General features: G+C 42.6%; 5 protein-coding genes across 7 annotated transcripts; 2 read left to right on the top strand and 3 right to left on the bottom strand.

The window, feature by feature from the left end:
• Positions 1-3,605: 3,605 nt before the first annotated feature.
• Positions 3,606-21,252, bottom strand: LOC120026035 (stAR-related lipid transfer protein 7, mitochondrial-like). Its single transcript, XM_038970817.1, has 8 exons — positions 20,035-21,252; positions 19,615-19,778; positions 10,231-10,280; positions 9,759-9,869; positions 8,001-8,083; positions 7,745-7,844; positions 7,531-7,615; positions 3,606-6,916 (listed from the first exon to the last, which is right to left on the bottom strand). The coding sequence occupies exons 1-8, from the start codon at positions 20,493-20,495 to the stop codon at positions 6,750-6,752; spliced, it is 1,221 nt and encodes a 406-aa protein (XP_038826745.1). The 5' UTR covers positions 20,496-21,252; the 3' UTR covers positions 3,606-6,749.
• A 6,857-nt stretch (positions 21,253-28,109) lies between these two features.
• LOC120025789 (sodium-dependent phosphate transporter 1-B-like) lies at positions 28,110-41,221 on the top strand. Its single transcript, XM_038970438.1, has 11 exons — positions 28,110-28,380; positions 30,095-30,796; positions 30,950-31,090; positions 31,258-31,343; positions 31,632-31,728; positions 36,216-36,335; positions 37,557-37,805; positions 37,929-38,466; positions 38,631-38,816; positions 38,943-39,027; positions 39,293-41,221. Exons 2-11 carry the CDS (start codon positions 30,436-30,438, stop codon positions 39,446-39,448), a joined length of 2,019 nt encoding a protein of 672 aa, XP_038826366.1. The 5' UTR covers positions 28,110-28,380; positions 30,095-30,435; the 3' UTR covers positions 39,449-41,221.
• A 7,194-nt stretch (positions 41,222-48,415) lies between these two features.
• Positions 48,416-53,793, bottom strand: LOC120026318 (prenylcysteine oxidase-like). Of its 2 annotated transcripts, XM_038971154.1 has the most exons (7): positions 53,577-53,793; positions 53,061-53,205; positions 52,611-52,817; positions 52,347-52,521; positions 52,009-52,220; positions 51,698-51,850; positions 48,416-50,481 (listed from the first exon to the last, which is right to left on the bottom strand). In XM_038971154.1, exons 2-7 carry the CDS (start codon positions 53,173-53,175, stop codon positions 49,811-49,813), a joined length of 1,533 nt encoding a protein of 510 aa, XP_038827082.1. In that variant the 5' UTR covers positions 53,176-53,205; positions 53,577-53,793; the 3' UTR covers positions 48,416-49,810. The 2 variants fall into 2 exon arrangements, with proteins under 2 accessions (XP_038827082.1, XP_038827083.1); XM_038971155.1 differs by lacking the exon at positions 53,577-53,793 and having other exon boundaries at positions 52,972-53,083.
• Positions 53,794-53,861: 68 nt separating this feature from the next.
• Positions 53,862-55,372, top strand: LOC120025776 (protein FAM136A-like). Its single transcript, XM_038970417.1, has 3 exons — positions 53,862-54,128; positions 54,318-54,458; positions 54,556-55,372. The coding sequence occupies exons 1-3, from the start codon at positions 54,042-54,044 to the stop codon at positions 54,742-54,744; spliced, it is 417 nt and encodes a 138-aa protein (XP_038826345.1). The 5' UTR covers positions 53,862-54,041; the 3' UTR covers positions 54,745-55,372.
• A 147-nt stretch (positions 55,373-55,519) lies between these two features.
• Positions 55,520-62,932, bottom strand: LOC120025775 (germ cell-less protein-like 1). Of its 2 annotated transcripts, none has more exons than XM_038970415.1 (15): positions 62,558-62,932; positions 60,774-60,963; positions 60,330-60,453; positions 60,130-60,226; positions 59,439-59,536; positions 59,160-59,272; positions 59,001-59,066; positions 58,503-58,614; positions 58,294-58,384; positions 58,029-58,169; positions 57,853-57,922; positions 57,215-57,290; positions 56,945-57,090; positions 56,652-56,739; positions 55,520-56,512 (listed from the first exon to the last, which is right to left on the bottom strand). In XM_038970415.1, the coding sequence occupies exons 2-15, from the start codon at positions 60,947-60,949 to the stop codon at positions 56,375-56,377; spliced, it is 1,536 nt and encodes a 511-aa protein (XP_038826343.1). In that variant the 5' UTR covers positions 60,950-60,963; positions 62,558-62,932; the 3' UTR covers positions 55,520-56,374. The 2 variants fall into 2 exon arrangements, with proteins under 2 accessions (XP_038826343.1, XP_038826344.1); XM_038970416.1 differs by having other exon boundaries at positions 58,503-58,587.
• Between the last annotated feature and the right edge of the window lie 2,440 nt (positions 62,933-65,372).

Raw genomic sequence — 65,372 nt, 5'->3', positions numbered from 1 at the left:
CCATGCATGCATATCTTTTCTCATTTCATCACACAAAGTGGTTCAGTTGTCGGAGCTTAACTTGATTATCACTGAAACCCTTCCCATTTCAATAAGATATCCCAGGGGATATAGTAAAGAATGGAGGTAACAATATTTCCAAACCCGCTGATGGGGCTGTCCTCACAGGTCTTTTAGAGAAATCATCCGTTTTCCATCTGTGGAGGGCATTATTTCATACTGACTGACCACTGAGTCCAGTGACCGATAACCAGGTTCGGACCATCATGTCAAAAGTGGTTGAGTCTCAGGTCTGATGAGATGGCAAATTTCTACAGATGGACACTGGTGATATGGCTGGCTGTATCTGCTGTTCCCGAGCTGTTCCATCTTTGTCCTTGGACATTGAGACTATTCTTTGTCCATTAGCTGGAGGACCTAAGAGCTGGAGATATTGATGTACTTTAACAAGATAACAATCATTCCACCAAACTCTGTTTTCATTGATTCCCCATAACGTAGTAGTAATTTCATTAACAAACTCTTCCTGTTGTTCTGTTTTGATTCATATTATGTTGATTAAAAAAAAATCTGAGTTAAACGGTGAAAATGTATGTGTTTTAGGTATCTAATGGGGTGGGGTACGAAGGATGGGAGGGCGGGGTTTGTCGCAGTCTATGCGCAGGAAGGGCGGTGCCCGCTTTCACTGCAGTGAGTGTGACCTATGACTAATCCTTTTTTGTAATTTTCTTGATGTCCCTAGCCACACTGTATTACGAACACTGCCCCTATCTCAATAGTGTGTAAGTCGGTGTCATTTGGGTCCATCACTCCCCAGGTCTGCAACCCTCCCTGATGCCAATGGACATCCACCACTTCCTCCTGGGCTATCAATGCTGTAGAGCTGTGGTGTTGTCCTCGGATCACAAACAGAGTTGTTGGAAGACCAAAGCATCAATAAATAGCATATTCTGGTGGCGGATTGTTCCTTTCATGATTTTAGAGCGGATTACAATATTCACTCGTGATGGACTGACTGGCTCCAGTCATGCATTTTTCTATCAAAGTGATCAAAATGTACTTTTTACAGGATTCTACTTTTTTAGCTCTACCATCCCACCTTTAATTGACCAGACTGAACCTGGTCCCACATAACCTCAGATGGCTGTACATCTCCGCCCAGGACCCCATTGTGCTTGATCTAACCATGCAGTACTTCTTCTGTTCATGGTGGTGCCAAGCACTTTGGAGTCTTGTGAGCACTCTCAACACTACATACTTAACTGGATGTAAAAAAAAGTCCTACATATTTATCCATAGTTATGACAGAGCTTTGTCCAATTCGGATTCTCACCACTTTTCTCTGAGGTGTGCCCTCGTCACCCCTCCTCAAGGACTTAAAGGGGTCGGATTGGTATAGACGGAGTGTGTGTAGATGGACTTTCAGTACAATATTTCTTACACCCATCCAATGCGTTTTAATACTTGAGGGTGAACGAGTACACACTTTAAAGAGGAGGAGAATTAGGCTCCATTGATGCACTAGTCTAGTGTGAGGTCAAAAGTCACAACTGCACAGTTTCCATTGGGTAAGATCTGAAGCCATTTTTTATTTGATGAATCGAAGGACAATTTTTAACCCCTTATATTCTGACAAGTATGTTGTTTCTGTGGGTCCAAATAAATTAAACAAAAAGACTGTGTGAATCTATGAAATTTAAATGAATGTGTCAGTGTTAAATGGAAAGGGATTGGACAGGACAAAAGGAGAGAGACTTATTGAATTATTGTGAATAAAGCAGTTTTGTGGTTTCCTACAAGCTGGCTGCAGCGTGGCAGATTTCAATTAGCGCAAGTGTCTCCACATTTGACTAAGGCAGTTTAATCTCCACCAGTAGGTCAGACTTCACGGTATCAAAGTACTCAAGACTGTGGACATATTGGCTCTGAAAACCATACTGCTGAGACATTAATTTACCATATGTCATTTGGCACAATGTTACTTATGCCAACAAGTTTTCAATCCCAGAGATAATGGGCATATAGGCTGATTTCACATGTATACTCGGCTTTCTTTTTATCCAGTTTTGTGGTCTGAATTCACAATGGAGGGCATTTAATGCAGTCTCTGGGTGGTGTGAAAGGAATTACCTTAAGATCATTCGCTAATTTGAATAAACTCTCAAAAACATTGTCAGCCTCTGATTTTAATGTTCTTAATGTTCAGATCTTAATGTTCAAAGAAGTTTTATCCAAAGGTACACATTCTTCAGACTTTTATGGTTCATTTGTATCATAAAATGCTTTATGATTTGTATCAACTGGGTTTGTCAACCAGATGATTCAGTCTAAGCACAAGTAAAACATCCGATGTCATCATATATGGAAGCAATGAGGAAATGGCTTTCCCCCTCTAAAACAGAACTGACCATGTTCCCGCTCAGACAGAGATTGTTTTATTTACCCACTTATCTCCTCCATCATGCTATAAAAACCAAACCTTGCTTTCTTTGTCCAGGAAAAATGATCTTGTAAACCAACGTGATCCGAATGCGTGTTGCCGTTTGAATACAGGCTGTGCCCTCTTTAGTAGGTCACGGATGCCATACATTATCACACTGCACATTTCCAGTGGATGGTGTGGTTTGACATTTATACCGTTTCACATCCTGTACCTGCTTCAGCCATCTGTTGTCTACATATAACACTGTATAGGAGTTCAGGCAAAGATTTCATAGGAGAACGTCAGAGTGGGGCGGGCGGCTAAAATTTAAATGTCCATAACGATTGTTCATTTTGGGAGAGAAGTACATTTGTGTCCTGAAAAGATTTGGGTATCGGGCTAACACAGATCTGGCCACTGGGGGTACGTGGCACCCATCTTACAAAAAGAAGGTTGAGCGGAATAAATAAAACACATCCAGGAAGGAGCAGCTTGGCATTGCAGGAGAAACATCACGACTGACGAATGACTCCTAGGTAAAATTATTGTTATGGCGGCCCTAAAGGGACAGGATATGCTGATTTTTAAATGTTATTTAACTAGTTAAAGGTAAGAACAAATTCTTATTTACAATGACAGCCTACCCCGGCCAAACCCTAACGACGCTGCCAATTGTGCGCAGCCCTATGGGACTCCCAATCACGGCCGGTTGTGATACAGCCTGAAATCGAACCAGGGTCTGTAGTGACGCCTCTAGCACTGAGATGCAGTGCCTTAGACCGCTGCAGTGCCTTAGACCGCTGCAGTGCCTTAGACCGCTGCAGTGCCTTAGACCGCTGCAGTGCCTTAGACCGCTGCAGTGCCTTAGACCGCTGCAGTGCCTTAGACCGCTGCAGTGCCTTAGACCGCTGCAGTGCCTTAGACCGCTGCAGTGCCTTAGACCGCTGCAGTGCCTTAGACCGCTGCGCCACTCGTTAGCTGATGAAGACAATGGCACTGCACTAGCTAAAGCATGCGAACTAGATGATATGTTGTAAAACCTTTTTATAATACATTAGTATTTCATTACTTGTTAACATTTAAGCATTGCATTTCAATAAGCATTTAACAAATTATATCGCATTTCTAAAGGCTTTTTCATCAAAGTTATTATAGTGTAGCCAAAGATTAAGGCAAAATACAATATACTTCAAATGGATTTATTGAATCTGATTAGTTGCTCCCTTTCAACATGGAATCATACAATGACAACTAACTTCTTTCCTGGTTTCATAGATTTTCCTGTTCTTCTCAATTTCTCTTACACAATTTCTAAGGAATCAACTTCTGGAAATCATACCCAAGGTGTTCAACTGCATGTTGAAAAAGAGATTTAGTTTATAGAACACACCACTGTGGCCTACAGGTGGTGACATAGTTGTCTAGAAAGAAAAAGTGAAAGCACACCAGAAAGTGTTACAATCACAAGGTGGACATTCTCAAAACATTGCATACAGTAGTATTTCAATATAGAAACCAAAGTTTCTTATGCTCAGCATACAGTTGCTCTACAACTGACCATCTCAAAACAAAAGCTCAATTAGAGGCAATTTCCTCTCACAACATTTCAAACAGTTATATACTGCTAACTGAACAGTTTTTTCCCCCCAGACAGAAAACAAGTGTGTTCATCACAAAGGTAAGAGTAGGAAAATGATCTTCAGACTTCATGAGAGTAAGTTACTTTAAAGGGATGGTTCGGGATTTTGGAAATAAGGCCATTTATCTACTTCCCCAGAGCCAGATGAACTTGTGGATACCATTTTTAAATATCTGTGTCCAGTATGAAGGAACGCTAACTAGCGTCAGCACAATGACTGGAAGTCTATGGGTATCTGATAGCATGTTAGTAGATACCCATAGACTTCCAGCCATTGTGGGACCCAAGGAATTAAACAAAATTACCCTTACCATAGTTCAATAGCAACTTTTTAATCAGTGGTGTAAAGTACTTAAGTAAAAATACTTTAAAGTACTGAAGTAGTTTTTTGGGGTCTGTACTTTACTATTTATATTTTCCAACTTTTACTTCACTACATTCTTAAAGACAATATTGTACTTTTTACCCAATACATTTTCCCTGACACCCAAAAGAACTCGTTTCATGTTGAATGCTTAGCAGAACAGGACAATGGTCCAATTCAAGCACTTATCAAGAGGTCATCCTACTTCTTCTGATCTGGCGGACTCACTAAACACATGCTTATTTTGTAAACAATGTCAGAGTGTTGGAGTGTGCCCCTGGCTATCCGTAAATTAAAACAAGAAAAATGGTGTCGCCTGGTTTGTTTAATATATTCAATTTGAAAGGATTAATTCTTTCACGTTTGATATTTAAGTATATTTAAGAAATTACATTTACTTTTGATACTGAAGTATATTTAAAAACCAAATATTTTTACTCAAGTAGTATTTTACTGGGTGACTTTCACTTGAGTCATTTTCTATTAAGGTATTTTTACTCAAGTATGACAATGGTACTTTTTCCACAACTGTTTTTAATGCACTTTTACATTTCTAACTTAGTAATGGTGAACTACCAACAATCTGTTTCATGGAACTGCAGTCACGCATGTACTGTATACTGAAACCATAAATTCATGAAACTTTCACTGAAAAAAAACAACCTGTTTTAACCAATATCAGCAACACAGGAAAAAAAAATATCACACAGAAACAGGTGTTAATTCAAATTGTACCAGATTGTCAGGCTATAAATAGAGAAGTCACATGTTGTGTTTATCTATCCCACAGAGCACACATTCATGCCCCTTGGTCCACCAGAAGGAACTAGCTAATATATCAGACTGGGAAAAAACCCATTAAATATATTAGACATATCCACACACACACAAGGATGCAAAGGGCACATGATGTTACTAAACACGTGCCTTCCAAAGCTCATCAGTAATAGAAAAAGTGTTGCACTACTATAAGTAAGGCTACTTTCACTGTGAAGGTACAGTAACAGCTGAGCAAACACAAACATCTTCCTCTGCAGTGCAAACTATCAAGCAGTCTGTCTTAATAATGCCTGTTCCATTACTTTGAACTTTGTACTCAGGACAAAGTACAGTTATTCAGTCACAGTCATGGGGGCAGCAGTTAGCCTAGCGGTTAAGAGTGTAGGACCTGTAACCAAAACGTCGCTGGTTCAAATCCCAGGGCAGACTAGGTGAAAAACATCTGTCCATGTGACCTTGAGCAAGTCATTTAACCCTCATTGTTCCTGTAAGTCACTCTGGATAATGTAAATATCCATTCCATTGGAAAGCAGATAGTTAGGTGGCACAAGAACACACATGCTTATTTTTTATAGAATTTTTGGATCAGGGCATAAAACATGGACGAGTGGAGGGGAACTGCAATGCTTGTAAAACAAAAACCAGCAAGAGCATTTGCCCCATAGAGGATTTTGCAGTTGCCATAAGACACCTTGGACAGGAAGACACTGGTAATCTTCAGAAAGCTGTTAGAAGTGACCTGGCAGTTTAAAACACAGACAAGGTGTGACAGACAAAGTGAGAAACCTCAGTTCTGCAGACAAAAACATCACTAATCCCATAACGTGAAAAAGAGACCACTAGAGCCCTTAAATCCACTCATCTGTGGAAGTCAATGTGCCAGGGCATTCAGCTACAAAGCATGTTCCTTGAGTTCCCGGTATCACAGCGTGTTTATTTATAGATGTTCTTCTTTCTTGGTTGTATAAACAAACTATGCATGCATGCAAGTAGCTAAGCCTTTACAGCGAGCTATTTCAGTGCAGATATGACCAAATAAGGAACACAAACAAGGTGGTTGGAAGAAACTAGTAGACATGTTGATGGAGTGTGAAACAATGTTTTGGCAACATCTCTATAGGGGTAATATTTTTGGTGCAGTCTCGCTAGTTGGTGTATCAGCTAGTTAACAAAAGGAGGCATGATGGACACCTCTCCCCTCAGGATGTTGGCTGTCTAGCACTATTGTTTCAAGGCAGAAAGCTCCAATGGCAATTCTCCTGGCAGAAAAAGAGAAGTCTTTCCTCCAAAGGGTTCAAAGGCTCTTGTTGGTACAGTTTAAGCTTCTCATGACAATTATGTTATCAATATGGCTTTGACCATTATAACCACTCAAATAGCAACAGTATAGCACGAGTACGGCATATCTTCAACGTATGTATATTCCAGCTTCATTTGATATCCCATCACCACTTGTGTCCAAAAGCTTGTGTTTTGAAGGTTGTTGTATGCAAGCAGGTGCAGGTTACCCTCCTCAACCCTGCTAAAAAAAAAAAAAAAGTCCCTTAGGCGTAGATCTGCCCAGGGCGCGTGTTGTCCCCAAGCCGGTCCTGGCTGGGCTGGTGCTTGGTGTCGTTGGACTTCACGGCGCTGGCATAATCATAGATCCCTACCTCCAGGTTCTTAGCCTTCAGGGCTGCAGTATGCAGTTTCTCCAGAAAGTCAGGCATACCTATGAGTGAGGAGGGCAAAAGCTGATGACCAGGATAACATACAACCACAGGGCAAATCACACTCATGGCAGTGGAGACTGCAGACCTCAATTACCTACTTTTTTCCTTTTAAAGGGTTTGATTGAATACTCTAACCCAAGGTGACTCTCCATCCAGATAAAAGTAAATCAGACCAAGAAGCAAAGCAGTGCGCTACAATACCAGCAGATCAAGTTGTGGATCATGCTGAAGAATCAGCCAATAACTGTAGCCCAGCTACCGCAGGCAACAACCCCCAAAAAATATCCCTCTCCATTGAGTTAGGTCAATATAATAGTTTTGCATAGTCAGTGGCTGCATTTGATGGAAAGATCACTGTGAATTGATGGTTCCTTTTGTGCCCTACTGCCCTTCAGTGAAGCACTTCTGCTGTGTCGCTTCAAAGAAATATCTGACTATGTAAGGACAGTACGCACATTTACTATGAACAGATGGCTGTCCTTTTGAATAAGGAAGCCTGTTCCTGTAAAATCCCATATCTTTTGTTTGATATTCTAACAATTACTACATCCAGTTTACACTTGGGGATAATCATTAAGCTCAGTGAAGAGAAACCAGGAGTATGAGGGCTCACCACTGGACACCATCCAGCTCACACAGTAGCGGGGAAAGGCGGTCTGAGGGTCGTCGCTGTAGGTCAGAAGGTAGTTAAAGCCATTCTGTGGGTCAGGACGACATGACAAGGTCAGATACTGTAATCTAACATGCACACAACAAGCATAGAACAAAAAGCATACGTCACTATAGGGTAAGATTATCTGTTGTCTTGTGATAGCCTCTGTATTCACCTCATCAAAGGACTTGTGAGGGCGAATGACCATCTTGGACTGGTATGAGTGGACTCTGACATAGTCCTGAGTTTCTGGGACTCCAGGATGCTGAACTGCTCTAAATGACACAAAGAAAAGGGAGAAAAAGGGAGAAGAGGGAGAGTAAAAAAAATTAAAATAAGATTCCAAGCATCTGAGTGGGGGGAAAAAGTGATACAAAATTACCTCAGATTTGTATTTAAATATAACTATTTTACATGAAGTCAACCCTCACCTGGAGATCAGGACCATCAGATTATTCTCCACATCAACATTGTAGCGACGCACATAAACATAGTCCCTCGAGTACATGGGATACTGTGGGAAGATAATCCAACAAATCAAAAATACAATATAAAATGTAGGATACAACTGCATGTTGCCATCTGTGACCTACGACACAGCCCTTAAATCAGGGAAACATTGCTTCTGCTTCATAAAATACTGTAGCAGTTCCCAAGCTACGAGTCATGACCCCATGTGGGGTCGCCTGATATGTAAATGCATTCACGGGAGAATTTCCAAAAGCCTGAGAAAAAATCCTGTCAAAAGTTTGGACACACCTACTCATTCAAGGGTTTTTCTTTATTTGTACTATTTTCTACATTGTAGAATAATAGTGAAGATATCAAAACTATGAAATAACACATGGAATCATGTAGTAACCAAAAAAGTAGTTTTGATTCAAAAATATATTGATTGGTCTATTTGAGATTCTTCAAAGTAGCCACCCTTTGCCTTGATGACAGCTTAGCAGTCTTGGCATTCTCTCAACCAGCTTCATGAGGTAGTCACCTGGAATGCGTTTCAATTAACAGGTGTGCCTTGTTAATAGTACATTTTTGGAATTTCTTTCCTTTTTAATGCATTTGAGCCAAGCAGTTGTGTTGTGACAAAGTAGGGGTGGTGTACAGAAGATGGTCTAACCAAATAGGGCAAGTCCATATTATAGCAAGAACAGCTCAAATAAGCAAAGAAAAACAACATTCCATCATTACTTTAAGACATGGTCAGTCATTCCAGAAAATTTCAAGAACTTTGAAAGTTTTTAAGTGCAGTCGCAAAAACCAAGCGCTATGATGAAACTGGCTCTCATGAGGACCGCCACAGGAAAGGAAGACCCAGAATAACATCTGCAGAGTGAAGGAAAAGCAGCCAACAAGTGCTCAGCATATGTGGGAACTGAGCATTAATGCCATGTTCAAAACAACTGGGAACGGTCATCTAACTCGGAAATCCAACTCGCAAACTTGGGCCTCTTTCTAGAGCTCTGACCTAAAGATCACTGACATCATGATTTGACCTCGTATTTTTCAAAGCTCCCAGTTGTCTTGAAAGCACCATAAAACTCCTGGTAGCCTACCCTTCACCAGCTCATATCTGTGTGAAACTGGATTCAGTGCTCTCTTTTGCATTAAAATCAAATATCAATCCAGGTTGGATGTGACAGCAGAAATGACGTGAGCACTGTCAACCACCTTCCCTGACTTTGAGAAGCTCAGGTGCGACATGCATCAAGCCACACCCATCTCATTAGTGGTGGTGAGATAATGTCAGACTATGTCTCCTAATTTGCTATTGACTGTAATAGCCCCACATAAAAAAATATATGATGGTAAGTTGACAGTACAAATCAGAAATACTGTTAGAATGTTTTCAATTGACTGCCATAGCCCCAAATAAAAAGTAAACATTGGCTATTAATTACATTTATTTTACTTTGGTGGAGAACACAAGACTTTCTCGATATCAAAATGGGGTCGTGGGACAAAATAGTTCAGGAACTCCTGCAATACTGTCTGCTTGCAAGTATCTGTAATAATCAAATTGAGAGCATCATGAGCAAGGCAAGAACATGAAGCACTCACAACAGTCAACAAATGTTACTTTGTAACATCAGAGAGAAACCACTGAGGCATATCATAAGTGCATGACTTTGATGATAAGCATGAGTTCTGCATTTCTAGTGTGCGAGTTGGCAGGGTAAACTTACAGGGAAACGTGTGGCCCAGTGCACAACCTCTGAGCCTGTGTTGACGTCCCGGTCCACCACCTCCAGCTTGAGAACCAGAGCATCCCACGTCTTCCTGTACTCCGTGTCCAACTGGGGCAAAGGGCAGAGCATGAGACAAGAGAGGAGCAGAGGCGTAATATAGCACGTACATACAACACCTAGAGCTACATACTTGCACAAAAACCTTACACTCCACCAAGTGCAGTTGGGTAAATAGACAACAACAAGAGCTAAATAGGGACATAGACACTCAAACGCAAGAGGAGCGTATGAACATACAGGGAATCTGGTGCTGAATCCACACACAAGTCACTTGTACAGGTGACACCACACATTCTTCTACAGGTTCATTAAAAGCGCTAAGTTTCCTCTTGCACACAAATGTGTTTTTTTTTGCATTAAATTAATTAAGCAATTTAGACAGTTAGCATAAAGGAAACTAGCTTAGTACCTGGACATTGAAGAACTGTCGGGGGGTGACGTCGTTATAAGAACCCAAAACTGAAAAGATGAGAGGGAAAGGGGTCTTAATGATGACACCAGGGATGTCCGACAAAAGAAAAATCTTCGACCATGGTCTACCATTGTTCTTTCGAACAATCGGTTGGTCAATTTTTAAAACGTGTATTTTCCCATATATAGACACATCCTACGTGTTTTAATCAAATCAACTACACTGCAGTCGGAAAGTATTCAGACCACTTGACTTTTTCCACATTTTGTTACTTTACAGGCTTATTCTAAAATTAAAGTTGTTTTTTCCACCCTCATCAATCTACATACAATACCCAATAATGACAAAGCAAAAACAGGCTTTGAAATTTTTGCAAATGTAGAAAAAAATACAAAATTGAAAATATCACATTTACATTAGTATTCAGACCCTTTACTCAGTACTTTGTTGAAGCAACTTTGGCAGTGACTACAGCCTTGAGTCTTCTTGGGTATGACGCTACAAGCTTGGCACTCCTGTATTTGAGGAGTGTCCCATTCTTCTCTGCAGATCCTCTCAAGCGCTGTCAGGTTGGATGGGGAGTGTCGCTGCACATCTATTTTTAAGTCTCTCGATCGGGTTCAAGTCTGGGCTCTGGCTGGGCCACTCAAGGACATTCAGTGACTTGTCCCGAAGCCACTCCTGCATTGTCTTGGTGTGTGCTTAGGGTCGTTGTCCTGTTGGAATGTGAACCTTTGCCCCAGTCTGAGGTCCTGAGCACTCAAGAGCAGGTTTTCATCAAGGATCTCTCTGTACTTTGCTCCGTTCATCTTTGTCTTGATCCTGACTAGTGTCCCAGTCCCTGCCGCTGAAAAACATCCCCACAGCATGATGCTGCCACCACCATGCTTCACCGTAGGGATGGTGCCAGGTTTCCTCCAGACGTGATGCTTGGCATTCAGGCCAAAGAGTTGAATCTTGGTTTCATCAGACCAGAGAATATTGTTTCTCATGGAGTCCTTTAGGTGCCTTTTGGCAAACGGCAAGCGGCTGTCATGTGCCTTTTACTGAGCTTGATTGGTGGAGTGCTGCAGAGATGGGAGAATATTCCAGAAGGACAACCATCTCCACAGAGGAACTCTGGAGCTCTGTCAGAGTGACAATCAGGTTCTTGGTCACCTCCCTGACAAAGGCCCTTCTCCTCCGATTGCAGTTTAGCCGGGCGGCCAGCTCTAGGAAGAGTCTTGGTGGTTACAAACTTCTTCCATTTTAGAAAGATGGAGCCCACTGTTCTTGGGGACCTTCAATGCTGCAGAAATGTTTTGGTACCCTTCCCCAGATCTGTGCCTCGACACAATCCTGTCTCGGACCTCTACGAACAATTCCTTTGACTTCATGGCTTGTTTTTTTTTTTTTCCTCTGGCACGTACTTTTAACTGTAGGACCTTATATAAACAGGTGTTTGTCTTTCCAAATCATGTCCAATCAATTAAGTTATTTTACTGAAATCCCTAATTTGTTTAGTTAAAACATTCCCTATTCCCTCAACCCTTGCTCTCTTTCCATGACACATGTTTGCATTGCATGCACGAGACCAATAGGGCCTGACCTACAGCATATCATAATCACATCAATGAATTGGTTATAGCAAATTCTGAACACTAGGTTAAAGAAGACTGGAGGTATTGCTCGCCTGAGGTAGAATACCTCATAAGCTGTAGACCACACTATCTATATTATTCGTAGCCATCTATTCACCACCACAACCCGATGCTGGCACTAAGACCACACTCAACGAGCTGTATAAGGCCATAAGCAAACAAGAAAATGCTCATCCAGAAGCGGCACTATTAGTGGTTGGGAACTTTAATGCAGGCAAACTTAAATTATTTTTACCTAATTTCAACCAGCATGCCACATATGAAAAAAACAAAATAAATAACTCTAGACCACCTTTCCTCCACACACAGACAAAGCTCTCCCTCGCCCACCATTTGGCAAATCTGACCATAATTCTATCCTCCTGATTCCGGCTTACCAGCAAAAACTAAAGCAGGAGGTACCAGTGACTCGCTCAATACGGAAGTGGTCAGATGACGCGGATGCTACGGGACTGTTTTGCTAGCACAGCCTGGAATATGTTCCGGGATTCATCCAATGGCATTGAGGAGTACACCACCTCAGTCACCGACTTCATCAATAAGAGCGTCGACGATGACGTCCCCACAGTGACCGTACGTACAGTTCCCAACCAGAAGCCATGGACTACAGGCAACATCCTCAACGAGCTATAGGCTAGAGCTGAAGCTTTCAAGGAGCGGGACACTAATTCTGATGCTTATAAGAAATCCCGCCATACCCTCTTACGAACCATCAAATAGGCAAAGCGTCAATACAGGATTAAGATTGAATCCTACTACACCGGCTCTGACGCTCGTCGGATGTGGCAGGGCTTGAAAACTATTACGGACTAAAAAGGGAATCCCAGCCACGAGCTGCTCAGCGACACGAGCCTACATGATGAGCTAAATGCCTTTTATGCTCGCTTCGAGATAAACAACACTAATGCATGCATGAGAGCACCAGCTGTTCATGACAACTGTGTGATCACGCTCTCTGTAGCTGATCTGAGCAAGACCTTTAAACAGGTCAACATTCACAAAGCCGCTGGGGCAGACGGATTACCAGGACATGTACTCAGAGCATGCGTGGACCAACTGGCAAGTGTCTTCACTGACATGTTCAACCTCTATGACCAAATTTGTAATATTTACATAAACAGACCACCATAGTTCCTGTGACCAAGAAAGCGAAGGTAACCTGCTTAAATGATTACCGCCCATAGCACTCAAGTCAGTAGCTATGAAGTGCTTTGAAAGGCTGGTCATGCCTCACAACACCATCATGCCAGAAACCCTAGACCCACTCCAATTCGCATACTGCCCTAACAGATCCACAGATGACTCCATCTCAATCCACACTGCCCTTTCTCACCTGGACAAAAGGAACACCTATGTGAGAATGCTGTTCATCGACTACAGCTCAGCTTTCAACACCATAGCACCAATAAAGCTCATTGCTAAAAGAAGGACCCTGGAACTAAACACCTCCCTCTACAACTGGATACTGGACTTCCTGACCGGCCACCCCCCCAGGTGGTAAGGGTAGGCAACAACACATCTGCCACACTGATCCTCAACACTGGGGCCCCTCACGGGTGTGTGCTTAGTCCCCTCCTGTACTCCCTGTTCACCCACACCTGCATGGCCAAACACGACTCCAACACCATGATTAAGTTTGCTGAGGAAACAACAGTGGTAGGCCTGATCACCGAGGGGGAAACCTATAGGGAGGAGGTCAGAGACCTGGCAGTGTGTTGCCAGGACAACAACCTCTCCCTCAATGTGAGGAAGACAAAGGAGCTGATCGTGGACTACAGGAAAAGGAGGGCCGAACAGGCCCCCATTAACATCAACGGGGCTGCAGTGGAGCAGGTTGAGAGCTTCCAGTTCCTTGGTGTCCACATCCCCAACAAACTATCATGGTCAAATACACCAAGACAGTCGTGAAGAAGGCACGACAACACCTTTCCCCCCCCAGGAGACTGAAAAGATTTGTCATGGGTCCTCAGATCCTCAAAAAGTTACATTGCTGCACCATCAAGAGGATCCTGACCGGTTGCATCACCGCCTGGTATGGCAACTGCTCAGCATCTGATCGTAAGGCGCTACAGAGGGTAGTGTGTACGGCCCAGTACATCACTGGCGCCAAGCTTCCTGACATCCAGGACCTATATACCTGGCGGTGTCAGAGGAAGGCCTCAAAAAATGTCAAAGACTCCAGGTCACCCAAGTCCTAGACTGTTCTCTCTACTACCGCAAGGCAAGCGGTACCGGAATGCCAAGTTTAGGACCAAAAGGCTCCTTAACAGCTTCTACCGCCAAGCCATAAGACTGCTGAACAATTAACCCACCCGGACTATTTACATTGAACCCCCTCCCTCTTTGTTTTTAACACTGCTTCTACTCGCTGTTCATTATCTATGCATAGTCAGTTTACCCCTACGTACATGTACAAATAACCTTGACTAACCTGTACCCCCACACATTGACTCGGTACTGGTACCCCCTGTATATAGCCTCGTTATTGTTACAGTGGGGAGAACAAGTATTTGATACACTGCCGATTTTGCAGGTTTTCCTACTTACAAAGCATGTAGAGGTCTGTAATTTTTATCATAGGTACACTTCAACTGTGAGAGACAAAAACAAAAATCCAGAAAATCACATTGTATGATTTTTAAGTAATTAATTTGCATTTTATTGCATGACATAAGTATTTGATCACCTACCAACCAGTAAGACTTACGGCTCTCACAGACCTGTTAGTTTTTCTTTAAGAAGCCCTCCTGTTCTCCACTCATTACCTGTATTAACTGCACCTGTTTGAACTCGTTACCTGTATAAAAGACACCTGTCCACACACTCAATCAAACAGACTCCAGCCTCTCCACAATGGCCAAGACCAGAGAGCTGTGTAAGGACATCAGGGACATTGTAGACCTGCACAAGGCTGGGATGGGCTACAGGACAATAGGCAAGCAGCTTGGTGAGAAGGTAACAATTGTTGGCGCAATTATTAGAAAATGGAAGAAGTTCAAGATGATGGTCAATCACCCTCGGTCTGGGGCTCCATGCAAGATCTCACCTCGTGGGGAATCAATGATCATGAGGAAGGTGCGGGATCAGCCCAGAACTACACGGCAGGACCTGGTCAATGACCTGAAGAGAGCTGGGACCACAGTCTCAATACGCTTGACCTCATCTTTACTAGATGCTGTTCTTCCACTAATCTCATTGCAACTCCCCTCCAAGTCTCCGACCACTACCTTGTATCCTTTTCCCTCTCGCTCTCATCCAACACTTCCCACTCTGCCCCTACTCGGATGGTATCGCGCCGTCCCAACCTTCGCTCTCTCTCCCCCGCTACTCTCTCCTCTTCCATCCTATCATCTCTTCCCTCTGCTCAAACCTTCTCCAACCTATCTCCTGATTCTGCCTCCTCAACCCTCCTCTCCTCCCTTTCTGCATCCTTTGACTCTCTATGTCCCCTATCCTCCAGGCCGGCTCGGTCCTCCCCTCCTGCTCCGTGGCTCGACGACTCATTGCGAGCTCACAGAACAGGGCTCCGGGCAGCCGAGCGGAAATGGAGGAGAACTCGCCTCCCTGCGGACCTGGCATCCTTTCACTCCCTCCTCTCTACATTTTCCTCTTCTGTCTCTGCTGCTAAAGCCACTTTCTACCACTCTAAATTCCAAGCATCTGCCTCTAACCCTAGGATGCTCTTTGCCACCTTCTCCTCCCTCCTGAATCCTCCTCCCCCTCCCCCCCCTCCTCTCTCTCTGCGGATGACTTCGTCAACCATTTTGAAAAGAAGGTCGACGACATCCGATCCTCGTTTGCTAAGTCAAACGACACCGCTGGTTCTGCTCACACTGCCCTACCCTGTGCTTTGACCTCTTTCTCCCCTCTCTCTCCAGATGAAATCTCGCGTCTTGTGACGGCCGGCCGCCCAACAACCTGCCCGCTTGACCCTATACCCTCCTCTCTTCTCCAGACCATTTCCGGAGACCTTCTCCCTTACCTCACCTCGCTCATCAACTCATCCTTGACCGCTGGCTACGTCCCTTCCGTCTTCAAGAGAGCGAGAGTTGCACCCCTTCTGAAAAAACCTACACTCGATCCCTCCGATGTCAACAACTACAGACCAGTATCCCTTCTTTCTTTTCTCTCCAAAACTCTTGAACGTGCCGTCCTTGGCCAGCTCTCCTGCTATCTCTCTCAGAATGACCTTCTTGATCCAAATCAGTCAGGTTTCAAGACTAGTCATTCAACTGAGACTGCTCTTCTCTGTGTCACGGAGGCGCTCCGCACTGCTAAAGCTAACTCTCTCTCTCTCTGCTCTCATCCTTCTAGACCTATCGGCTGCCTTTGATACTGTGAACCATCAGATCCTCCTCTCCACCCTCTCCGAGTTGGGCATCTCCGGCGCGGCCCACGCTTGGATTGCGTCCTACCTGACAGGTCGCTCCTACCAGGTGGCGTGGCGAGAATCTGTCTCCGCACCACGTGCTCTCACCACTGGTGTCCCCCAGGGCTCTGTTCTAGGCCCTCTCCTATTCTCGCTATACACCAAGTCACTTGGCTCTGTCATATCCTCACATGGTCTCTCCTATCATTGCTATGCAGACGACACACAATTAATCTTCTCCTTTCCCCCTTCTGATAACCAGGTGGCGAATCGCATCTCTGCATGTCTGGCAGACATATCAGTGTGGATGACGGATCACCACCTCAAGCTGAACCTCGGCAAGACGGAGCTGCTCTTCCTCCCGGGGAAGGACTGCCCGTTCCATGATCTCGCCATCACGGTTGACAACTCCATTGTGTCCTCCTCCCAGAGCGCTAAGAACCTTGGCGTGATCCTGGACAACACCCTGTCGTTCTCAACTAACATCAAGGCGGTGGCCCGTTCCTGTAGGTTCATGCTCTACAACATTCGCAGAGTACGACCCTGCCTCACACAGGAAGCGGCGCAGGTCCTAATCCAGGCACTTGTCATCTCCCGTCTGGATTACTGCAACTCGCTGTTGGCTGGGCTCCCTGCCTGTGCCATTAAACCCCTACAACTCATCCAGAACGCCGCAGCCCGTCTGGTGTTCAACCTTCCCAAGTTCTCTCACGTCACCCCGCTCCTCCGCTCTCTCCACTGGCTTCCAGTTGAAGCTCGCATCCGCTACAAGACCATGGTGCTTGCCTACGGAGCTGTGAGGGGAACGGCACCTCCGTACCTTCAGGCTCTGATCAGGCCCTACACCCAAACAAGGGCACTGCGTTCATCCACCTCTGGCCTGCTCGCCTCCCTACCTCTGAGGAAGTACAGTTCCCGCTCAGCCCAGTCAAAACTGTTCGCTGCTCTGGCACCCCAATGGTGGAACAAACTCCCTCACGACGCCAGGTCAGCGGAGTCAATCACCACCTTCCGGAGACACCTGAAACCCCACCTCTTTAAGGAATACCTAGGATAGGACAAAGTAATCCTTCTAACCTCCCCCCCCCCCCTTAAAAGATTTAGATGCACTATTGTAAAGTGGTTGTTCCACTGGATATCATAAGGTGAATGCACCAATTTGTAAGTCGCTCTGGATAAGAGCGTCTGCTAAATGACTTAAATGTAATGTCTCAAAGAAAACCATTAGTAACACACTACGCCGTCATGGATTGAAATCCTGCAGCGCACGCAAGGTCCCCCTTCTCAAGCCAGCGCATGTCCAGGCCCGTCTGAAGTTTGCCAATGACCATCTGGATGATCCAGAGGAGGAATGGGAGAAGGTCATGTGGTCTGATGAGACAAAATAGAGCTTTTTGGTCTAAACTCCACTCACCGTGTTTGGAGGAAGAAGAAGGATGAGTACAACCCTAGGAACACCATCCCAACCGTGAAGCATGGAGGTGGAAACATCATTCTTTGGGGATGCTTTTCTGCAAAGGGGACAGGACGACTGCACCGTATTGAGGGGAGGATGGATGGGGCCATGTATCGCGAGATCTTGGCCATCAACCTTCTTCCCTCAGTAAGAGCATTGAAGATGGGTCGTGGCTGGGTCTTCCAGCATGACAACGACCCGAAACACACAGCCAGGGCAACTAAGGAGTGGCTCCGTAAGAAGCATCTCAAGGTCTTCGAGTGGCCTAGCCAGTCTCCAGACCTGAACCCAATAGCCTACAGTAGCCTACCAAGAAAGTCATTGGTCACTATCTTCCTCCTGTGCACTGAAACCACTGAAGTCATCTCCTTCGGTGTCGGAGTTGAATAGCCTCAGAATTGCTTCATCCGATGTTGGATCGTTTTCATTGTCGCTCTCGTCACTTTCATCCGGAGGCAAATTCCCCGCTGAGCTCATGCTGCCCTCTTCAACACGCAGCAGTCCAGCCTTTCGAAACCTGTTGATGATAGTGGATTTTTTGACAATGCTCCACGCTGTCAGGACCCACTGGCAGACTGCTCCACGCTGTCAGGACCCACTGGCAGACTTGACCATAAGTTGCTCTTCGCATGCGGCCCGTTTTAGTGAAGGATTTCTCCCCACTTGTCATCCAAGCCTCCCACTGAACACGGAGCGCCACCTTAAATGCACGATTTACACTGATGTCGAGTGGCTGCAAATACTTTGTTGTGCCCCCAGGAATCACAGCTGGAATTGAGTTTGTCCTCTTGATGGCTTCTTTCACAGAATCTGTTATGTGGGCCCTCATGCTGTCCAACACGAGCAATGCCTTGTTCTTGTGAAAGAATCCTCCCGGTCGCTTGCCGTAACACTCCGTATGCCATTCATGCATTAGGCCTTCCGTCATCCATCCTTTCTTATTGACTTTCACAACAATTCCCCTCGGGAATTTTTCTTTTGGCATCGTCATGCGTTTGAAAATCAACATTGGTGGAAGCTTTTCTCCCGATGCCGTGCAGCTCAGAACACAGGTGAAGTGCGTTTTTTCATGCCCAGTTGTTTTCAGCGTGATGGATGATTCGCCTTTCCTGTTGACAGTCCGAGTGAGAGGCAGGTCAAACGTTAGTCACCTCATCCATATTTATGATGTTGTGCGGGCCGATGGAATGCTCCGCTATCTTTGCATCAGTGAATTTGCGGAAGTTTGAAACTTTTTCCTCGTAGTCGGGAGGGAGCTGCTGACACAGACTCGTCCTTACCCTGATGGACAGGCCTTTACGTCTCATAAATCTTAGACACCACGATGGTCCACCTCTAAAATCCTCAAACTTCATTGCGGTGGCGATTGTTTTGGCTTTCAGTCGGATCTGCACAGTTGAAACACCTCGGCCGTCTGCTCTCTGTGTGTTGACCCAGTCTTCAAGCTCATTTTCTAGTTCGGGTCATCTGCTTTTCTTCCCTCTGAAAGCTTTTGTTGTCTTTTTGCACTGAGTCAGTTCCTCACGCTGCTGTTTCCAACGTCTTATCATCGACTCATTAAGGCCAAGCTCCCGTGCAGCAGCTCCATTTCCTTTTCCAACAGCCAGATCGATCGCCTTCAACTTGAAAGCTGCATCATATGCATTTCTCCGTGTCTTTGCCATGATGAGGGTGACAAAATGACTACCGTAATCAGAATGATGGGAAGTTTGAGCGCGCTCGATTTACGTCACACTGTGACGGTGCTCAGTTTTTTGGAGCATTAATCTTGTGAAAGCGGGAAAAATCCATAAATTAGCCGCGAGGTTCAAAGCGTGGGAAAAAGTAGCGGCTTATTGTCCGGAATTACGGTAGTCACAAAGGAAAGGTTTACTGCATGTTCTGGGTGTCAAAGATTTGTGACAATGCAGGCTTACCTCTGTATTCACACAAGTGGCTTCCCTCAATTGGCCGCCTCCACACTTTGAAATTCTTCTTCTCCATGACAAGTTCCCAGCCTGTCTCCACCTGCCCTTCAGCCTTCTCTGAGGATGCACTCAGATTCTTCACCGACTCCAAAGCTTGGAGCTCTAGTCCACACCTTTGGAAGTGAGCAGAGTTAGAGTTCTTACCATAACAAGCGACATGTACTGGTGTTGCTGTATATACAGGTTCTAAACACTCAACATGCAAAGCATACTGCCTGCTTTCACATTAAAGGACAAGGTTGAAGTAAAGGTAGTCCTAACATTCCACACCTGCATTATGTAAACAATTGGGCAAATAATAACAGTGTACAATTATATGCACAACAATATGTTTCTCATTTAGAGTTGGAAGTAACAGCATGTCGCTACCTGTGTAGTTCTTCATCTCGGACCTTCTCGTCCTCCCACAGGAAGACACCGGCCAGTGCAGCCACAAGCTTCCCCGTGGAAGCGTGCTTGCTCTGGAGTCGACGCCATATGCTTCCTACCAGGGTCCACCTAGTTCGCTCTGAGTACAGGTTTGCGTAAAGCCCTCCAATCTGATAGGCGCGTCGAAGCCTCTGGCCTGTCACAAAGCTACAATGGTTGGCAAAAAATGATAGCAAGTCTTGCTTCTTATTGTCAGACGCCACTTTTATACTGGTGCCCACCCCCGATCTCTGGAGCCATGATAACAACAGGCCCATGCGTCTTCTCATCCATGTCGTGGTTTCGGATTTGCCATTGCTCTTGCCAATTCCCTGTCTCACTGTATTACTGCTTTGAAACCTAACAGCACATACACTGATTTCACATAATTTTATAAGCTGCCGTGGTGTAGACTGAAACATTCTGCTGATTGTGCAAGAGTAAGTTCGACCACTAGAAGTGACAGCTAATTAAAGCAAGTGCACGCCTATTAGTTAACTTTCCTATCACGCGCGATATCTGTGGTGTATTTGTAACATTTGTTACCAACAATGTCAATTGTAACGCTGTCAGTATTGATGGGAAATTAACTAACTACGAATCATTTATATAACATAAGCAAACACTGCCAAAGATGCAGATTACTCTAACGTTAGGTGGTTATGTTGTTAGCTTAAAGGCCTAAGAGATGACAAAGTATAAAACCAAGTCTCAAACTGTATTTGACATTAGCTTGTTAGCTAAGCTACGCAATTCAAGAGCACGAGACAAGCACCAGCTAACGTACCACCATTGAACCGATGGTATTTGAGTGACAGCAGGCACAATGTACAGTTTATGAATAGTCGTATAAACTACTATTGTTTTTAATAGTCGTCCATTCGGTTCTATTATTAGCTAGCTCACCAATTTAATCGTACTTTCAACTCCGTGCAATAACCAGCATCACGTTTTTCTTACACATCGAAGTCAGTCGACATTTGTCCCTAGTTACCACAGCCACAAAGTCATAATCATGGCTAAAACCCGCCTATTACTACAATTTATCTTCTTAAAATCTGATTTAAAACCTAACCGTACCCTAACCTTAACCACACTGCTAACCTTATGTTTAATTTTAAAATAAGACCAAAAAGCTCATTTTTGTTCCATACATTTTTAAGATATAGACCTTTTGACTTTGTGGATGTGGTAACTAGTGACAAGGGATCAAGAGCTTGTTCACGCCAATGGGGTTCAATCCCGTATAGCACTAACCAATAGAGTTCACCCCCCCCCCCCCCCGAGATCCCCCCCCCCCCCCCCCCCCCCGAGAGTACCCGCCTTATCTGGACAACACAATTCTTATTGGTTACTTATCATTGGGGTGCTATTTCATTTGTAGTAGTTGGTGTCAATCTTTTGATTAGCCACTAGCTGTTAAGTTGGGATCCTGATTTCATTCTGCGGTGAATACAAAAAAGGTGAAATACAAAAAAAGGTGAAAAGGAGTATATATGCTATCCGTGATCCTTGGGACGTCCCTACCCTAAACGACACAAAATAATGGCTGTGTTTGAATACCCATCCTAACATACTAGTTAATTTTAGTATACTGTAAACGAACTGTATCATTTCAGTTGAGCGTACTAGAGCGCCTGTCTACCAGAAGTTGATGCTTTTGCTAGCTTGTTAGCGTAACAAATGACTGGCTAAACATTGTACGATTACGGGTGTGCTCTGGGTGTAGTAGGATGTCCCTTCGGGTATCTGTACCTATGTATGACATGCGAGGTTAGTAAACATGCTGGAGCTAGAACCTCGTTGTCGTGTGTCCTTATTTTAGATAATACTACACTGGGCATTGGTAAATCCAGAACTTTGTCAGATTGCAAATTCAGAGTGTTTTGCTCTGTGAGCGTTAAGAGCACACTGGATGTTCTGGCCGAGGAGTAAGGTTAATCAGAGCGTTCAACGGCAGTTAAGAACCCAAGCTAACTGGCTAACGTTGGCTAGTTAATTCCAGACACAAATTAAAGAACACCTCACTCTGACCATTTTACTCACCATAGCAGAGCTGGTTAGGCTGTTTTCATGTTATCCAGAGCATTGCTGACTTTAACTGTGCTGCTGGCAACATTTATTTTATTTTTTTCCAGAGGTTTACTGACACCGGCCATATTCAACCATACGTGAGAGTGCTCTGAAATCGGAGTAGATAGCCAGAATTAACAATGTCCATTGAAAGGCACAACGACTATACCACTTAGCTGTGAATAATCAAGTCAATAAATGTTGGTTAGTTAGCAGATAGTTAATATACTGCCTGACAAGTTCGATGCATTAGTATCTAACGTTAGGTTAGCTAACATACCGGTACATATTGCTGTAATGCTATTCAGTTCGTAAGGTTAGCGTAGCTAACAAATTGTCAGCCAACGTAACGTAACTTATTTTTAAATTCATTACTTTATTACATTGCTCAACATTTTCTTAACATTTGTCATTAGTTAGTTCAATGAATTTGTATTCGCTCTCATCAGACTTCGCGGCTGCATATTATCCGCCATTTTCTTCAAATCTGAAACCGTTGTGAAGCCACGCCCATTATCGGAAGAATTGCATTATGGGCCCTAAAAGTACGGAAATAGTGTCATCTGCGTGTATACTTCGTATTTTGGCGAATTTGGTACGACATATGAGAACTTTTGGCATACTAACTATATCCATACTATGACCAATAAGCATACTATATACTCAATTTACGTCACAAATAGTACGGTTAGTGTGGTTAGTATGAGTATTCGAACACAGCTAATGTTTCAAGTGAGAACTAGGCAGGTCTGATGCTGAAAAAGAAAGGAAATAATTGCCTACATCACCCATATTTTCTTTTTGCAAAAAAGTAGTATGTAGTTCCAGTAGTCAACTATAGCAAAAAAGTAATTAACTCATGAAAACACTACCAATATTTGAATTTAGTTCAACTATCACCAAGCTATGGCAAAATTTAGTTAAATTACAAGTTGAACTACATAGTTCACTACTCGTACCCCCCAACACTGTTAATGTTAACTTCTTCCAGTGTGAAGTAATTGGTAGCTTGGTAAACTATATTTTCATAGTAGCTTCCCCAACACTGAACCTTACCCTAACCTTAACCCTTAGCGTAACCATTTTAAACTTCAATGGGATAATGGCAGAGTTGGGACGTCCCAAGGATCCCATGCTAATGCACAGTTGCATTAGCTAGGAAGTAATGCTAAACGAAAAACACAGTACTGTTTGATCACTAAACAAATATTGTCAATGATTTCACTCTACTGCTCTTATGCAATTATGTACACAAGCTATAGGACTTTGGCCATACAAAAGAGAATACGTCTAGGTTCTTATAATATCATACTTTTTTTTGTGAACTAGGGTGAACAGTTATCCTTGATTATGAGAGTAGCTAAACTACACTACAAAGGAAAGTAGCTGACTACTTTGAAACAAGTGAGGTGGCTATTGGTTAGGCATAATAATTGTTCATTTTGTGATACAAGCACCACCCTTGGCACAGATAGATGTGTATAATTAAAATATTTACATGTTAATAGTTCAGTAGTTCACCCAAATTACATATTGGTCAGACTGTTATGATAAGATCAGACTTGGAAGGCTGGAGAACCATGTTTACAATGGAAAGCAGTAGGGGTAGCACAGATTTTTATTGACATCCCTCTCTGGGAAAGCAGAGGGGAACATTTGACGATGCAAAATGTTTGCAGCATGTGCTATGCTCACATGCTTAAGCTAGTGCAGTGCCAATGTCTTCATCAAATACCATCAGAATCAGTAATGTAGTGATTAAAAGTAGCTCGGTAAACGCTGGTTGTCATTCAATGTGAATAAGGTACAGGGATGCAAACTGGTGAGGGTCCAAAAAGGTGCATTTAATTAGAACATTTTCAGCGAATAACAATTACATAAAACATATTTGAACAATCTTAATACTCTGGAAACATGTTTATGGTAGGCTGGCATTGCTTCATGGATTACGTGGGTCGAATTTAATCCATAGAAGTGTATTGTGCCATATCACCATGTGTTGCTGTACTCATGCGCAGCAGGATTTTCCATTTCTGAAGCGGGCCTATAGGCCTATTTGTTTGGCAAGACAGCTGTGCATGGCTGTATCTCACTGTAATAGGCTGTAGGCTATGTTTTGGTTATTTGGATCTCCATTCACCTTTTGTTTACTGTTAATGTAACTATCCTAAATATAGATTGTGTCATGAATTTATCTACCTGATATTTTGTTTACTCAGCCTACTTGGTACCACTTTTTTGTTCTGTTTGCGTTCATTTGTTTGCATTCGATGTTGTCAATATTCTAAGCCAAACTGCTATTCAGTATTTTTGTTTGCATCAATGAATAACTAAGCTACTACTTTCAGCATTTAGTTTGCATTATTTGAGCAAGACAGCTGTGTGTACAGTTGCATTCACATAGGGTAATTCACCTATTACAAACAGCCTATCTATATTGTAGCCTATATTCATTACCAAAATGGCCTAGCTTTAGTTTGCAGCATGTGACGTCCCAAGGATACGCTGTTCATTCGTCTGATACAGTGCAGTGGAGATAGGCTACAGATTTAAGTCATTAATTTTGATATGAGAAACATACATGATTATGCATTGAAGGGTGGTAATGTTAGATAGCTAACATTAATAACTTTGTGTGTAATAATTTTCGCTATTGAAACATACATGCAACTATAATTTTCTTCTTATCAACTATAACTGCAGCATTATCTATATAACTCAGGTTGCTTACCTCGAGTTGCATTCCAAATTTCCCAGTCAGGAACAGAGTTTGTTGCGTGGAGAGCATGATGACACAGCCACCAGAGAAAGTAATATTAGTGAGCACACAGTGGGAAAATCACACGGATGACCTATTTTGATATTAAAATGTTGAATATCGCCAAAAAGGGGCAAGTTTGCACCCCTGCAGGTAATGCTCCCTATATTTTTGATGCATTTTTCCACTATAGGTGGGTAAACTCTTGTGCAAAATAAAAAAAGGTATATAACCAACGTTTACATGCGTTTCCCCTCTACTACACCACTAATCAGAACATCCCCTCCCTTGTTTTGGGCCACATACTAAAGGTTGGATAAAATAAATAAATAAACATATCCTGGAAGGAGCAGCTTGCCATATTAACTTTGATGCAGGAGTAAACAGCACACGACTGATAGGAATGACTCCTGGGACCCCAGGGGAAAAATCTGTGATGGCCCAAAATCTGAATCGTGTACATCTACCTCTCTGTCAAATTTGGTGCTTTTATCATCAAATGAACGATCATTGTGGATATTTGAGTTTAGCCTCCCCACTACACTTCACAACAAATACTGTAAGATTTGAATAAATATTAGTCTGAGCTGAAATGTAAGCCGACAAAGAAGGGATGTGACTCCAATGCAGATCAACCAGAAGGAAAATTGTCTATTTAAAAAAGACGCATATCATATCAGCATAGCATATCATATCAAACATGGGAAGTCGTCTGTTTACACTGAAAGGTTGGTAAGCATAGCTTGAGAAATCATAATAATCTCTGCCTATCAAGTTGCAGTGATAAATTGTGATAAATAAAATTGTGATAAATAAAAATTATACCAGTCATTTAAGGACCAAAAAAATGACGGCTATGCCATATAGATTGCAAAAAAGTTGGGAAGAGCTTTTCAATGTACCGATTCCGAGGCACATGGTTATAAACTGACACGCAAAACAACACCGGATTCAAAACTTCAAAATGTTCAATCAAAATTATTATACACAATTCTTGCAACCAATATAATGTTATATATATATATGGGGGATACAACCATCCCAGCTATGCAGATTTTGCTGCGAAGAATTGCAACATTTACCTGGAGCTAACTCTGCAAATAGCACTGCTGGGTGATTTGAAAAGTCATAGTCAATCGATCAATAATATAATACTTTTAGCAAAAAAATGTATCTTCAATTTACAATCTGTAGAAACAATGAGAATAGAAAGGTTCAGAACTTTTGTGAAACATCACAGCACAGTTGAAAAATATATGGCAAATATAAATAAAAAATGGATGGTGTTAAGAGATAGATGGGAGGGGTTGAGTGGAGCTGAAGGGTGGGACTAAAAACAAAATAACTAATGTAAAATATACTGTGTCCGTAAAATGTGTATAGTTTCAGAACTTTAGTGAAACAGCAGAGTTAAAAATATATGGCAAATAGAAATAAAACTGGATGGTCTTCAGAGATAGATGAGAGGGGTTGAGGGTAGCTGAAGGATGGGATTAAAAACAAACAAAATATAATTATTGTAAAATGCATTGTGTCCGTAGAGTTTATGTAGTATGTATAAACTGGAAGTAGAGGCCTAAGTGTTGTTGTCCATCAGTTTACTCCAATTAGGGGAGGGGTGGTAGGGTTAGGGGAAAATAAGAAAGGAAAATGTATTTTACAATATATATATATATATATATATATATATATATATATATATATATATATATATATATATATATATATATATATACAAAAAATATATATGGGGGATTGGAAATTATGCAGACAATTTCATTGATGTAAGCTACAATCTATCTGCAATATTAAAGCTGATCTACCCCCTAAAATATATATATACAGTACCAGTCAAAAGTTTGGACACCTACTCATTCAAGGGTTTTTCTTTATTTTTACTATGTTCTACATTGTAGAATAATAGTGAAGACATCAAAACTATGAAATAACACATATGGAATCATGTAGTAACCAAAAAAGTGTTAAACAAATCAAAATATAATTTATATTTGAGATTCTTCAAAGTAGCCAGCCACACTTTGCCTTGATGACACCTCTTGGCATTCTCCTAACCAGCTTCATGAGGTAGTCACCTGGAATGCATTTCAATTAACAGGTGTGCCTTGTTAAAAGTTAAGAAAAACCCTTGAGTGATATAAGGGATTTGCGTCAATTCAAATCTGGTATCAGGACAAAATGTGATTCAGAGTCACCGAATATACTTTAAGTATTTTTATTAGACTCAAGCGATAAATGGTAAATGCAATTTTCGTATATACGGGTTCACTGTACCACCCCGCAGGGTAAAACAGGGAACTGGCAGGATGTAAGTAAACAGCTGTTCTTATACGGTGACAGACGTAGTTCCAACCCGTCTGTTAGCCTATCACAGTAGAGGCTGAGCGTGGTTTAAACTTTGCTCAGCCTATCGCCGGCGCTCAGACTGGTCCCAGCCTCTTGACGCTCCTTGGTGTCCGGCGCTGTTGCTGTGTAGATTACGCTCCCACACCCCAGAGACTGAGGTCAGATAGCTCTGTAACATTGTCTGAGCTATTTGAACCTGCATACAAAGCACACTGTTCTCGCTCAAGGCTAACCACAGCTTCCCAGCACACTTATCTGGGGCTAACTGTTACTTCCAGCACACACACACAGACACCCAGGCTAACAGTTACTAATATTATATCACATGTGATATAGCATTGGGTTATATTGCAATAAACACAAATCCTAACAGTGAATAGGTGTTTCCAAACTTTTGACTGGTACTGTATAAAAAAAAATAAAAAAAAGTTGCAGTCACGGGAAATAACGCATTGTTTATGAAGATGAAGAAAAAAAATCTTAATGAAAATGTTGTGATTTTGAAAAAGATAGACCTACTCCACTGCGGTCATAACAGTGATTTTAGAATTAGTTCAATTAGGCCTCCCACATGCTATTGGAAAATGTGGGTCTTGCCCATTTTGAGTTTGTACAATCTATAACATTACACTTTATTGCGTGGGATGCTGCCATGAAGGCCGTCATTGTAAATAAGAATTTGTTCTTAACTGACTTGCCTAGTTAAAAAAAATAATAAGAGCCACACAACAGAACACTTTTCATCAATGAATCATGAGGTTACAGTGTAGGTCGATGATTGACAGGTTTTCAGGATGAGGCTGGGCATGACGATGGGTGTTACCAAAGCGCCACCCTCTGATGCTCCATAAAGACTAGCACCCGAAATTTATAAATGCGGCTATAACGGCTCGTGACGCAGTCGAACTCTGTTTTTACAGGAATATAACAGACTAAACGGCAAGAGTACGTTAATATACAGTTTTTTCTTTATATAGTTATATAAATATTTTTAAATTCAAACTAGTCGTTTTCCGTGATTGTTCGTTTCCTGATCCCGCGCGCGCTACTGAGCAAGTTATGCGCGGGCTGAACATGTCCTAGTCTTCTTCAACATTGACAACTAACATGTGGTAAGTTAAACTTGTCATTATTTTTTCATAAAATAGTGCGGTTTTAATTGGTAACTAATTAACGTTGGTTACGTTACTGTGACTGATATTTTTGTAAATAGCTTGCCGGCTAACGCTAGCAAACGTTTGTTCAATCATGATGATACTAACTAATATTAACAAAAAAATTGTTCCTTCACATTGACCGTAACGTTACATCGTAAGGATTATAAAGTCAGCTACCGAGCTATACTTTAGCTTAATTGTCATTCATTTATAATAACGAAGTGTCGCTAACAATAGATAGCTAGCCATTACAAAACAGCTTTCTAGTATAGCTTATATGGCGGGTATTGACTATTACATTGGTAGACGACTGGCAATCGTTAAGATTAGGTTGTTACGAACATTCGACATTGCAGGTCATGTTGCTGGTGCGAGTCATTATTGAATGAATTATGACACGTGCTCTGTGCGTCGTAGTTATAACTAGATGTCTCTGCAATTTTAACATATTACAAACTTTAGATAGCTAACGTTGTTACCCATGTTAAATGTCTAGGCAATAGTTATCAACTTCACGATACCCGAGGATGTTGAATACGGAGGCGATTCGTTTTTAGCCTACCTCCGACTATAACCAAGTCTGTATCAGTCGATACTTTAGGCAGGCCAGCCTGTATGTAAATGATTGCATTAGTAACGTGTAGCTCACTACCTATGTTTGTCCTGTGTAGTTGCTATATTATTCGTTGGGTACTGCAATCCGTATTTAAAAAAAAAAAAAAAATATATATATATATATACAATTTTAATCTACCTCCGCTAAGGGAGCCGGCGTTATTTAACTCAGAATGGACAGCCCAGTCATTGCACGGCGCAATTTAAAAGGTCACATAATAAAGTTATCAAACTGCGGATTGCAGAACCCAAAGAAAATAACTCCACTATACACAGGACCAACAGGGGTACAAGGTAACGTTACGTATGAAATAATGGATATGTTTTACTGCAAGTATCGACTGATACCGACTCGGAGGTAGCCTACACTCCGCCAAAACTCATCGCCTCCATCGGGCATTGTGGAGTTGAGAATTCTTGGCTATCTAACGTTGGATGGCTAGTGTTATGTTGCATCGTCGTGTATACATTTCTCTGCTACGTTGGCAAAGAGTACATTGGCAATTTCTGATATGTTGTCTAGCTGCCTTTGGTTAGTCTCATCCTGCGACATCCCCCAAAATGGCTTCCTTATTGCATTGTCTTCAGGCAAGACAGACTATATCTATAGCGGTACCCATTCAGCCATTGCACGAGACATTCTGCGAACGAAGTTGGCACAATTGCACACATAGTAGCTCATTTTGCTAAGTAGCGCGCAAAGTTTTGGCTTTAAAAGGTGATTATTCTTTTTTTCTTCACTGAAATTCTTATTGAATGACCTGGCCACACTTTAATTTCGATAGAAGTGGATATGGTCAGGCTCCAGGGTAGCTATTGCTACTACTGCTGTTTTGAGTAGTGTTGCGAAATGGTTAACCATGTGTGTTTTTTCGGGTTTGTGGAACCCTAGTTGCTGTGGTAGGATTTGAACATCATAGATTTACCTGCAGCTGGTCTCCTCTGACTTAAGATTGTATATCAATGAATGATCTGAGGCACACTGTTCAAGCTTTGTGAAGTTGGAAGAAGGGATGGTTACTTAATTTAGACATTTCTCCCTCTTGTCTTTCAGGATGTTCTGTCATTCACCTACACTGACTGTTGAACAATGCGTGTCTGTTCAGTCTGTATGATTGCCCAAAACCAAAGAAACCCTAACAAAGCTAGTAAAATTACAGGATAGCAATACTTTACCTCACCATAATTTATTGTTGTTCAGTCAGGGACAGCACATAGGCTACTCTCAGTAGGTTCAGTTAACCCTCAACCTTGAGGGTTAGGGTTTCAAAGAGAAGTAATTGTATACACACATTGATACCTCATTTAATTTTGCTGCTAGCAAATATCACATTTATTTTGATATACATTCCCTTATATCGTGACATCAATCTTTAGAGCAATCAATCACGCACAATGGTTTCGACAACTCTTGCCACCCTTACCCTGGTGGGCACCACACTAGGGATCAAGGCCCAGGTCACTGGTGAACCACTGACAGACTACATGTGGCTTCTCATAGTTGGCTTTATCATCGCCTTCATCCTAGCCTTCTCTGTGGGGGCCAATGACGTGGCCAACTCGTTTGGCACGGCAGTGGGCTCTGGAGTGGTCACCTTGCGGCAGGCCTGCATCCTGGCCACTATCTTTGAGACCGTTGGATCTGTGCTTCTGGGAGCCAAGGTCAGCGAGACCATCCGCAAGGGCATCATCGACGTGGGCATGTACAACGGCTCCGAACAAGTGCTTATGGCTGGCTCTGTCAGTGCCATGTTTGGTGAGTGAAACAAATTATTATAATACACTTTTGTAGGCAAGACATTTTTTTCTTTCAATTTGGACATCTTGTGTATGGTTGTACTATGATGTAATGTTGAAATAGAGCTGGAACTGTTTAAATGGTCAAGTTGGCTTTTATGCTGCTTCTTAGGTTCTGCTGTATGGCAATTGGTGGCCTCTTTTCTCAAGCTGCCCATCTCAGGGACCCACTGCATTGTTGGTGCTACCATTGGCTTCTCTCTGGTGGCCAGCGGTCAACAGGGGGTCAGGTGGCTGGAACTCCTTCGGATTGGTGAGTCAGCAGCTTCCGTTGACCACAGCTTGCTTTGTGATCCCTGTAGTAAAATTAACAGCTTCTATTATGTGCAATGTTTTTATTCAGACAACTTTGTACGAGTAATGCAAGTTTCTGGTGTTCCTGAGAGCACTATGCAATGCTAATTTTTGTAATCTCCACAGTTGCCTCCTGGTTTCTCTCCCCCCTTCTGTCTGGCATCATGTCAGGTGTCCTTTTCTACTTTGTTCGTATGTTCATCTTGCACAAGGTAAGCTGACATCTGCTTCTATCTAAATCTAGATGTTCTTAAATTGTAGGAAGCTTCTTGCTGGAAATGGTTGTAGTCTGTGCCAGACCATAGATGATGTCCCAGACATCATATTAAACAAATAACGACACTCCTTGTTCTTTGGACAGGGGTATTATTCACTGTGTAATCTCACAGGCCATTATGTTAGATAAAATGTACTGACACACCTCCTATTCTGCCATCAAATGTAAGCTGATAATACAATGGGGAGCATGGTGTTTCTGATTTCTGTTTGTCCCTATGTAGAAAGACCCGGTGCCCAATGGTCTGAAGGCCCTGCCTGTCTTCTATGCTGTCACAATGATGATCAACCTATTCTCCATCATCTTCACTGGCGCTCCAAGTGAGTATCGTTGTCCCAGTCTGCCTTCACCATGCATGCCTGCCTACAGCCTAAAATAATCTGCTCCCTTAGCCAGTCGGATACCTACACTTTTTTTTTTCAAGACTGAACCAGACTGCTTACTGTTCTCGGAGAAGGCCTGTTATTTGAACCTGTTGTGTTTTGGGTCTTTTCTTGAATGTGGTTATATGTCATCATGACAGAATTAAATTACAGAGAGGAGCACTTCACAACAGGGAGCTGGAAATAGGATATCTCTTTATTCGTGAAGACAGATTATGTCCCTTTCCCACACAGAGGAGGAAAAGTGGAAGTAAAGAGGTTAACTCTGCAACTTGGTGTCTTTTGCCTCCGTCAGGAGTCTCGTTGAGTAGTGCCATATAAAATCTGCGTTTCGGACAGAATCCAGACCTTTAAAAAATATGTGTGTATTAATCAAAAGAGAAACAAAATGCAACAGTGATTTGTATTTTCCTGTGACTTTCTGAAACAGCACAGGAATGCCCCTGTCTGCGTGTTGTATGTCTGGTCTATACTTTGTGTAGCTGTTAGCGACAATGCTAATGATATCTGTCTGTTGGTAGATGGCAAGACATTCCCAAAAACTCAAAATTAAATGTTAGCTACAATGTAGCATATGCCTACATAGCAGAATATAATTATGATTATTTGCATCAATCCATTGGCTATTTGTTTTGTAAACTCTGCAATCACGAGTGCTATAGAAACACTGCTAACCAAACCACGGTCTCTAGCTGGTGTACATTTGCATTAAAGGGTAATTACACCCACATTTCTTAGCTATTTCTTTCCTTTCTCAGACACCAAGTAGTTTACTGATGTGGTTTAAGCATTGGTGTGGACTTAGAAAAAACTAAATTGGATGTTCTATATATATAAAAAAAAAAGTGCTTTCTGGGAGCAGACACCTGGAAGAAATTGATTTCATAGGACCCTAATTGAGAGCACTGTGAATATTAAGGTCTGCTATATTGTTAACTTTTTAGCTTTGAAACTCTAATTAAATGAGCAACTTTTGCGCCTTGTTTTCTTCTACCTACAGGACCGAACAGTTCAAGAATTCAACTGGCCTGGGCCATTAAATGAAGGCTACAGGCCAGAGTATGACTTGATGTGTATATACGCACATCTGCACACCCACTCAGAGGAGACCACATGCACTCAGTCACATAATGTACTCTTGTCAGTCACACCTACATGTGAGTGTGCTTTACATGGGGACCCTTTACTCTGGGGTACCTCACATGAAGTTCCATACAGAGATTGCATTCCAAGAATCCTGCTCAATATATTCCCACACAACTAAGAAGAGCTCAGGGAGGGATTAATTGGAGAACCAGATATGACATGTAGGCCTACTGTATTCACACACGCGCTGAGGAGGACGTATCTTTACACATACTGGCACACTTTTAGACTCTGGCCACTGCCTGTAACTGGAGCCGGCTTATTACGAGGCTAATCCTGATCTTTAGCCACACTTGGTTGGTCAGTCGCTTCCTCATGTTATAAGCACGTGGATTAAGAATTCATCACAAGACAAGAGTCCATGATTAGCCCCTTTCCCCACTTCCCTTTTTTTCACTGTTCATTCAGGTGCATTGTATCCAAATGGGTTGTACTATTTCAGAACACATTTCAACTGTCCTCATGAGAATCTTTTGAACCCCAGAAATCACAGGATAAGTAATGGATTACGTCACCTTTTTTATGGCTGTATTTGGCTCGGTAGTATAGTGGTGACTGATCCGCTAGTCTAATACAACCCCATTTAAACTCAATGGGTGAAGAGGGAGGTGGCCAAGACGGGGAACTGTACATTTTGTTTCCTGTTTTAGAACTCTGTTTCTTTTGGTTTAACATGGTGGTGTGAAACACTCGGGCAAGCGCGTTCCTATACACAATATAGCCGATCCTAGTGCCAGAGAGCTCAGTTGGAATGGGTGAAAAAAATGAATGCATCTCAGGCCTGAGAATTGAGGTCAAGAGTGGATAATTTACAGAAGAGGCCTTGGTGTTCCACACCTTGTAAATCACCCAAGTTATTTTAGCACAGCTCTATTTAGTCTTTTGGAAGCTGTACTATAGAAGGCTTTGCCGACAAAGGGCAGTCACCATTTTATGAGCATGTCAACATTTAGCCTACGTTTGATTTGTGGAACCAACCAAGCGAATACTGGTCCCCTCTAGTTAAAGAATCAAATATATTTCTTCACTCACTTGGATAACCTGCCTGGCCTTCACTACAAACTATTCTCTTTCAAACAGTGGACACCGCTTGTCCCTACATTTCAATATGCTTTAGCTAGAATGCTAATTTTCTGCTTCGGTTCCCCTTTGGAAAACAAACAGTGGGTGGCTTGGTTGCTTAGGTTACACTAAACAATTGGGAAAATAGAAATGACTGATCACAGTGGAGCAGCTGAGAAGAATGGGTTTAATAAACTGAACTGTGACTCAGTATACACTGCATGCCAGAAATACGACAGTCTCTAAATGTCTGAATGGTACATCTTGATAAGGCGTTTTGCCTGTTTACACAAATTAAACTTTTTGGTGGGGCTCAATAAGCGGAAACCAGCTCATTACCGGAGTAAACGGCAATTGAGAAATTAGTTTATAGTTTTCTGTGGTATACGACCCTTCAAATTACTGATTTTAGAACATGATAGACTCTGATAGGCAAGCAATGCTAAATGCAACTGAAATAGTTTGAGTAGCCTACTTTTATGTTCATACAGTTAGGAAAAGTTGAGCTTTGACCTTTTTTTATTCTGATTACTTTTTAGTCCATCAACATTGTTTATTCTACTAGTGGTAGGAGTGACACAAACTGGGACCATAAAGAGGATAATTGGCCAAAGCCACCCATCCCAACTATACAATTAACGGTCATGAGGGCTGGGGCTGAAATGCTCTTGCGGAAAAAATGACAAACCATATTATTGTGTAATGTAGGCCACGGGATGCAAAGGTTTAGAAGAGAGGGGTTTGGAACGCAGCAGTTGTTAAATTCCACTTCCTGGGACCTCCATCATTCATCCCACTGGATGGAGTGGTGTAGACTCGCCCCTTTTTGTGGGTGTGTTTATTACGACTGCCCCGTTGCTAGTTTTTTTGCCTTTTATTAATTTATTTTTTTGTCTCTAGAAATGTAATCCACTATAGGTCATCAGCACGTACTGTCAACAAATGTCTCTCAGCACATAATGATTAATACAGACTCCATTCTCCTTTTTCGGGGACACATATTTTTGCCCACTGTTAATTTTAGCACCAGCCTCCCCCTCCTACCCCACACAAATGTCTACTGGCCGGACCTGTTTTGGGCTGTCCCACGGTCACTGAGTCATTCTAGACTAGTCTAATGGAAGAAGCCTCTGCTGTTCTTAGAAGAAAAACATTCTAACGCCCCCTTCCCATTTCCTCTGCCTCTCCCCTCCTGGAGGGGGTGAGTTTGTTGCGTAACTAAATACTCATTGCTCATGTGGCACGGCCTGCAGTCTCCTGCTGCAGCATGTGAGGATGAGCCAGTACAGACTACACAGGAGAGAGCATGATGGACTCTGCCCTTCAATGAACACCACGATGAGATACCGTTATCTCAGGGCCCTGGCCTTCCATTTCCTTTAGTTTTTCACATCCCAGCATAGTTAATTTTTCAAAATGCGTGGTCAAGGTAACCGCAAATGTGTAGCTTTAATTTTCGAGCTGCACTTTTGTTATTTACTCTATGTTGCTGAATCTCCAACATGTCGCTTGCTGTCTCCCCCCAGGGTAATCTGTCGTGGTCCTTTTCCCTGCCAGCAGCACGCACAAGACCGCGTTGGCACCCCCACAAACACTATCGCAGTCTTGGCACACTGCGAACACTGTTAAAGGCTTCATTCTATTTAAGTCCTCTCTCCTAACCTTTAAGGCACTCACTGTGAGAGGAGCATGTGAATGCGACATCCCTCGTCATTCACATGCTCCTCACCCACGGCATTGTGTAACTGTTCAGCTCTATGGGCACGGTACCGTGCCATGTTTAAATGGGACATGTGCCACTTGTTGTGGCCCATTCTTGTAGCTAGTGGTGAAGGTGTGTGTTTGAGGTGATGATATTTTCCCTGGAAATATGACCATGTGCAATGAGTAGATAACCTTGAATGTCCAAAGGAGCGTTCTAGCATTTCACCCTCTTTAAAATGTTTTTCTCTGTACTCAATATGTTAATTTGTTATCCTATTGAATCATTCTTTACTATGATATTGTATAATTTAGAAATGTTTTTTAATGTGAATATTTATAATAGGAATGGGCTACTGTAATTCTACCAACTATAGATGAGGAGCCAGGTCCAGATAAAATATTAGTCTGAAGACCTACTGTAAACCTTCAGAAAGGTAGCTCCTGCTGCCTTGTTTTTCAAAACCATCTTTCCTCTCTTTCTCCTTCTGTCTGTCACTGCTTGGTTACTCCAGTGCTTGGATTTGACAAGATCCCATGGTGGGGCACACTGCTCATCTCTTTGGCCTGTGGTGTGCTGACCGCCCTGTTGGTCTGGTTTATAGTCTGCCCACGCCTCAAGAAGAAGATTGAACGTGAGTAAATTTTCTTTCCCCTTAAGTTTGGCACACCTCTTACAAAGCTGCTAATTTATGGTTTTATTTGTTTAGAGAATTTGAAGTACTCATTCCACAGTCTTACCTGGAAAATATGTTTGATTGGGTGCTGTTAAAGTGCTGCCTTACATTTGGGCACGGAAAGTGTCATGGGGATTAATACTGCGTGTGTGTGGCTTCAACCATTCATGCCAAGGTTTTAATCCAGCAAATGGATTCAGGGCTGCAGATATGTTTTACACTAATTCTGTGTTCTGGCTTGTCTTGGAAGTACTCAAGTCTGATCTTTTTAATACAATTCTGCATTGAATTGACAATGAGCTTAAAATGCAGGGTGGTAATTGTGCTGGTCAAAAGTAGACCTGTCTATTAATAGTGAAAAGGAGTCGCATCTGAAATCCAGGATGAAAAAGTTAACCCTTTTCTTAAATAGCCTCCCTTTTGAATGGGTACAAATATGAAAAGTTAGATTTTATATAGTCTGTATTATCTTAACTTTGCTATGGGGCCAATGGTGGGTCTTGTGGAAGGTTAATACATTTGCTGCTGAAATATCCGTGATAGATCTGTCTGGTAGGGTCCTATTCTACTAAATAGAGGCACTTAATTGGTTCATAGTGATCCACTCATTGGCCTTTACCTCAACTAGAATAGCCATGGGTTGACTTAAAGTATTCAGTTGGCACTGAATCACAGGGTTAAGACTGCAGGTGACTACTGACGTGGCTCAAGTCGAAAACAAACTGCTGCCGCCTCGACTCCTGTCCTAACCAGTATGGATGACGCAATCGGGTCAACTGGCTAGGTAGCAGACCAAACCGTTCTTAGGACTCACGAGGTGGACATATGTTTGCATTGAGTATCTGAAACTGAAAAAGTCATAAAGGATACATACACTTTCAGACCTTATCTACATAGGCCGACATGTAAAGGTTTTAGTCAATGGCACAATGTAAATATGCTAAAATTAGTACAGTCATTAGCTGTTTTTACCTGAGCCTTTGAACACTTTGGCTCTCAAATTTGAATGCGTTTACCTCTATAGTAACTGCTTTTGTTTTTTTTCAGCTGGTTATGCAATTCTTGTGTAATTCTTAAATGTTGATGTGTATAAGAACCAATTGTGCATGTTCCCTCACTGTACCGTATTCGTGTTTGGTCTCAAGCCCAGGCAGTCTAACTCCACTCTTCCCCCTCCAGGAAAAATCAAGTCTTCCAGCCCCTCTGAGAGCCCCCTGATGAAGAGGGAACTGAGGGAGGGGCCTGTACCCTGTACCATCCTGAAGCCTGTCCCCGAGGAGCCCCCTTCACCCCCCTCCCCTGCCTCCCACGCTGACGCAGACACCCTCTCCCAGCCTCCCCAAGAGGAGCGCAGGGTCACCTTTGGCATTGGAGATTCTGATGATTGCGACAAGGAAGGCAATGAGTCTGAGAACGGCAATGCCAATGGTGAGTCATGGGGAGGTTCTGGCTGCCTTGATAAATGGGTTGGGAAAAGTTAGAAAATGGGATAAATATGGTAATCCATGACTGACTACACTATTGCTTACTTTAAAGTCTATTTTTAATCAGTCCCAAAAGTGCAGTTCAGCAATGATGTGCAGTTCAGCAACGGCCCGGCCCATGTCCCCAGCAACGGTTACAGCCAGTACCACACGGTGCACAAGGACTCCGGACTCTACAAAGACCTGTTACACAAGCTCCACCTTGCCAAGGTGGGCGACTGCATGGGCGAGGCAGGCGACAGACCCATCCGCCGCAACAACAGCTACACCTCCTACACCATGGCCATCATCGGCATGCACGGGGACTTCCGGCCCAAAGAGGGCGAGTTCCACGCCAGCGAGGACAAAGGTACAGAGAAGAAGCGTGTGCGAATGGACAGCTACACCAGCTACTGCAACGCTGTGGCCGAGGACGGGGCTCCTGAGGGCCTGGCGGAAGCAGAGGTGACTCTGGAGATGGGAGAAGAGGATGCTGGCAGCAGCCGCAGCTCTCTGGAAGAGGATGGCCATGACCATGACCGCCCAGAGGTCTCAGAGCTCTTCAGGTTCCTCCAGATCCTCACAGCCTGCTTCGGTTCCTTCGCCCACGGGGGCAACGACGTCAGGTAGGGAGATGTTCCATCTTGGATGATTTGTCAAGATGAATAGTCATTTTATTGCTGTTTTTAAGTGTTTTTGGACTAGTAGTTTGGTTGCTGCTTGTATGTTCATGTAGAGGGACTTTTTGTACTTGGCTTGTATTTGCGTAACCTAGTCTCTTCTCCTGCAGCAATGCCATTGGTCCATTGGTAGCGCTGTGGCTGGTGTACAATAGTGGTTCTGTGAACTCCAGTGCTCCCACACCCATCTGGCTGCTGTTGTACGGAGGAGTTGGCATCTGCCTCGGGCTCTGGGTGTGGGGTCGCAGGGTTATCCAGACCATGGGAAAGGACCTCACCCCAATCACTCCCTCCAGGTATGTACCAGACTGACAAATCCAAGTCAGTCAAATGGCACCTTTACAACATAACATTCCCCACAGACCTGAGACTTGGACAGACAACCAACCGTTCACTCAATTCTGGATTTCTTTTCCTTGCAGTGGTTTTAGCATTGAACTTGCCTCAGCCCTGACCGTTGTGGTTGCCTCCAACATTGGCCTGCCTGTCTCCACCACCCACTGCAAGGTAAGCTGTTCAGCCTTGGACACGGTGGTCTGACAGGGAGGAGGGCTGGGTAATGTGTAAGGCAGGGAGCAGTAAACAGGATGTCTGCTTTTTGGCAGTTCAGTCTGGTTTTAATTTCCACTTTAAAATACTGGAAAGTAAGGTAAAAACAGAATCCAGTCAGCTACTGTTAGGGGGAGTGTTGTCCACGTCTTAATGGGCCATGGTTCCTAAGTGTTTAACAAAGGTCAGTGCGTCAATCGTGTGTGTGTGTGTGTGTTGCCAGGTTGGCTCTGTGGTAGCGGTTGGCTGGCTGCGCTCCAGGAAGGGTGTGGACTGGCGCCTGTTCCGGAACATCTTCATGGCCTGGTTTGTGACTGTGCCCATCTCTGGCCTGATCAGCGCTGCCATCATGGCCCTCTTCACCTATGTTATCCTGTAAGCCCAGGGCTTCCTGCACCCCACAACAGGGGAGGAGAAAGAACAAGCGCCCACTCGCACCAGGGGAGAGGAGGGGGAGTGAAAAGGAGAAGGGGTTGGAAGGCAATTATATGCCCCTAACCAACATACCCGAAGGAAGAAATACATAAAGAAGAAATGTTAATGGAAAAAAAGGATGTTGTGATATTGGCCTGTGTCATTCTCAACCTTAAGTGATGGTTGTTGGTTCCACCAGATTACTTCCAATGGGACATGAATTTTATCTGACTTGGCTGTATTTTTTGTTGTTGCTTTTCAATGCTCATGTTATTGTAAATAACTAATGAAAGCATCTTCTGATTCTCCACTACTTCCATTTTTTTTGTGTAAATATGTACATACTACCATGTTCCTGTTTTTTTAATCTTATTTTACAAGTTCGTATGACACAATTACAATGCAGTATTGGCCTTTATTGAAAGATCTTTCTCCTGACCTACATATTAAAAAATGCTCAAAGTAACCTAGAATAAGCAGTATTTTTTTAGGTTGAAAGTGAAGTTATTGGGGTGTTCTCCACCTCAAATGTGTTTGTGTCTTTTTGTCACTAATCAAGTTAAGAATTGTGTGTGGAATTGTTTTCCTCATGTGCAGGGGTGCTTGTTATGCCCTTTCCTGATTGAACAGAGTTTGACTCTCACTCAGCCATTCAACAGAACCCTAGTCTGTGTAGAAGTACAGGAAATGATGCGCAAGCCCCTCTGAGCTGATTATCTCAACTTGTTACACTGGTCCCTCAGATTTTCCTCTATTTTTAGGTCAGTCATTGGCTCAGCATTATTCTAATGCAATAGATTGTTTTGTGTCAGACTACCTAATTTAACTGAAATGTGCTCAACATGAAACGAGACTGAGTAGACTCCTTTGTTTCTCTACTTACCTATGCTCTTTGAGCACAGAGCAGGTGTTACGGGACCTGACCTCACCCAGCTCTTACCACACTGGCTCTTGGGACAAATTATAATTTATTCATTGGGAAAATGGCACATTTTTTCTAAGTAATGTTTTGTGGTCTGAAACACACTTTCATATGGCAAGTTATTTTAAATACAATTGTTTTAATGGCATTGTAAGAAGTTAATTGTGACTTTCAATTGTTTTGAAGCAAGTGAAGGTTAAAACTGTAGTACCATACATCAGTATATATTCTGAGTCAGCTTTAGCATTATTCATGGTGATAGCAGACCTCAACTGAACACGAGGTTATCTGAACAAATTTGCTGGTGGAATGTTGGTAAAGGCTGAGGGGAAACACTCAAATGAAAAGACCATATTTCCTGTTAAACTTGATTGCATCAAACTAGATGGTGCAATGTGTTAGTTCTGCTCAAGCCTTCTGTAGTCTCTTTTTGTTTTGCAATTTAACTTCAGAATTTTTACTTCCCTGTACTCATGCTCTGTGGAATGTACACTTGCATACACATCAGGTACTCTTGCCACCCCCTCTCAGCTAAATGTTTTTATATCTGGTTGATGAGATTAGTGTGAGAGGGCAGGTTGCTACCCTAAACCTGGTGTGATGTGTGGGGACCTTGACCAGAGGCTCTGTTAGAAGGGGGGGGGGGGGGGGGGGGAGTGTGCTGTGATGCCACTGAGCGTTGCAGTACTAAATGCATTTAGACTTAGATGCTGTAGTTGCCTTTATTTTTTTAGGCACCAAAGAAAAGACTGGTTTGTCAAGCACAGACAGTCTACTCAGACTGGACGAAGGAAAATAAATACAAATTGAAAGCTATTACCTTGTATTTTCATTTTCTATCTGTATTTAAGTTTTTATGAATTATGTAAGGTGCTTTGAAAGACTCACTTCTCATAAACCATGACATTTCAAATAAAGACCTATTCCATAAGGATAGTCACAAAGCAGTGTAATAGAATGGTAAGATGTTTCTCTTTATTGACAGTAAACTGTTCCGCTGCAGTGTTCCTCAGGTTCTGTAATGGGAGGTCTGCAGGCTCCGCCTCCTCACATGATGCCTCCTGCAGGCTCACTCTACCTCAGCTGTGATGGTCAGATAACCTAAAGGAATCAATTCTCACTATCACACACGTGTCCTACTCCCCCAGGAGTCTCAAAGCCACGTGTATGACTTATCAACCAACCCCCATCGTCTCCTGACTGACCTGAATCATTCTAGCACAGAAGCTGTGAAAAGTCATTGATACAGAACATTAGGGCTCCTTTTATGCCCAGTAAAGTGAATTTTCACGTAAAGGGTAACCCCATGATCTAGAAACTAGTTGTAAATGATTACAATAGATATTTATTTTCAGGGATCAAAACCCTAAGATGATGGACTGAACATGTATACAATGACCTTGACCCTATATTTTGTCCAGAATGGGCCTCCGTTGACTCATACAGGCTAGGAAAGGAACGGTGCATCTCGGGTCCATAAATAACCCAGGACACAGCAGATGATGCAGAATTAATCAAGCACAGATGAGCGTCTGGGGATAGGCGTCTTAGAGTGCCCTGGATTTCTGTCCTAGAAAGTCTAAAAGCAAGGGGGGCAATATTCAAACAATGTTGCTTCTGCTGTCAGTGTCCTAGAAGTTGTGCAGTAAAACCTAGCACTTGTAGTTTAACTAATTCAACTAGTTTATTTTGTGACTCGTTCTAGGACAGTCTCCATGGAGTGTTTTGGTCATGAGGCTACTAATAAAGTCTAGCTCTATGATGTGGTTTTCCCCATGAACTCAGAGAGGAAATCTTGACCTTATAAAGAATGCTTGACAACCGGTGTAAAACGTTTATATTTTTTACAGTGACTCAGACTGGCTGGCATAGTTAACTTTTTTCACTGTCTTTTTGCAAAAGTAGCTTGTTAACTATTATTCAACATATGATGTTGATGTGCTCACTACAAAGCACAGTTTTTAGGACAACAAAGATGTCATTACTTGTTCGCATGAGTGTAATAAAAACATGTTTTCACTGCCAGGATGCTATTATACAACTGTGGTAAATTTGTGCTTACTGTGTGTTGTAAGATTTCAGTTTTACCAGACGGAAATGTAGAGGGTAAACCGATGAAGCTCATTCCTTACCAGTCTATTTCATCCCACTTGGGACACAGTCTTTTCTGAATCAAGTCAAACCCCAGCATCCTCACATTTTATGAGTGGAAATATTCAACAGCTAGAGCAAACGCATGCAGGCACACACACATTTTAATGGAACATGGATACTAGAGGGGTCAAATTAAGAAATTATCACCTTTGTCTCTGGCAAGACAGGCAACAAGACCATTGTCAGTTGTTCAAACTATGACATGTACTAACGAGTAGATATCAGTCATATCCTACCTAAATTGCCAGTTTTATTGGCTTCAACGTCGGCTTCAAGGTATTCTAGGAAGGGACAGAAGACGTTAAAATCGTATTTTAACACAAAATGTAATACCAGTGAGTGATTGGTTAGTATTGGGTTTCAAATGTGTTGTGGATATTTGTGTTACATTGGATATAATCATCTTCTCTGAGTAACTTGAGAAAACATGAGACTCCAAATGTTCTATGCTTACCTCGCTTGTGCCTCATACCTGTGAGGAAAAAGGTAACCCAAGGTTATAACCCAAGGTTATGAGGGTATATGTGTTTTTACATGATACACTATATACAGTGCCTTTGGAAAGTATTCAGACCCCTTGACTTTTTCCACATTTTGTTACAATAGCCTTATTCTAAAAATTGATTAAATAAAAAATAAAATCCTCAGCAATCTACACACAATACCCCATAATGACAAAAAAAACAAATACCTTATTTACATAAGTATTCAGACCCTTTGCTATGAGCCTCGAAATTGAGCTCAGGTGCATCCTGTTTCCATTGATCATCCTTGAGATGTTTCTACAACTTGATTGGAGTCCACCGGTGGTAAATTCAATTGATTGGACATGGTTTAGAAAGGCACACACCTGTCTATATAAGATCCCACAGTAGACAGTGCATGTTAGAGCAAAAACCAAGCCATGAGGTTGAAAGAATTGTCCGTAGAACTCCGAGACAGGATTGTGTCGAGGCACAGATCTGGGGAAGGGTACCAAAAAAATTCTGCACCATTGGAGGCCCCCAAGAACACAGTGGCCTCCATCATTCTTAAATGTAAGAAGTTTGGAACCACCAAGACTCTTCCTAGAGCTGGAGGAAACCTGGCACCATCCCTACGGGGAAGCATGGTGGTGGCAGCATCATGCTGTAGGGATGTTTTTCAGCGGCAGGGACTTGGAGACTAGTCAGGATCAACGCAAAGATGAACGGAGCAAAGTACAGAGAGATCCTTGATGAAAACCTGCTCCAGAGCGCTCAGGACCCCAGACTGGGGGCGAAGGTTCACCTTCCAACAGGACAACGACCCTAAGCACACAGCCAAGATAACGCAGCGGTGGCTTCGGGACAAGTCTCTGAATGTCCTTGAGTGGCCCAGCCAGAGTGCGGAATTGAACCCGATCGAACAGCTCTGGAGAGACCTGAAAATAACTGCAGCAACGCTCCCCATCCAACCTGACAGAGATTGAGAGGATCTGCTGAGACTAATGGGAGAAACTCCCCAAATACAGGTGTGCTAAGTTTGAACCGTCATACCCAAGAAGAATCAAGGCTGTAATCGCTGCCAAAAGTGCTTCAACAAAGTACTGAGTAAAGGGTCTGAATACTTATGTAAATGTGATATTGTAATGTTTTTGCTTCGTTATTATGGGGTATTGTGTGTAGATTGATGTGGGGAAAAAAACGATTTAATCACTTTTAGAATAAGGCAGTAACATAACAATGTGGAAAAAGTCAAGGGGTCTGAATACTTTCCGAAGGCACTATATACAAAAGTATGTGGACACCCCATCAAATTAGTGGATTCGGCTATTTCAGCCACACCCAATGCAGAAAGGTGTTAAAATGAGCACACAGCCATGCAATCTCCATAGAAAAACATTGGCAGGAGAATGGCCTTACTGCAGCGCTCAGTGACTTTCAACGTGGCAGCGTCATAGGATACCACCTTTCCAACAAGTCAGTTTGTAAAATTTCTGCCCTGCTAGAGCGGCCCCGGTCAACTGTAAGTTATGTTATTGTGAAGTGGATAATTCTAGGAGCAACAATGGCTCAGCCACGAAGTGGTAGGCCACACAAGCTCACAGAACGGGACTGCTGAAGTGCGTACTGCGTAAAAATCGTCTGTCCTCGGTTGCAACACTCACTACTGAGTTCCAAACTGCCTCTGGAAGCAACGTCAGCACAATAACTGTTCATCGGAAGCTTCATGAACTGGGTTTCCATGGCCGAGTAGCCGCACACAAGACTAAGATCACCATGCGCAATGCCAAGCTTCGGCTGGAGTGGTGTAAAGCTCGCCGCCATTGGACTCTGGAGCAGTGGAAATGCGTTCTTCAGAGTGATGAATCACGCTTCACCACCTGGCAGTCCGACTGACGAATCTGGGTTTGGCGGATGCCAGGAGAACGCTACCTGTCCGAATGTATAGTGCCAACTGTATAGTTTGGTGGAGGAGGAATAATGGTCTGGGGCTGTTTTTAATGGTTCGGGGCGGGCTAGGCCCCTTAGTTCCATTGAAGGGAATTCTTAACGCTACAACATTCAATGACATTCTAGACGAATTTGTGCTTCCAACTTTGCTGCAACAGTTTGTAGAAATCCCTTTCCTGTTTCAGCATGACAATGCCCCGTGCACAAAGCGAGGTCCATAAAGAAATGGTTTGTCGAGATCGGTGTGGAAGAACTTGACTGGCCTGCACGGAGCCCTGACCTCAACCCCATCGAACACCTTTGGTGATGAATTGGAAAGTCGACTGCGAGCCAGGCCTAATCGCCCGACCTCTCTAATGCTCTTGTGGCTGAATGGAAGCAAGTCCCCGCAGCAATGTTCCAACATCTAGTGGAAAGCTTTCCCAGAAGAGTGGAGGCTGTTATAGCAGCGAAGGGGGGACCAACTCCATATTAATGCCCATGATTTTGGAATGAGATGTTCGACGAGCAGGTGTCCACATACTTTTGGTCATGTAATGTATTTTGTTAAAGATTAAGAGGTAAATACTCGCCATCTACATCCTCATCAGACTCGGACTCTGTTGGAAAACGGGAGAGTTAAGCTTATACATATACCTACATGAATCTGAAATATATCATTTTTATAATCTACAGGTGTGTCTTTGAACACCATGCATTCAACCTTTCCTTACCCTCATGGTCTGCATCAACGTTTCTGTCTCTGTCTGCTGGAAAACGACAGGAGTTAAAGCTATGTCATCTGAACAAACTAAGCAAAAACCACGTGCCCATCAATAACTCATTTTCCCCCTGTGAGTTTTGTAATAACATGTGACACATGCTCTTACCCATGTCCTCCTCCTGAGTGGCATTCTGTTCTGTAATTTTTTTAAAATAAAATAAATTATGACATGGCACACATTTACAAAATCGTATGGTAAATCACATTTTATCTGTCACATGCTTCGCAAACAACAGGTGTAGACTAACAGTGAAATGCTTACTTACGGGTCCTTTTCCAACAATGCAGAGTTAAAGATTAAAAATAAAATAGAAATATGGTTGATTAATAAGTATGCACATGCATACAGCAGACTACAGTGCTTACCAGTATTTTCATCTTGAACAGCTTCTACAGTAGACATATGAAAAATAACATTTGTTAAAATAAAACAAGAGGTCAAATCGTATTATTTCACTATCAATAGGCCAAATGCACAAAAAGACAGATAATGGCTCTGATGTCCCCTTATTTGTTTTTAGAAGGGTAGGATTCCCTTACCCAAGTAGCGTACATCTTCACTATTTGCATCCTCTGTAGATGGAAGGAAATATGGAAATGATTGTTCCTTCATCGTGTTAATTAAAATGAATACAAATTATATGGCGAGACAATTTCAGACAGGTCATGGACTTAAATCATTGCCTGTGTCACTGTCTTACCATTCATTTGCGCTGCTTCGAACTCCTCCTGATCTGAGGACAGAGAAATGCAGGGAAATGATTTTTGCTTAATGCAAACTTTAGCACTACGAGCCATTTGTGCCTTTGAGTACATAAAAGAGAGAAGTTCAGTCAAATGAATTTCAGTTGTTAACGATAAGGCAGTTGCTCTGCATGGAGCAGAAGCTCCTTTATACGCGTCTCTGAGATATGGATCATTGTACCTCTCTTTTGCAGGTCACTTAGCTGCTCCAGCCCCACTGGAAAAAGTCAAAAACCTATATGAGTTGACAGGAATGCACTCAACATCATCATCATTATCATCCTCATTGTCATCATCCATAATGGGCTTCCTTACCATCCTCGGCAAATGTGTCCTTTTTTTCTGCCGATTCCAGGGATGCAGCGAGAGCTGGGGATGTCAGAAAGCAATTTATTATCAAATTTGAATATTATATTATCCAACACAAATTATATGTGATTATATCTCACCAACTCATATTTTTCTCAGGCCATGTTATCCATCAAATGTAAGGATTCAATAGAAACCCAATCACATAAAAATAGGCTATAGGCCTTATTTATAGGCCTTATAGGCCTTATTTACATTATCATTGCATAATACAACATGAAACAGCATTCATCTCAGTACAATACTTCATCAAATGATACAACTGAGGGATATTTAAACACACATATATTGGACATGTTATGAAATCAAGAATATAAACCACACAATTATCATACCAGTATGGAATCCTGTTGCGGCCAGAAAGAGGAATATGGGCACCTCGACTCTCATCTTGGCTCCGTGGTTGGTTATAGTGGGTGTTATAGGGTCAGTCCAAACTGGGTATTGTTTTTTTTGTCAGCCAGTGGCCCTTTTATACTGTCTCTCTCATCACATGCTTTGCATGGACAGGCGGCTTTGGTACCATTGTCCCTCCCTACCTGTGGGCATCTGGGTGGCACATCCCGGCCACAACACAACAGACGTGTCATTATTCAGGGTGTGAATGCCACCCATTGTCGGCTCCTCTGTCAGATGCCCCTTTATTTGGGGTGCTGGTGTGTGATTGGAAGGGGAGGGTGTTTGTAGGACGGTTTGTCCATGTCGTCAAAAGCAAACAATTTCCTTTCTGGAATTATTTTTTAATTTTTTAAATTGTGTATCATTGACACTGTGTCATGATGTGGGGTACAGACCACCTCAGAGAGACAATTCATCCATTGTGCACATACCTGATGATATCATTTTTGGTACAGAGCATTCTGTTTCAATTCTAATTTGTTTGGGAACAATGAATGATATCTGTATGACATTTGAACCCCTCAATGATCTCTCACAATATCATTGCTACTGTACTTTTTTTTTCAATAGTTTTGTTATGTAGCAATATCACCTTTACTTTTAGTGACCAATTTCAAAATATAAAGCAACTTTTAAAACATAGTTTACAAGGCTACCAATTACTTCACACTGGAAGGTAAAGCTACCCTTAAGAGAAAATTGTTACTTTAAAAAAAGTATTTCACGACATCAAAACTACCTCATGAAAAATTAGATCTAAATCTTTAATGTCATATAATACAACGTTATGAAACATGACGTCAAGAACACATCACTCTGGAGTCAGATGTTAACAGTGTAATGAGATCAGTGTGACAACCAGAGAGTGAGTGTGTGTTGACTTAGATTTAATGGGTAGTTGAAGTAGTTCTACTACCGAAAACACTACGATGATTTTAATTTCGTTAACTACTGCCAAGCTAACGCAAAATGTAGTTAAATTACTAGTTGAACTACATGTAGTGGAACTACTCCACAACACAGGGCAAATGGCGCTATCTGCAAATAAGAAAATGTGGTTTGGGCTTTCAATGTCCAGTTTGTTGAAGAACATGTGGATATTTGCACCTTTGGGGCCTGGCAGAGCACGTATTGTTTAATTAAAGATGACATTCATCACTTCAGTGTGTTATTTCTTTATTCTGATTGTAAACATTGATTTCAAGTCTCCTATTTACATTTTTTATGGACAAAACAAGATTGAAGTCATTTAATTTTTCCTGGAAATCCATAGAAGACCATGTCAAATAGAGCATAAAACATATCGCAATTACAAACTCTGATTTCAAATTTGTTTACAAAAGCTTGCATTTCCGTGCCAACATTTGGGAGTCAAATCAGCTGATTTCAAAATACTGTCCCTCTTCCATCAATATAGTTAATGTCTAAACGTCTGGGAATTTTGCTGTAAAATTAGTCATATTATTCTATATATCAAAGTGCACCATTTTCTATGGTTGTACAGTATCTAACACATTATCACAAACGTACAGAAACCCTAAAAACCTCAAAAAGTGTGTTAGTAAGGCTAAACCAACAACGATTATTTTCAGAGTCATTCTAGACAAATTACAGAGACACGTGAAATTAACCTCCCAGAATAGAAGACAATATTTTTTGAAGGATACTTGTCACTCACAGTAAAATAGATGTACTTTGTGTTCTTATATTTCACTTTGGTCCCAATGGAAGACTAGTTTCATGGCACAATTTGCTCATCACATAAACATACCAAAAACAGAGACTAAATATTTTCTGAAAGCAAGTAGAAAGGCAGATTCCCAGATATAAACAGTTGCTTAGTAATTTAAAAGGCACAATTTAGAAATATGTAAATAGACTACAGTACATTTTCAAATGACATCAAATGATCAGTGCGAATAGGGGTTTGTTCTTCATGGGTGTATTCATAATTGTATAACACCAAAAACATTGCAATAATCTGTTGGACAATTTTCCTTGCAAGAACTATTCAATTGCACAACCGCTTACATTTCACCAACCAATTTGCTTTACAACCTTTACAACACTACGCCAGAGGTAGAGAGCTTGAGACGCAGTATGAAGACATACATGGGTCTAGAGGAGCCACAGGGTACATTATCCAGATGTATTTGACACATTTAGAAACGCAGAAAGTTAGCAGCACCATCTAGTGCAGCTATATATGTGAAAACCCAATGCATGCATGTATTAAACAATAATTGTACTTTTACCCTGCAGTATAGCATAGCTCGCTATGCTGATGTCACAGTGATCATTCTATTCAGCACAGTATAAGAATATCTCCTGAATATCTGATGAAAATGATGTGCTAATGTTGCAGTTGATATTATTTCAGTTGAATTTTTCAAATCAAAATATATCAATATAGTGGGTCAATGGATATAGCTTCATAATTGGGCAGAACACCCAATACTACTGTTCACGTACACAGGAGTGTTTTAGTGTGAAATATCTCTGACTGATATTATTGCTTTATATTATTACTTTTCTCCACCTCTGTTGTCCCTCCCTCCCTTTTCAAAGCTCTCCTCTCAGACGTGTGTGCAGGTCCTCCTGGTCGATTCTGCCCACCTGGGAGTTCCAGCGGTGATGTGCCAACAGTGCCAGGTTCCTGGCTGAGATGGCGCTCATCTCCATGGCGCTGGCTGCCCACTCCACAGCGTTCAGGTAGTACAGGCGCTCATGGAGGATGAACGGCGGGGTCCTACGGTGAGGTGGATTGTAAACGGGGTACGCCAGCCACTTCGTTTCTGAGGTGGAGTCCCATGATAGGAACATGTCTCGGAGCTGCTCCTGGGACAGAGGCTGAGGAGAGAACACCTTCCACACCTTGCTCTCGCTGGCTGGCGGGCGTGAGTAGCTTGGTGTGATGTGCACAGGGTCAATAGAGCTCAGGCTGTTGATGATGGAGCCCTTGGTGTCTGTGGTGAGAACGTCTGACACACTGAAGGTAGAGGGCTTCTCAGAGGTCCCCAGGTAGGACACGTTGAGGAGGCCGTGGACCAGGGTGGTGACAGTCTGGTGGTAGCGCCCAGGGTATTGGGAGGGGATGGGCGGGGAGAAGCCTGCAAAGGTGATGTCAGACTTTCCCTGGTGGAGAGGTGTGGCCACAATCACTATGTCATACAGGGAATGGGCGGAGCCAGAGTCCCCAACATAGTTTACCTCATAAAGACTGGCTGTGATACCTGTGAACAGGAAAGAGAGACTGAAAAGATTTGGCATGGGTCCTCAGATCCTCAAAAAGTTCTACAGCTGCACCATCGAGAGCATCCTGACTGGTTGCATCACTGCCTGATATGGCAACTGCTCAGCCTCCAACTGCAAGGCACTACAGAGGGTAGTGTCAAAAACCCCAGCCACCCTAGTCATAGACTGTTCTCTCTGCTACCGCACGGCAAGCGGTACCGGAGCACCAAGTCTAGGTTCAAAAGGCTTCTTAACAGCTTCTACCCCCAAGCCATAAGACTCCTGAACATCTAACCAAATGGCTACCCAGACTATTTGCATTGCCAACCTCCCCCTCTTTTACGCTGCTGCTACTCTCTGTTTATTATGTATGCATAGTCACTTTAACTATACCTACATATACATATTACCTCAATTACCTGGACTAACTGGTGCCCCCGCACATTGACTCTGTACCGGTACCCCCTGTATATAGCCTCTATTTTATACTTAACACTTATTTTTTCTTAAAACGGCATTGTTGGTTAAGGACTTTTAAGTAAGCATTTCACTGTAAGGTTGTATTCAACACGTGACAAATAACATTTGATTTGAGTAGATCCTTAGCAGCTATAGAACAGATTTGATATAACTTGCAGATTTATGTACTAAGTTGTTAGCTGTTAGTTACTTGAGGCATTTGTGTATATATACACACAATTGCACCCCCCTTTGCCCTCAAAACAGCCTCTATTTGTCGGGGAATGGACTCTACAAGGTGTCCAAAGCATTCCACAGGGATGCTGGCCCATGTTGACTCCAATGCTTCCCACAGTTGTGACAAGTTGGCTGGATGTCCTTAGGGTGGTGGACCATTTTCGATACAAGGGAAACTGTTGGGTGTGAAAAACCCAGCAGAGTTGCAGTTCTTAACACTCTCAAACCGGTGCACCTGGCACCTACTACCATACCCCGTTCAAAGGCATTTAAATATTTTGTCTTGCCCATTCACCCTCTGAATGGCACACATACACATTCCATGTCTCAAGGCTTAAAAGTCCTTCTTTAACCCGTCTCCTCCCCTTCATCTACACTGATTGAAGTGGATTTAACACGTGACATCAATAAGGGATCATACTGCTCTTTCCATGACATAGACTGACCAGGTGAATCCAGGTGAAAGCTATGGCCCTTTATTGATCTCACTTTAATGTTTTGTACACTCAGTGTATGTACCTGCTTTAGATGGTCGCAACTTGACAGCGATAGTAGTGACTCGTGCTGGGATGAGCTCGGCCTTGCTGTGGTACAGGAGTCCTGAGCACACCTTCTTATTACCTCCGTCCACTGCCCACAGGCCTGGGTCTGCCCCTGCTAGAGACACCGCCCCTGGAGACAACATCACACCACACATTTCACAAGGATTAGTTCAGTTTCCTTATGTTTTCAAGATAAAAAACATTTGATTGGATGGCCACATAAGAGCACTCAGAACCACTTATCAGACCACTTTGGTGTGCATTTCCTTTTGTTACCTAAAAACCTACCCACAAATCCATTGATGCGCACACTTTGGCCATAGTTCACACGGGTGACAGGTGCCACAACGTCGTTGAGGAAGCTCTGAGAAAAGCCCTCCCCCAACATGGCCTCCTCCAGTGTCTGATTGGCTAGTGTGAGGAAATCGTCACCACCCATTGCATGCAGGAGCTTCTCCACACTGGTGAAGGAGTAGCCAAACTGCTGGTACTGGTAGATTCTGTAAAAACAAGAACCAAGACATCACATACCTACAATTAGCACTCTTCTCTCATTAATAATTTCATAATTTTCAAAGGTTTGACTGCTGTTGTAAATAGACAGGTAGCAGAAACTAAAGTCTCACCTCATGAACTTATCCAGAACACTTTCCACCCACATCTGCATCCGCAGGAAGTTGAACCCGTACCGCCAAAGCAGGCGCAGGAAGTTCACAATAAACCAGTCACTCTCTTCAAAGATGAGCTCTTTTCCATTGAAGATGGCCATTTTTCCAGGGACATCCCGCCTCTGGGAAAGGCCTGAGAGAAACAGGGGAGAAATAAAGATGTGTGTACTGCACTCTTTCAGGAACAAGCAAGTGTATCTCTCATAGGCCAACATGTCTCACCTAGTCTTTCAAGGAAGTGCTTCATGTGCAGATTTAGAGGGTGGATAACTGCGCCCCCCGTCTCGTACTCATAGTCCCCCATGTTGTGGGTGGCCAGTCGCCCCCCCACAGTGCCTGGCTCAAACACATCGATCTTCACCGCTGCCCCAAACTCCTGTCTCAGGAAGTAAGCTGTTGCTGTGCCACCGATGCCCGCTCCAACCACAGCTGGTAATAGAATGAAACCGCAATGTCATTAGAAGTCCAAGGGGAGTAAACAATTCATAAGTGAAAAAATGTGTGTCATGTAAATATGTGTAATGTGAAATAGAAATGCTCTCTGGGCCAATATAACTAAATTCATGGAGATTTGTGAACACACCTATGCAGAACTGATGTACTAGTGTGTAGCCACACAACACTGGATGCCATTGACAATGGAATGTTGAGTCTGGACTAGGATTGGTTTACCTATCCTCTTGGGTGGATCTTTGACTTCTGGAGCTGAGGCTAGACTCCTCCGTCCAGCTTGACAGAGCCCCAAGAACAGGAGTGCCCTGATTGACATGGTTCTTGAAATCATCATGGGTATTCAATTCCTTCCAAGAAAGGTTATCTGAGTAGAGATGAAAAAAAACATGTTTCAATTACAAAAATAACATAGGCTACACATTCACACCTGATTAGTAGTCAGAAACATGTCACTTTAATATGATTGTGTGAATTGCTGGGTCAATTAAGGACAGACAGCATAGACTGCTGCTGGTGGTGACATGTGTACTATCAGTGTTTTCAATAAGTGTGTTAATCTCTCTGGGTCAAAGGGCAGCACACTTGATCTTTTGAGGATCAGTCTTTCATGTCGATTGGCATTTTTAAAATGTTTGATATCTTAAAAACATAAATGATATCACCCCTCTTAGTTATTTGGCTAAAATCAGACAATTAAAAAGGTGGTCTGATAACTGATAAGTGTACACTGCTCACCATTTCAAATGTCAGTAGAGGTGAAGACTTCTCAAGGAGTTCACAATGAAGTTTTACTAGCTACGAGTTTACAAATGATTTTTAAAACGAAGCAAGCTATTTACTTATCTAACTCGTAATTTGGTCAAATAAGTCGCTGAGAAACAAATATAGATCCCGCACAGTGTTTTAAAATTAGGACTTCAAAGCGGAGACTTCGGTCACGACGGTACCATATTGGGAACCGGAAATTACCAAGATAATGCCGGAAGCTAGAGTGGATGTGACGTTTTTTGTATTAGAACGAAGAAGCATGCTTTCACAGAGGTGACCTTATGTTGAAACAGTAATGTAACAAGGCTTCTAATTTTGCAATAACATACTGTATGTACTTGGTGTGGCTGTTATTCAGCTGTGCATCGTAGCTAAACGTTATCTTCTAACAGTTCAGCTTAAATAGTCACTCTACTGAGAGAAACATTTGAGATGGCAGAGGCACATCAAGCTCGTGTACTGAAAACCATAGAGGATATGGTTCAAAGTTTAGAACGGAACCACATTCGTAAGATGCAAGTAAGTGGTCATGTAAATGCAATTTCAGCTATGTTCAATACATCCAATATAATCCAGTATATTGTGCAGTGCATTATCTACAAATCACCCTCTCTTTCTCCATGCGTACATCATTTGCAATCAGTAATTGTCAACACTTGGGCTTATCAGGTGCCCAGTTCAAATCTTTCTTGTGCATAATGTACCCAGGGTCTCATGTTCAAGTGCAGTGCAGAGTGCTGCGAGCGCTCCATAGACTCCATGTCACAGGTGCACAATTGTATTGAACGCTGCCACACCCCTCTGGCTCAGGCCCAAGGACTAGTGACCAATGAACTGGAGAAATTTCAGGTGAGTATTTTTTGTTTTAGTTGATAACAACTTGAATATCTTGATACAGAGAATGTTTAGCTTGATTGTGATTATTTTTCTGACTCCCCATGCCCAGGATCGGCTGACCAGGTGCACCATGCACTGCAATGACAAGGCCAGGGACCTGTTGGACTCTGGGGCCAAGGAGCCAGCCGTGCGGGCCCTGATGGAGAACTGTGTGGGCAGCTGTGTAGATGACCATGTCAACCTGATCCCCAGCATGACACACAGACTCAAAGAGAATCTGAACTCTATTCCACAGTGAGAAGGGGAGAGCGTACAGCAGATGCATGAGACATCTTGGACTCCATGCTATAGTGACAAAGGGGTTCATAAAGTTTACTCTTGGCCTGTAATAACAGCAAGGAAGAATAAACAATTGGAAATGCAGTGTTTCCCCTATATGCATTCGTATAATAGATGCATAGATGTATGCCCAAGGAAGACCCCATAACCCCCCTCTCCACACTAACTGCTGGGGAAAATCCTAGGCGAAACACTGAAATGTCAGATCCAATACCTCAGTGAGGGAAAGGAACATGGGGGGTTTACAGCTTGCAAGGGTAAGATTTGAGTCCATGTCAGCGAGGCTGGTGGGGATATACCTCTGCTCAGTCAGAAGAAACTACAGATCCCTTGCAAACTGGTTGGCCTACGTGTTTCTGTGTGGAGCACTTACTGTTTATTGGTTTAACTTAGACCAGAGACATGCCAGATGAATGTTCTCAGCAGGCCTGTGACATTACAAAATTGTCTAACATCCAAATACTGCTATTTGTGAACTGTGTGTGAGGGTAATTTATTACATTTCCTGATAACCTAGCTGTTGTATGATTCTTTATTCTGCCTCAGTGACTGTGCTCTTAATATCTGCAACCTGTTCTGTGATTCTTTCCCTCCATCAGTTTTTATTTAAACATTTTAACAATGGTATAAAGGGTGGAATTGCGTTGGTAATATCTTTTAGCCTGAAATTCTTTATCTAGCTGCGTCTTTTGGCAATTCATCAAAATGTGAATAGTAATGCAAAACACACCTTATACAGCTTTTGAAAACACCAGTTTTAATAACTAAGCATGTACAGCATAGTGAAACCTGTATAATGTACAAATGTATGCACAGACACTAATGGTGAACTAATTGACAGCATTTCAGTGAGGATATTACAGCACAAGTTATTAGTCATATGTACAGGATACATGGTATACACTGTCCAACGAAATGCTTACTTGCAGGTTCCTTCGACTGCAGCAATACGAATAATACGATATGAATGACTGCAAAGTGTAAAGGTAAGCCCCCACTTGAGGAAACTGACAGATCAGTAAACTATTTTGTCAAGACTGCCATGCCACTTTGGTCCAAAATAAATCAATATGCCCAACATCTTACAATACATTAAGGCAGGTATATTACAATTATCCTAAATGTAGACTAGAAATTAAAGTAATATTTTGAAAGTTTAAAAGCAGCACCATATTCTGCCATAGGTATTTGAAATTCACATCTAATTCAGACCAACTAGTGGCCAACATACTCAATTAGCAATACTGTATGTGTTAGTAATGGATGTACAGAACTAGTAACTGATAATTCCCTGTGAGAGATGACCATGGTCACACTTCTGATAGCACCACAGCCCACCGGTGTGGACTATTTATTGGCAGTGTAAGTTTTTTTATTTCGTTAAAAAAAGCAAAATAAATAATATAAAAGGCAAATCAAATATTAACCATGAAAACTGAAGAACGATGATTATTTTTGAAAAACAACGTATCCCAAAACACAATAGACTGGGCTAAAGAGCATGCAGATGCCAGGGTTGTGTGGGGTAGAAGCTGTGGGCCACAGCCTGGGGGTCAGAGAGGGGACTGGTTGAGGGTGTGGAGCTGATATCAGGATACACTGCGGGCGCTGCTCTCTGGTTCAGGCGCATCAGGACGGCGGTCCATATGAGATGTGTACTGGAAGTTACAGCACACGTAGAGGGGGAACGACAAGAGCCGACTGTCCAGGTTCATCACCACATACTCCTGGAAAAGAGACAGGAACAGAATGTAAGTTACAGCCATAATTATTTCATCCGATTCAGGCAATACTTAAGACCGAGATGTGTTAATTTCAAGAGGGGAGGAAAGTTTCAGAACGTGGATTATGTGTGGTCTGACTGACCTGGTCTTTCTCCAGGGTGAGAAGCTGGTAACCAGTGGATCGACTACACACCAGCTTCCCACTATTATCAAAGGAGGCCAGGCGTAACCTGAACAGAGACGAACAGCGAATGACAGGTGAGGGGCTAGTCAGGCCTGATAGAGCACAAGTAAATCACATGGCAGTTATACAGAACATAATTATACTATTACTACTACACACACAATGCATTGCCAACCTTTGAAATCTGAAGCTGTCCTATGCGTGTTGTGCTGATCACAGCCTAGGTCCTGTCTGCAGCGTGGAACACTAACCTGTATGCTAGATGCCTCCGGGGCTGCAGACTCACAGCTCCCCCACATGGCTGGCTCAGTGTATTCCTCTTGAACACTATGAAGCGGTTGGTGTAGGTCACTAGCAGGTCAAAGCCAAAGTTGAAACCTGTCCACCGCCAACAGTACTAAGCAAGAATAAAAAGTTAAAACATCCTCTTATTTTATCTTTGCTTTAAAGTGCTTATTATATGATTCAGAATAAATCATCAATTATTTCCTTATTACACAGAGACTAATGGTTTGACTCACATCTCCATCTTTGGTCAGTTTCCTGCCACACCTCATACTGCTTGACTCAAACTCCTCCTTGTTGGCATCCTGTGGACTACAAACACAAATGTCTTACTATAGAAAGAAATAGTAATGGCATCTTTTTGTAGGCACCAACTCTGCAATGGTTCATTGGACAAAGCCCATGTAGAAATGAATGTTTTTTTTTGTTAAATGTGGAAAATAAGGTCTGTGGTAAAGACAGGCTTAGGAGATCTTATACGTTTTGTTCTGTGAGATTATCTTCGTCAGCTAACGTCACTTTTTGTGAATTTTGAAGCATTTATGTAATAAAAAAACAAAGCACATAAAGGCATCATAATCCATAAAGGTCATGTTTAACTGACTGATATCTCACAGAACAAAACGTATAAAATCTCCTAAATCTGTGTTAACCTCAGAACTTATGTTCAGCGTTTATCCCAAAACCCTATTCTTTCCCCATTAATGTCCGCCATGGCGGTGGCCGAACGAATTAGAGGTAACTCATTTCTGTGTTTTAGGACAAGCTGGCGAACTCTATTCATGCGGAAATATATTTTCAGTCACTGAAAGTGGCAGATTGGCATTAATCTTGTCATGGTGTGATGTTGCTGGTTTGGAGCTCCAGTTCTCACCCATTGTCATTGTCGTGCTCCGTCCGTAGCATGGCAAACCACTGGCTCTTGTACACGGAGGTTAGCCAATCTGTGGTATGAGGAGTTGTACAGAATAGATCAAAAATGACCACAAAAACAGTTATAAGTGATACGTGAAAGTGAAACATAAACCACTATCCAATCATCAATCTTACCGGGTGGGAGAATGTTGTCTCTCTCCAGGATGCGTGCAGACGCCAGGTCGTTGATGATGTATTGAAGGCGCACATGTCTGAAGACGGGAGTAAAGGGAGCGCCGTCCTCTGTTTTTAAGAAGGGCTCCTCCTCTCCCAACTCTGCAACAGCATGCACGTAAGGTCCATTAGAAAAGACTGGTCAGCCAGCGACTGTCTATTCTACAACCCCTTGTTCAGATAGGCTTGTAGCTAGCTGTGACATGCACTGTGGAACAGAACGTACCAGTTCTGCGTTTGCAAAGCCAGGTGTCAGCGTCAGCCAGCAGTTGCTTGATGGGACCGTCCCAGGATGGATTGAGCTGCAGGAACATCCACTGAGGAGAGGCAGAGTTACAAAGAGAGGGTATGAATGAGAACGAAAGAATGGGGAAGGGGGAGATAAATCAACGGTCTTCCTTACAGTAGAGACAGCCCAAAAGGCTGCAGTAGTACCTTTTTCAGGGCTGTGTAGACGTCCATCTCCACCTGCATGACGAAGAGGTCAGACGACTGGATCAGCGGTTCCATCACGTCCGCTCTGCAGATACAGCACACACCCTGCTCACTGACCACACAACACGTAGCCTCTAATACCAGTATGTACAACAGTTCTTGTGCTTACGTTGCTTCCAGAGGCAGCTTGGAACTCGGTAGTGACTTACAGTTGACCGGGGCAGCTCTAGCAGGGCACAAATTTGACGAACTGACTTGTTGGAAAGGTGTCATCCTATGACGGTGCCACGTTGAAAGTCACTGAGCTCTGCAGTAAGACCATTCTACTGACAATGTTTGTCTATGGAGATTGCATGGCTGTGTGCTCAATTTTATACACCTGTCAGCAACGGGTATGGCTGAAAATAGCCGAATCCACTAATTTGAAGGGTCCACATACTTTTGTATATTTTGTGTATAAGCCCTAGGGAAAAATATGAAAACATTAATGAGACGCACCCTAGCTCCTTCATCAGGTCAACATTCTGATGGGTCATGAGGTTATTGAGGAGCCATTCCTGACACCTGCAGGAGACACACAAGCATAAGCATGTAGTGCGAGACGAAAATAATTACATGTGTAATATTATTCAATAGGAGTGAACTGATGGGGCTTACTTCTTCATAACAGAGTCCAGGCCGTAGATGCTGGCAGAGGAGTAATAGCCACACACAGTCTTGACACTGACATTCTCTTTCATGGTCTCGCCACATTGCTGGATCAGACCATCCTGCAAAGACACAAAGGCATGGCTTTGATCATCTATTATCATTCAGAAAATTCCATTCCAGCAACTTTCAACTCACACATATCACTATCTCAACATTATCACTACATTGTATACAGTTACATTCCATGTAAAATATACTGAAGTGTGATAATGACCATCTACTGACCAGTTGGAGCATACAAGCTGCTGCTAGGATACTGACCACCCTGCTGGGCTTGATCAGAACATCATCCCGGTACAGAGATCCAAACACTACCTGTAGAGCTAAAAACACACACACACACACACACACACACACACACAAAGACAAATGTGTATAGTAACTGCAAAAAAGAAGTTCAGTGACATAAACAAAGCGATTTGTAGTATTTTATTCCTGACAGCAGTATTGTAGTACTCAAGTCTGACTCGAGTCCCGATTTTCATGACTTGTGACTCAACCATTAGTGACTGGGATTCTCCTTTCTCATGACTTGTATTTGCACTTGGACTGGCTACTATGATAAGCAGAATTTTACCAGCATTGGGTGCACATATCTGCAAGGGTTCTGTTCTCTAGCAATGGGAAGGATGCGCCACACCCGGCACACGCATCCGACGTCAGCTGGTGAGCTGCAGGGGAGCAAGTGATGATTGTGGGCAGACAAGCAGGCAGGCTCCGCTTCGATCATTGGCTAAGCGACACATCGCGCAAGCGACTGCTTTAAGAAGTTGAAAACAATACTAGTATCGAGTTTTAACTCATGACTCGACCATTGATGACTCGGACTTCAGCCATAGGGACCTCTAGACTCGACTTGGACTCAAGGTTTAGTGACTCGACTACAACACTGCCTGACAGTGACTTAAGTCCTCACCCTCTGTGTCGATGTTCTGGTCTGGGATCTCTAACGGTATGACCATCATGTTGGACTCCTTCCAGGATCCACTGAACATGCTGGAGAAATACCCCGACTACATAATTAAAACACAGGGAGGAGAGAGTGAGTGGAATGAGTCACAGGCATTGGCTTTGTAGAAACTTCAGTGTGTAGTGTACACAGAACAGTGCACTAACCTGGCACAGGTAGACTTTGTGCAGGTTCCACTCCTGCCCAAGGGCACAGATGCGGATGTCACTGTTCTCGCCGTTCAGGAACAAGGTCTGATAGATGTACTTGGAAGTGCTCTTTAGCTTCTTCCTGTTACAATTCCAAAACAAACCAGCAGAGGGCAGGCCAAGGTTAGAAACAGGCTGGCCATATGAAAGACATGAAAGATGTGTTAATACCTCGCCTGTGCTGTGAAGGGCTCTCTACACAGTCTACGCAAACAGAGTAGACTGCGTCGCGTTCCAAAAATTTTGCCGCACACATGTATGTGGAACTACGTAGAGCGTGCCGCAAACGAAGCTCCGTTTGTGTAGACCTTTAGTGTGTTTTTCTCTTACTCTGTTTTTCTGTGTGTGTGTGTGTGTCACCTGTGTTCATGAAGTTGTGTGTATGTGTGTGGCTCTTCTCACCTCCGTGGTGTGTCCAGTAAGGCATCTTCCTCATCAGGCTCACTGTCACAGTCGCAGTGTGCAGTCCGTTTCCTCTTTCTGCACTCACATCCATGCTTGCCACTGGCACATGCATTCTCAACTGCTTCCTCCGGATCCTGGGAGGAGGCCTGCATGCGGCTGCCCAGGGTGCCCATCTCTCCCCTGCACACTACACACAAAACAAGACCGTCAGCATGGATGCATTGTAATTCATGAGCTTCACTACTCAGGGGTAAACTAGATTCGGTCACTTTTTTGTTGATGAGTAACTATTTCTTAAAGTTATCTAGGTTCAGACCTGGAGAACTTTCACAGTTATTTATATACACTACATGACCAAAAGTATGTGGACACCTGCTCGTCAAACATCTCATTCCAAAATCATGGGCATTCATATGGAGTTGGACCCCCCTTTGCTGCTATAACAGCATCCACTCTTCTGGGAAGGCTTTCCACTAGATGTTGGGACATTGCTGCAGGAACTTGCTTCCATTCAGCCACAAGAGCATTAATGAGGTTGTGCACTGATGTTGGGCGATTAGGCCTGGCTCGCAGTCGGCGTTCCAATTCATCCCAAAGGTGTTCGATGGGGTTGAGGTCAAGGCTCTGTGCAGGCCAGTCAAGTTCTTCCACACCGATATCAACAAACAATTTCTGTATGGACCTTGCTTTGTGCACTGGGGCATTGTCATGCTGAAACAGGAATGGCCTTCCCCCAAACTGTTGCCACAAAGTTGGAAGAAAAGAATCGTCTAGAATGTCATTGTATGCTGTAGCGTTAAGATTTCCCTTCACTGGAACTAAGGGGTTTAGCCCAAACCATGAAAAACAGCCCCAGACCATTATTCCTCCTCCATCAAACTTTACAGTTGGTACTATGCATTGTGGCAGATAGCGTTTTCCTGGCATCCGCCAAACCCAGATTTGTCAGTTGGACTGCCAGATGGTGAAGCGTGATTCATCCCTCCAGAGAACACGTTTTCACTGCTCGAGTCTAATGGCGGCTAGCTTTACACCACTTCAGCCGACGCTTGGCATTGTGATGGAAACGCAGTTCATGAAGCACCTTACGAACAGTTATTGTGCTGATGTTGCTTCCAGATGCAGTTTGGAACTTGGTAGTGAGTGTTGCAACCGAGGACAGACAATTTGTACTCGCTACACGCTTCAGCACTCGGTGGTCCCGTTCTGTGAGCTTGTGTGGCCTACCACTTCGTGGCTGAGTTATTGTTGCTCCTAGACGTTTACACTTCACAATAACAGCACTTACAGTTGACATTGGCAGCTCTAGCAGGGCAGGAATTTGCCTAACTGACTTGTTGGAAAGGTGACATCCTATGACAGTGCCACCTTGAAAGTCACTTATTTCTTCAGTAAGGCCATTCTACTGCCAATGTTTGTCTATGGTGATTGCATGACTTTGTGCTCGATTGTATACACTTGCCACGGATGTGGTTGAAATAGCCCAATCCAGTAATTTGAAGGGGTGTCCACATACTTTTGTATATATAGTGTATTTCGAAAGCATAAATGATAAACACAATTAAGTCCTGTCCTCTGACATCAACAATACTACGGTAGCTAACTACGGTAACGTTAGCTAGCGAACAACCTCAGGCAGTGTCCAGCTATCATTGTTTTTGCCACAGCTCCTTAGCTAGCTACCTACACAACACAGCTAGCTACTTTCGCGTACGACCGGGTAGCTAATAAATGTAACGTTAATAGCTAGATCATTTACGATATACAGAAACTTAACTTACCTGATATATATAACAAGGCAAACCCGTCGGCTAGCAAACTTTGTTGACAATGAATTTAAACACGCCTAGCTATGTTGCTAGCAAGCTCAGCTGTGACAGGTCACAGACGTAACTTAGCTACTGTTAGCTAGTACAGTACTGTACCTAAACAACAAGCCTTCTCAGCTAATTTTTTTGGGACAAAGAGGTAATTTAGCACCAGATATTGCGGAGCTAGTTAATCCGGCCAAATATGATCTACCAATAGCTTGAACATCATTAGTAATGTTTAAAAGGATATTTCAAGAACCATTGTCAAATTGTCTTCCTATTTTCCATAGCTAAAACGATGCAGATACCACAGGCTCACAATTTGTCTTCTTCTAGCCTGCTAACTATGATGTGCCTCACGCGCTTCTGCGCATTATTGCCATCTACTGTACTATATGTGATATGCAGATTTGGACAGGCTACCTGGTGCTAGCTAGTGTGGGAATATGTTTATATTGGATGATTGTTCAACCAGATTTATATATTAAAAAAATGTGTAGGTGACCAATGACCACTCCCAGAAACAATGCAATGTTATTTCAGGAGGTAATTTAGATTTGTTTTATTAACCATCTCCTAAAACCATTCTCATCCCAACCGCTGTAGTCATATCATTTCCAGATCCCCACTAGCAGTAGTAGATGTGTCTCGTGAAAAAAACAACCAATAGACGCTGAGCACCGTTTCAGGTTCCCAGTCGATTTTCCAGACAGCCTTCCTTTGAACACGGGCTGACACGTACCCAACTGTTTACTTGTGTTGAATAACTCATTGGGAAAAGTAGGTACCTTCTGCTAGGTTGACATCCCTGTCCATATATCTAGTGTTTTTTGTGGTTGCATAACCGAGTTATTAATAATCTTCTTCTTAATAGGGGGGCGCTGTTTTCACTTTGGAAAAAATCGTGCCCAAATTAAACGGCCTCGTACTCTGTTCTAGATCATACAATATGCATATTATTATTACTATTGGATAGAAAACACTCTGAAGTTTCTAAAACTGTTTGAATTATATCTGTGAGTAAAACAGAACTCATTTGGCAGCAAACTTCCAGACAGGAAGTGAAAATTCTGAAAAAGGGGCTCTGTGTCAGGGCCTGCCTATTCAACTGGCTTATATTTATGGATCTGTATGCACTTCATCCGCCTTCCACTAGATGTCAACAGGCAGTAGAAGGTTGAATGGGGTGTCTAGCTTGATGTGAGGCCGAATGAGAGCTTTTGGAGTGACAGGTCCGCTCTTTTGTCAGTTTTCAACTGCGCGCCGGGGAACCTCACATTGTCTTCTGAAAAGCGTTCGGTATACACGACGAATTGCTCCGGCTCTGATTTTATTGGATACATATGAGAAGAACATTATAAAGTAGGATTTTCAACCGAGTTTGACCAGTTTATTCGACGTTTATTGGGAATTTTGGAATTTTTTGTTCCAGGCGCCAAGAGTTGATGGGCATGTTCGCGCCACAATGCTAGCCAAAGTTGCTAATTCGACAGAAGAAATGGACATTCTAAAACCAAACAACGATTTATTCTGGAACTAGGACTCCTTGCACAACATTCTGATGGAAGATCAACAAAGGTAAGAGAATATTTATGATGTTATTTTGTATTTTTGTGGTAAATGTTGGCTCCAACAAGGCGGAGAATATGTGAGCGCTGTCTCACAATACTGCATGCTGTATGTTGTACTAAAGTTATTTAAAAAAAAATCTAACACAGCTGTTGCATTAAGAACCAGTGTATCTTTCATTTGCTGTACAACATGAGTTCTTTGGTTAGATTAGGTGACTGTCCAAAATATCTCCGGACATTTTGGCGTATTGTGGCTACGTATTCACAATGTAAAACCAGGATTTGTACCTCTAAATATGCACATTTTCGAACAAAACATAAATGTATTGTATAACATGATGTTATAAGACTGTCATCTGATGAAGTTGTCCAAAGGTTAGTGATTAATTTTATCTCTATTTCTGGGTTTTGTGAAAGCTATTTTGGCGGTGAATAAATGGCGTTGTGTGTTTGGCTATTGTGGTGAGCTAATAGAAATATATATTGTGTTTTCGCTGTAAAACACTTAAAAAATCGGAAATATTGGCTGGATTCACAAGATGTTTATCTTTCATTTGCTGTACACCATGTATTTTTCATAAATGTTTTATGATGAGTATTTATGTATTTCACGTTGCTCTCTGTAATTATTCTGGCTGCTTTGGTGCTATTTGTGATGGTGGCTGCAATGTAAAACTACGATTTATACCTCAAATATGCACATTTTCGAACAAAACATAAATGTATTGTATAACACGATGTTATAAGACTGTCATCTGATGAAGTTGTTCAAGGTTAGTGATTAATTTTATCTCTATTTGTGGGTTTTGTGAAAGCTACCTATGCGGTGGAAACATGGTGAAAACATGGCGTTGTGTATTTGGCTATTGTGGTGAGCTAATATAAATACATATTGTGTTTTCGCTGTAAAACATTTTAAAAATCGGAAATAATGGCTGGATTCACAAGATGTTTATCTTTCATTTGCTGTATTGGACTTGTGATTTCATGAAATTATATTATATGATATCCCTGTCCCGTTAGGCTAGGCTATGCTAGTCAGCTTTTTTGATGAGGAGGATCCCGGATCCGGGAGGGAGACTCGTTAGAGGAGGCAGGGGCGTGCGACAATGCTGCTGCAGGTATGTAACAATTGTTGCTTTGCAGCTCTGCTTTCAGTAAATTGTTACACTGTTTATAGCAAGGTGAGATTTAGTTTGAGTAATACGTTAATT

This window comes from Salvelinus namaycush, chromosome 31 (assembly GCF_016432855.1).
Source record: "Salvelinus namaycush isolate Seneca chromosome 31, SaNama_1.0, whole genome shotgun sequence".
Taxonomy (NCBI): domain Eukaryota; kingdom Metazoa; phylum Chordata; class Actinopteri; order Salmoniformes; family Salmonidae; genus Salvelinus; species Salvelinus namaycush.
The sequence above is the reverse complement of the archived record's forward strand: the minus strand, read 5'-3'. Positions and strand labels throughout refer to the sequence as shown.

Bases quoted from the DNA above. Each gene is read 5' to 3' on its own strand.
- LOC120025789 (XM_038970438.1), top strand. From the start codon at position 30,436: ATGGTTTCGACAACTCTTGCCACCCTTACCCTGGTGGGCACCACACTA. The intron at 31,091-31,257 runs GTGAGTCAGCAG...TAATCTCCACAG, and splicing joins GCTGGAACTCCTTCGGATTG to TTGCCTCCTGGTTTCTCTCC. The intron at 38,467-38,630 runs GTAGGGAGATGT...CTTCTCCTGCAG, and splicing joins CACGGGGGCAACGACGTCAG to CAATGCCATTGGTCCATTGG.
- LOC120026318 (XM_038971154.1), bottom strand. From the start codon at position 53,175: ATGATGATTTCAAGAACCATGTCAATCAGGGCACTCCTGTTCTTGGGG. The intron at 52,522-52,610 runs GTGAGACATGTT...TGTTTCTCTCAG, and splicing joins GCACTTCCTTGAAAGACTAG to GCCTTTCCCAGAGGCGGGAT. The intron at 52,221-52,346 runs GTGAGACTTTAG...TTGTTTTTACAG, and splicing joins GTTCTGGATAAGTTCATGAG to AATCTACCAGTACCAGCAGT.
- LOC120025776 (XM_038970417.1), top strand. From the start codon at position 54,042: ATGGCAGAGGCACATCAAGCTCGTGTACTGAAAACCATAGAGGATATG. The intron at 54,129-54,317 runs GTAAGTGGTCAT...TAATGTACCCAG, and splicing joins ACCACATTCGTAAGATGCAA to GGTCTCATGTTCAAGTGCAG. The intron at 54,459-54,555 runs GTGAGTATTTTT...CCCCATGCCCAG, and splicing joins ATGAACTGGAGAAATTTCAG to GATCGGCTGACCAGGTGCAC.
- LOC120026035 (XM_038970817.1), bottom strand. From the start codon at position 20,495: ATGTTTCAGTCTACACCACGGCAGCTTATAAAATTATGTGAAATCAGT. The intron at 7,616-7,744 runs GTGAATACAGAG...CCTGACCCACAG, and splicing joins CTCACAAGTCCTTTGATGAG to AATGGCTTTAACTACCTTCT. The intron at 6,917-7,530 runs GTGAGCCCTCAT...CCTCACTCATAG, and splicing joins GAGCTGGATGGTGTCCAGTG to GTATGCCTGACTTTCTGGAG.
- LOC120025775 (XM_038970415.1), bottom strand. From the start codon at position 60,949: ATGGGCACCCTGGGCAGCCGCATGCAGGCCTCCTCCCAGGATCCGGAG. The intron at 58,615-59,000 runs GTGCGTCTCATT...TTGTGTGGTCAG, and splicing joins GACCTGATGAAGGAGCTAGG to TGAGCAGGGTGTGTGCTGTA. The intron at 56,740-56,944 runs GTTAGTGTTCCA...GTCTCTGTTCAG, and splicing joins CGGAGGCATCTAGCATACAG to GTTACGCCTGGCCTCCTTTG.